We start from the raw sequence: 60,948 nt of genomic DNA, 5'->3' as shown, positions 1-60,948 counted from the left end.
CCTTCTGACCAACAGGGGCAGACTCTGTGCCAGAGACCTGTACCCCATGGCTTACCCCTGGTAAGTCTCCCCCACCCCCCCAACAGTATCCAAAACGGTATACTTGTGCATAGTGTTTGTTGTTCCCTTTACTTTTGGTTTATCTTCCATAGCTGTCCTGATGAGTTCAATTAAGCAAATGGGCATAACTATGGCAAATGTTTTTCAATGTTGGAAAATGTGAGGTCCTCCACTTTGGACCTAGAGAGGGTGAAACCGGGTACTATCTAATTTGGAAACAGTGGAGATCCTAAGAGACTTGAGGTGGGGGTGGTTTCAGTACTGCATGAAAATCATTGAAATTTCATAAACAAACACAGAAAATAATCCAAAAGTTTACTGGATAACAGCTGGAAGAATGAAATACAATGAGATAGAAATAATGCTCCAACTATACAAAGCCTTTTTAAAATTAGTGTCACATGTAAGCTCACATTAACACCGCAATGAAGTAGCCGAAAATCCCCCTAGTCGCCACACTTCCGCACCTGTTCGGGTACACTGAGGGAGAATTTAGCATGGCCAATGCATCTAACCCAGCACATCTTTCAGACTGTGGGAGGAAACCAGAGCACCTGGAGGAAACCCACGCAGACACGGGGGGAATGTGCAAACTCCACACAGACAGCGACCCAAGCCGGGAATCGAACCCCCGGGTCCCTGGCGCTGTGCTAACCACTGTGCCACAGTTTTAAGTTCTGTGAGCAATTCTAGACCTTAGGAAGGACACAAAGTGCAGCGAAGATTCACCTGAATGATATTGAATTCCAAAGGTTAAACTGGTCATTGATCTGAGATGGCCATTAGCAGCCAAGTGTTTGCAGCATTTCCTGTTTTTCTTTCAGAGTCTTTGGACTACAATTCCCAGCATTCATTGTGCGGTGACGTTGTTTCCGGCGGTGATGTAATTTCCTGTTGTTCAGTGGTCTGACTGGGCCTGGCCGAGTTGTATTTTGACCGGTTTCCTCCTCACCCTCCCGGCTCCCATGTATTCCCGGCGGCCGCAGAGCTTTAACGAGGGGCTGGATGCCCGGGGTTGCGAGGATGTGCCGGCGGGGGGCGGATACGCGATGCCGGCAAGGTCATGGGAGTGTGCCGACCCCTGGGTGGCTGAGAGCCGGTACCGGCCGCCGGCACCGGGGCCTTGGGGGGAGAGGCAGGCGCAAGCGGCGGCAACACCAGCCGGCAGCGCGGGGGCAGGGGCGGCGGCGGCCCCAGAATCAGCGGCCGGATCCACTGGCGAGTATTTACAAATAAGGTTATCAGCAATAAAAACAGAAAGTACCGGAAAAACTCAGGCCTGGCAGCATCTGTGCAAAGATAAACAGAGCTGTATGTTTGGAGTCATAGAGGTTTACAGCATGGAAACAGGCCCTTCGGCCCCAACTGTCTGTAAGACTTCAGCACTGAGAAGAGGGAGAAATGTGATGTATTTGATATTGTTAGGAGGTGATGGAGGTCAGTGGTGTGAACTAGGCGAGATTACACAAAAATGTTTAGGACACGAGAGAAAGTAAGTGTTAATGGCAGTGTGAAGAGTTACAAAAGGTGCTGTTTTCTGCATTTTAAAAAAATTTCAGATTCCCAGCATCTGTAGTATTTTATTTTAATGTTACTGACAACTCCAGCTTCAGACAGCGCTTGGGCCTCTGCAGCCACTGCTATCTGGCTTTAGGATGTTGCAGCTGCTGTCACTGACCTGCAATCCCTGCAATAATGAACAATAAAGTGCCCTGAGTGCTGCTTTCTGCTAAGCTGAGGCTGCTGAAGGAGGGTGAAGGCCTGCATGGTCTGGCTGATATTTTCATATTTGGCAACTCCCACTATGTAAAATGGGCTGGATTTGTAAATACCAGTCTGTTTCTCATCAATCTCAGTGATATGCTAAGCTTTCCCATTCTGCCCTCCTTGTAGTTGATTTTATTGACATTGGAAAGGATGACAACTCTTGAGCACTAAATTAGAATTTCTGATTGTAATCTGTGTAAACAGGTACTCATTACTCATGGCAGAACTGAAACTATCCCTAATCAAATTCAAAGATTGCATCCTGTATGAATGCATTATCCTTCCTCAGCTGTTTTGATCTGTCTGCAGCCATTGACATACTTTATGCCTCTACTTTTGTTATCCAGTTGAATGGATTGCCTTTGTGTGGTTCTTGTATATCCTATAGTAAATAGTCAGTGAATCTCCTGTATTGACTTCACTTCCTACTTCAGAATGGTTGTTCTAGATGTCCTTCAAGGTTCTGTTCTTGACCACCACCTTTATATTTTGCTTGCATACGGCCCCTTGGCAATATTTTCAAAAACACACCAAGTTCCCTGTGAATGCTATGACACCTATCTTGTCACCAGAACCTCTCTCGACCCCTCCACTACCTCCATGTTGTCAAACTAACTGCTTATTTTACAAGCAGAGCTGGATGAGCAGACGATTTCTCCAGTTTAAAAAATGGGAAAACTGAGGCCATATTCTTCAGCCCCCACCACAAACTGTTTTCTAACTGCCCCCTCCCTGGCCACTGTCTCTGGCTGAACCAAGCTGCAGCAATGTTCAATTTAACCCTGAACTGAGTTTCTGATCCCCATACCCAGTCTTATCACTATTACTCCCTACATCATCCCTGTAAGACTGTTTCTGCTTCAGCCTGGTCTGCTGCAGAAACATTCTCTTCTATACCTTTGATTCCTTCAGATCCAGCTATTTAAGTGCTTTCCTGGCTGGAAAGTTAAAGTCTTCCAACTAAAGGGATATCCCAATGTGTCCCATCATCATTTAAATAGTAAAATGATGGTAAAGGGTGGTGTAGAGCCGATTAGGAACCTAAAAGGGAATTTACACATGAAGTGGGGGGCATGACTGCGATATTAAATTAACGCTTTGCATCTGTCTTTACCAAGGAGGTAGATGCTACCAAGCCACAGTGGCAGATGAGGAAACTCTATGTCACTAGAAGAGTTCAAAATTGATGAGGGAGAAGTGTCGAATAGACTGTCACTACTTAAAGGTGACAAGGCACCCAGGACCATTTGAGATTCATCAAAGGGTATTGGAAGATGAGACTAGGGAGTTAATTGTGGGGAATACAGAAATGGCAGAGACACTAAATCAGTATTTTGCCTCAGGTTTCATGGTGGAGGACACTTGTACCATCCCAATAGTAATAGGTAATTAATTTGATTTATTATTGTCACATGTATTAGTATATAGTGAAAAGTATTGTTTCTTGCACGCTATACAGACAGAGCATACTGTTCATAGAGAAGGAAAAAAGAGTGCAGAATGTAGTGTTACAGTCAAAGCTAGGGTGTAGAGAAAGATCAACTTAATGCAAGGTAGGTCCATTCAAAAGTCTGATGGCGGCAGGGATGACGCTGTTCTTGAGTCAGTTAGTGTGTGTTTTCAGACTTCTGTATCTTTTTCCCGATGGAAGAAGGTGGAAGAGAGAATGTCCGGCGTGCATGGGGTCCTTAATTATGCCGGCTGCTTTGCCGAGACAGCGGGAAGTGTAGACAGAGTCAATGGATTGGAGGCTGGTTTGCATGATGGATTGGGCTACATTCACGATCTTTTGTAGTTTTTTGCAGTCTTGGGCAGAGCAGGAGCCATACCAAGCTGTGGTACAACCAGAAAGAATGTTTTCTATGATGCATCTGTAAAGGTTGGTGAGAGAAAGAAGGAACTTAGAACAATCATCATCAATAGGGAAAAATTGCTGAGCAAACTATTTGGATTAAAAGCAGACAAGTCCCCAGGGCCTGATGGCATACAACCTCAGGTCTTAAAGAAAGTGGAATGGAGACAGTGGATCCATTGCTTATACTATTCCAAAATTCCCTAAATACAGGAAAGGTTCCTTTTGGGAAAATGCTAATATGAAATCTTTATTCAAAAAGGGAGGGAGACATAAAGCCAGAAACTATAGACCTTTTAGTTTAATATCTGTTGTTGGGAAATTGTTAGAATCCATTATTAAGGAAGTAATAACAGGACATTTGGAAAGTCAAAATGCAATCCATCAGAGTTTTATTAAGGGTAAATTACTTTACTCAGGGTAAATTGTGTTTGAATAATTTGCTGGAGTTTTTCAAATATGTGACAAGCAAAGGGGATTTCCAGAAGGCATTTGGTTAACCAGAAGGTAAGTTCACATGGGGTAATTTATTAGTTAGGGTACCAGCAGAAAGCAGAGTTGGGATAAGTGGGTCTTTTTCTGGTTGGCAAGATGTAACTAGTGGGGTGCCATAGTCGGGCCCCAACTATTTTAATGACTTGAACCCAGAGAATAGAAGGCACAATAGCCAAATTTGCAGATGACACTGGAATAGATGGGATAGTAAGTTGCAATAAAGAAATAAGCAATTTACAAACGGATATGGGTAAGTTAGGTGAGTGGGCCACAATTTGGCAGATGGAGTTTAATGTGGCTAAGTGTGAGGTAAAGTGTGAGCATTTTGGTTGGAAAAGTTGAAAGACAACTTATTATCTAAATGGAGCAAAACTGTAAAGTACTTTGGTTCAGAAGGATCTGGGTGTCCTCGTGCATGAATTGCAGAAAACTAGTATGCAGGTACAGCAGGTAATAAGGAAGGCAAATGGAATTTTGGCATTTATTGCCAAAGGAATATTGTATAAAAATAGGCAAGTGTTGCTGCAACTGTACAATGTGACTGTACCTGGAATATTGTGCACAGTTTTGGTCCCTTTTACTTGAGGAAGGATGTAGTTGCATTGGGGGTAGTTCAAAGGAAATTCACGAGATTGATTCCAGCAATGAAGAATTTGCCTTAAAAAGAGGGGTTGCGCAGTTTAGGCCTATACTCTTTGGCATTTAGAAGAAAGAGGAGATCTAATTGAAGTATCTAAGAAACTAAAGGGGATTGAAATGGTAGATGTAGAGAGGATATTTCCTCTTGTAGGGCAATCTAGAATGAGAGGTCATGGTTTCAGGATAAGGGGTAGCAGATTTAAAACAAGAATCAGGAGAAATTACTTCTCCCAAAGGCTTGTGAATCTGTGGGATTCACCCGAGTGCTGGTGGATGCTGAGACATTGAGTAAATTTAAGGGGATGACCAGATTTTAAATTAGTGATGGGTTATGGAGAATGGGCATAATCGTATTGAATGGTGGAGTAAGCTCGAGGGGCTGAATTGCCTACTCCTGCACCTAGTTCTTATGTTCTTGAGTGGACAAATAGGGGGCAGATAAGATTCAATGCAGAGAAGTGTGAGGTGATGCATTTGGTAGGAAAAACAGTATAAGGAGTAAAATTCTTAAAGGGTCACAGGAGCAGAGGAAACTGGTGTATATGCATCAATCATTGAAGGTGACAAGACAAGTGGAGAGCAGTTAATAAAGCATATAGTATCCTGGGTTTTATTAGAAGCATAGAGGTTTATAGTATGGAAACAGGCCCTTTGCCCCAACTTATTCATGCTGCCCTTTTTTAAACCGCTAAGCTAGTTCCAATTGCCCGCATTTGGCCCATATCCCTCTATACCCATTGTACCCATGTAACTGTTAAAAAAACTTTTTAAGAGACAAAATTGTACCCGCCTCTACTACTATCTCTGGCAGCTTGTTCCAGACAGTCGCCACCCTCTGTGAAAAAATTGCCCCTCTGGACCCTTTTGTATCTCTCCCTTCTCACCTTAAATCTATGCCTTCTGGTTTTAGACTCCCCTACCTTTGGGAAAAGATATTGAGTACCGAGCTGATCTGTGCCCCTCATTATTTTATAGACCTCTATACGATCACCCCTCAGCATCCTATGCTCCAGAGAAAAAAGTCCCAGTCTATCCAGCCTCTCTTTATAACTCAAACCATCAAGTCTCGGTTGCATCCTAGTAAATCTCTTCTGCACTCTTTCCAGTTTAATAATATCCTTTCTATAATAGGGTGACCAGAACTGTACACTGTATTCCAAGTGTGGCCTTACCAATGTCTTGTACAACTTCAACAAGACGTCCCAATTCCTGTATTCAATGTTCTGACCAATGAAACCAAGCTGAATGTCTTCTTCACCACTCTGTCCACCTGTGACTCCACTTTCAAGGAGCTATGAACCTGTACCCCGAGATCTTTGTTCTGTAACTCTTGCCAATGCCCTACCATTAACTGAGTAAGTCCTGCCCTGGTTCAATCTACCAAAATGCATCACCTTACATTTATCTAAATTAAACTCCATCTGCCATTCGTCAGCCCACTTGCCCAATTGATCAAGATCCCATTGCAATCGGAGATAACCTTCTTCACTGTCCACTATGCCATCAATCCTGGTGTCATCTGCAAACTTACTAACCATGCCTCCTATATTCTCATTCAAATCATTAATATAAATGACAAATAACAATAGACCCAGCATCGATCCCTGAGGCACACCGTTGGTCACAGGTCCCCAGTTTGAAAAGCAACCCTCTACAACTACCCTCTGGTTTCTGTCATCAAGTCAATTTTGTATCCATTTAGCTATCTCACCTTGGATCCCGTGAGATTTAACCTTGTGCAACAACCCACCATGCGGTACCTTGTCAAAGGCTTTGCTAAAGTCCATGTAGACAACATCAACTGCACTGCCCTCATCTACCTTCTTGGTTACCCCTTCAAAAAAACTCAATCAAATTTGTGAGACATGCTTTTCCACTCTCAAAGCCATGCTGACTAATCAGTCTTTGCATCTCTACATGCCTGTAGATCCTGTCTCTCAAAATACTCACCACAGATTTGAGGCTCACTGGCCTATAGTTCCCAGGCTTTTCCCTGCAGTCCTTTTTTAAACAAAGGCACAACATTTGCCACCTCCAATCTTCAGGCACCTCACCTGTGACTATCGTTGATTCAGATATCTCTGCTAGGAGACCCACAATTTCCTCCCTAGCCTCCCACAATGTCACTTCATCAAGTTCCGGGGATTTATCTACTTTGGTGTGCTTTAAGACTTGCAGCACCACCTCCTCTGTAATATGTACACTCCTCAAGACATCACTATTTATTTCCCCAAGCTCCCTAACATCCATGCTTTTCTCAACAGTAAATACTGATGAGAAATATTCATTTAGGATCTCACCCATTTCTTGTAGATCCGCACATCGATGACCTTGATCCTTAAGAGACCCTACACTTTTTCTAGTTACTCTTTTGCCCTTTATGTATTTGTAGAAGCTCTTTGGATTCTCCTTTGCCTTATCTGCCAAAACAATCTCGTGTCCCTTTTTGCCCTCCTGATTTCTTTCTTCTACATCGCCTATACTCTTCAATGGATTCACTTGATCCCATCTGCCTATGCATGTCATGTGTCTCCTTCTTCTTCTTGACCAGGGCCTCAATATCCTGAGTCATCCAGGGTTCCCTACTTCTACCAGCTTTGCCCTTCACTCTAAGAGGAATGTGCTTACCCTGGACCCTGGTTAACACACTTTTGAAAGCCTGCCACTTACCAGATGTCCCTTTACCTTCCCACAGACTCCCCCAATTAACTTTTGAAAGTTCCTGCCTGATGCCAACAAAATTGGCCTTGTCCCAGTTTAGAATTTTAACTTTTGGGCCAGACCTATCATTCTCCATAGCTATCTTAAAATTATGGTGACTGGTCCCAAAGTGATCGCTCACTAACACTTCTGTCACCTGCCCTTCCTTATTTCCCAAGAGGAGGTCAAGTTTTACCCCCTCTCTAGTCGGGCCATCCAAACACAATGCGAAATTCCTCCTGAATACACTCGACAAATTTCTGTCCATCCAACCCACTACCACTATGGCTGTCCCAGTCAATGTTGGGAAAGTTAAAATCCCCTACTATTGCCACCCTATTTTTCTTGGAGCTATCTGTAATCGCCTTCCATATTTGCTCCTCAATTTCCCGCTGACTATTTGGGGGCCTATAGTACAACCCTATCAGTGATTTCCCTCTTCTTATTTCTCAGTTCTACCCATATAGACTTAATAAGGGCCTAGAGGATAAGAGCAAGATGGTTATGTTGAACTTATACAAGACACTAGTTAGATCTCAGCTGCAGTATTGTGAACAGTTCTGGTGTCACACTATAGGAAGGACGTGAACGCATTGAAGTGATTTCCAAGAATAGTTCCACCATGAGAAACTTCAGTTATGAGGGTAGACTGGAGAGGTTGGGACTGCTCTACTTGGAGAGAAGACGACAAGGAGATTTGATAGAGATGCTCAAAACTGTGAGGTGGCTGGACAAAATAGATGGGGAGAAACTATTCTTATAAAAGAATCAACGAGAGAGCACAAATTTAAAGTGATTTGCAAAAATAGCAAATGTGACGTGAGAAAAAAACATTTTCTCACGAGTGGTTCGGATCTAGAATGTACGAATTGCGGTGGAGGCAGGTTCAAATAAGGCATTCAAGAGGGCATTAGATGATTGTTTCCATTCAAATAATGTGGTACTTAGGAAAGACGAAGAAAAGCAATAACAATGGAGAAGAGAGGTGACTGAGGGATTGTCAATCAAAATTTTGATCTTGTACAAGGATATAATCCTTTCGGTGAGGCTTCAACTTTAAAACATAGAGGAATAGGAAGTGCAGCAGAAAGAAACAGGTCTTTTTGGAGTCAACCTTAATCATTAAGGTGTAAGGTCAAGCCAAGAAGATTGTGATACGGGTGAGGGGCAAATGATGTTGCCTTCAAAGGTAACCATTGGTGACTGATGCTTAGACCATGTCCTAGAGGAAATGAAATAAACAACATTTTTATTACTCTATTTATTGGCGTGGACAAGATCATGATTGGATCATTCAGCCATTAAATTGAGAGCATTAAATGTCTGAGGATGTGTGATCCAAAGAAAACTGATGAAAAACAGTTGATCATCACCAAAATGGTGGATTTGGATGATAGGAGAAGGCTGTTATTTTGAAACAGGACAAAGTGGATGAGAACTGAATTCTGAGAAAGAGTTAGATTGAACAATCAATGCAAACAGAACAATTTGTAGAAATCCAGCTAGTCTTCCGCATAGCTTTAGTGGGAGACCATGTATAGTTGTTATTTGTTTAGAAGTGCATGCTGTTAGAAAGGCAGTACTCCAATCATGGGTAACTTTAATCTTCATGTAGATTTGGAAAATCAAAATGGCAGAGGTAGTCATGAGGAAGAATTCGTCGAGTATATTTGGGACAGTTTCCTGGAACATTTATGGTGTGGGTCCAACCAGGGATCAGACTATTTTGGACTTGATACTGTGTAATGAGGCAGGTTTAATAAACTATTTCAAGAGTAAAAGAAGGAAGCGGTGACCATAACATCGTAGAATTTAGCATTCAGTTTGAGTGCAAAACTTGGGTCAGAAATAAGGGTAATTATACAGGAATGAGGGCAGATTTGGCTGAAGTGGACTGGAAAGGTAGTTTAGCAAGAAAGACAGTTGATCAGCAATAGCAGACATTTCTGAAAGTAGTTCATGACTTGCAATATATAAGATCGTAAAATCCCTACACTGCAGAAGGAGGCCTTTTAGACCCATCAAGCCTGCACTGACAACAATCCTACCCAGACCCTATCCCCTTAACCTGACGTATTTCTCCTGCTAGTCCCCCTGACACTAAGGGGCAATTTAGCATAACCAATCAACCTAATCTGCACATCTTTGGGAGGAAACAAGAGCACCCGGAGGAAACCCACACAGACACAGGGAATGTGCAAATTCCACATAGACAGTGAACCGAGGCTGGAATTGAACCTGGTTCCTGGCACTGAGGGGCAGTACTGCTAAACTCTGTGCCACCCTATATATCCCAGTGATGAAGAAAGATTCTAATGGAAGATAAATCCACCATGGTTAACCACAGAAGATAAGGATTGTATTAAACTAAAACAAAACCATACAATGTGGCAAAGATTAGTGGTAAGCCAGAGGATTGGAAACGTTTTAAAAACAATAAAAGATGACAAAAAAATAGAGGGAGTAGATAAACTAGACAGCAAGAACTTCTTTAAATGTATAAAAAAGAAGAGAGGCCAAAGTGAGCATAAGCCCCTTGGAGAATGAGACTGGGGAAATAATAATGAGGGATTAGGAAATGGCAGAGGGCTGAAATACTTTGCGTCAGTCCTGATGTTGGAAGATTAATAACATTCCAAAAATACTAAATAATCAAGAGTTAGAAGGGGATGAAAATAAATACAATAACAATTGCTAGAGAAGAAATACTAAGAAATAAATGCCATAACAATCACTAGAGAAAAAGTACTATGAAGCTAAAGGCTGATAAGTGCCCTGGACCTGATGGATTGCATCCCAGTATATTAAAAGAAGTAGCTACAGAGATAGTAGCTGCGCTGGTAGCAATCTTCCAAGAAAAGTCCCAGAAGATTGATAAACTGCCAATGTAACATTTTCTTTCAAAAAGGTGGGAGATAAAAAAACAGGTAACTATCAGCTAGTTAGCTTAACTTCATGTGGCACAGTGGTTAGCGCTGCTGCCTCACTGCGCCAGGGACCCGGGTTCAATTCCCGGCTCAAGTCACTATCTTTGCGGCGTCTGCATGTTCTCCCCTTCATTGTGTGGGTTTCCTCTGGATGCTCCGATTTCCTCCCACAGTCCGAAAGACGTATTGGTTAGGTGCATTGGCCATGCAAATTTCTCCCTCGATGTAACCAAATAGGCGCCGGAGTGTGGCGACTAGGCAATTTGCACGGTAACTTAGTTTTGTGAAGGGGAGGTCATGTCTCACTAACTTTATCGAGTTTTTTGAGGAAGTGACAAAGATGATTGAGGGGAGGGCAGTGGATGTTGTCTACATGGACTTCAGTAAGCTCTTTGACAAGGTCCCTCATGGCAGACTGGTGCAGAAGGTGAAGTTGCCTGGGATCAGAGGTGAGCTGGCAAGGTGGATACAGAGCTGGCTCGGTCATAGAAGACAGAGGATAGCAGTGGAAGGGTGCGTTTCTGAATGGAGGGCTGTGACAAATGGCATTCCTCAGGGATCAGTGCTGGGACCTTTGCTATTTTGTGATGTATATAAATGATTTGGAGGAAAATGTAACTGGTTTGATTAGTAAGTTTGCGGACGACACAGCGGTTGCTGGATTTGTGGATAGCGATGAGGACCATCGGAGGTTACAGCAGGATATAGATCGGTTGGAAGCTTGGGCGGAGAGATAGCAGATGGAGTTTAATCTGGACAAATGTGAAGTAATGCATTTTGGAAGGTCTAATAGAGTTAGGAAATATACAGTAAATGGCAGAATCCTCAAGAGTATTGATAGGCAGAGGGATATGGGTGTACAGGTGCACAGGTCACTGAAAGTGGCAACACAGGTGGAGAAGATAGTCAAGAAGGCATACGGCGTGCTTGCCTTCATCGGCCGGGGTATTGAGTTTAAAAATTGGCAAGTCATGTTACAGCTTTATAGAATCTTAAGTTAAGCCACGCTTGGAATATTGTGTTCAATTCTGGTTGCCACACTACCAGAAAGATGTGGAAGCTCTGGAGAGGGTTCAGAAAAGATTTACCAGAATGTTGCCTGGTATGGAGGGCATTAGCTATAAGGAGACGTTGGAGAAACTTGGTTTGTTCTCACTGGAACGACGGAGGTTGAGGGGCGACCTGATAGAAGTCTACAAGATTGAGGGGCATGGACAGAGTGGCTAGTCAGAAGCTTTTTCCCAGGGTGGAAGAGTCAATTAGTAGGGGGCATAGGTTTAAGTTGTGTGGGACCAGGTTTAAAGGAGATGAACGAGGCAAATTTTTTTAGAGGGTGGTGGGTGCTTGGAACCTGCTGCCGGGGGAGGTAGTGGAAGCAGATACAATAGTGAGTTTTAAGGGGCGTCTGGACAAATACATGAATAGGATGCGAATAGAGGGATATGGTCTCCTGAATAGTAGGGGGTTTTAGTTCAGGCGGGCAGCATGGTTGGTGCAGGCTTGGAGGGCCGAAGAGCCTGTTTGTGCTGTAATGTTCTTTGTTCTTAATTGCAGTATTGATGTAAGCCTACTTGTGACACTAATAAATAAACTTAATCATTGGGAAAATGTTAGTGGCCATTATAAAGGATGTAATAATCAGCATAGCTTCATGAAAGGGAGATCATGCCTGGGAATTTTATTAGAATTCTTTGAGGTGGTAACGAGCAGTACAGACAAAGGGGAACCAGTAGATGTAATATACTTAGATTTCTAAAAGGTGTTCAATAAGATACTGCACAAAAAGGTACTTGAGATAAGACACCATGATGTTGAGGGTGGTATATCAACATGGATAGTGGATTGGGTAACAGATAGAGTTGGAATAAGAGGTGCATCTTCAGGGTGGTTACCTGTAACTAATGGGAGTGCCACAGGGATCCATACGGGGCCACAATTATTTACAGTATAAATGACTAGGATGAGGGAAGTGAATGTGCTCTTTGTGGATGATACAAAAGTAGGTGGGAAGCTTAGTGGTGAGGATGGTATGGAGTTTACAGAGGGATATAGACAGGTTAGTTGAGGCAAAAGTTTAGCAAATGGAATATGTAGGAAAATGTGAAGTTGTGCACTTCGGCAGGAAGAATAAAGGAACTAAATATTTAAATAAAGAAAGACTGCAGAGAACTGGAGCACAAAGGGATTTGGATGTCTTATTGCATAAATCACAAAAAGCTGGCATGCAAGTTCAATATCTGATCATCTTAACGTCTTTGAAAAAGTTCCTTCTCCCTTCCTAAATAGTTCTGCCTCTCTACCTCTCTCTTTCCTCCTTTTAGATTCTCCTTAAAATGTACATTTTTGACAAAGCTTTTTTTTGGTCATTGGCCCTAATAGCTCCTTATGTGGTTTGGTGTCGGATGTTACTTGATAACTGTCTGTTTTACTATATTACTAAATAATTACAAGCAGTTGTTGTTGTGCAAGTGTTTGTATTAACATATCGGGCATCAGAATTGAATAGCCACTCTGCTCCAAACTATTTACCTGTAAATCCAGCTGCTCCTTTGTCGCTCGATCTTCCGACTCCAGTTGTCTTTGGGTTTGTCTCTTCGGGGGAGCTTCGGGTGGTCGATGTTGGGGGGGGCGGGTGCTCAGTGGTGAGGTGTTCACGGGAGTCAAATGGAAGGGGGTCTGGTTAGTGTGGTGGGGGGGTGGTGAGAGGAGCTGGTTAGAAGTGGTTTTCATTCTTCTAACTTTTCCCAGGTAACTATTAAGACAGTTGGAACCATCCAGAGTTTGTAATTTAAATTACACTTTTGGATCTAATTGCTGAGTAATTGCCCAATGGAAGTTTGAACTTGCCAAGCAATCTGTACCTGGAGTCTTTTGGGGGGAGGAATGTTGGTGCTGCCCTGGACCCCTTTGTGGTATCCACCCCCAGTTATGATTCCCGGAAGCTTGGAATGGATGGGCCATTGTGTTGCGTTTACAATCTAATCTTGGTCTCGCAAATTTTGATCATGTTATTCTCAAAAAGCTATCCTGCATCTGTTCAATTATTTGCACAATGCACAGTAGATCTGATAACATTATGCCTTTAGTTGATTCTTTATAAATCATTTCCTTATATTAAAAAGACACTGTAGGTAATCTTCCCTCGTTAAATGTCTTAATATCACTGATTTTCCTTTCGATGTATATTTTTATATTTTTCAGTTCATTTTTTTTTGTTTTCTGATGTCACTACTACGCTCATGGCATTTGGTCATTATTTCCAGTTCTTGCAAAATCAATTTATTTTATAGCTGCAAGGATATTTACAGTCTACATTGGTTTGGACTTTGGAATCGCAAATACAATCTTTAACTTTGCAGATGGCGCCAAATTGTGGGAGGGTGGTAGTGGTGGGTACAGGTGGTGAGTCATTTACAGCACAGAAGACTACCATTTGGCCAACTGATTCCATGCCACCAATCCAGTCAGTCTGCAACAAATTACAGGAGGATATTAATAAACTTGGACAATGGGCATATAATTAGCAAATGAAGTTCAACACTGATAAATGTGTAGTAGTACATTTTGGTGGGAAGAGTAGGGTGGTCAATTATTGCTTCGAAGATGCAAGTCTGGAAAGGGGAGAGGAACGAAGGGATACTGGGGTACAAGTACACCAATCATTAAAAGATTTGTCACAGGTTAGCAAGATCAAAACAAAAAACAAACCATATATAAGGCTTAACTTCTAGAGGGATGCAATTGAAAAGTAAGGAAGTTATTCTTAAACCTTGAAACTTATTTAGAGCATGCTTATAGTACTGTGTGCAGTTCTGGTTGCCATATTATAAAAAAAGAATATAAAGGCACTGGAAGGGGTGCAGAGATGATTTACAAGGATGATAACAGAGATGTGTGAAGTTACGAATCAGGAAGGGATTGATTAGCTGGGTCTCTTTTCTCTTGAATAAAAAGTGACCTCTGAAGCTTTTGAAACTGTGAAAGGTTTTGACAGAATATATGCAGAGCGAATATTTCCTCTTGTGGGGAAGAGCATAACTCGAGGACATCAGCAGAAGATAGTCACTAATGAATCCAAAGGGAATTCAGAAAACTCTTCTGCACCAAAAGAGTGGTAAGAATGTGGAATTCACTATCATGGAGTGGTTGAAGAGAAGACTAGGTTTGCATTTAAGGGGAAACTAGACAAACATGTAAGGGGTAACAAAATAAATGGCAATAATAAGTGGTAATAGGTGGTGGATTTAGATGAGGAAGAATGGAGGCTTGAGTGGAGCATAAACACTGGCATCGACTGGTTGGGCCAAATGCCCTGTTTTTGTGCCTTATATCTTATGAAGAACATAAAATATGTTTTGCCTTTATTCATGAAGATATGCATTCTTTGCATTGTGCATTTTTTTAAGTTGCAAATTTTTTTTAACCTGTTAAATGTTTGCTGCATTATTCAAAATGTGCATACATGTTTAGTTTGTGGGCAGCGAGCTATAATTGGGTTCATTTTAATAAAAAGAACAGAGTTAATCCCCTTCTATATGTTTATCCCTTTGCCCTTACAGGGAGCCATTTTAATAGCATATGTACTTAAGCTGGTATCTGTATTTTTGTCAAATGCAGCTTCTATGCAAGAATGTTCTGGTATATTTGCACCATCAGTATCTGCTTGCATTAATTAAATTTCATGTACATGGAAGGTCAAGGTGTTTAAAATGCACATTGAATGAAAAATTGAATAGTATCTGAGATATTTAATCCTATAAGCTGAATGCATGGTCACGACATGAGAATAGTGTGAACACGAGCAGGATGCAACATCAATAAAATGGTTTGATATTGAATCAGTATTGATGCAATTGTGAACATTTCCTGGATTTTGAAGTTATATAGTTGACTTCAGATTAGCATTATCACATTACAAAACACTTATTTGATGCTTTCATGCCAGAACAAAGTTAGTCTATTGAATGAGGATGGAGAAGCAATTGGTAAATGTAATTAATAGATGCTTCATGTAGTTTGAAAAATCAATTGTGGTAACGTTTTCTCCTGTTTTTATTTTGTTACAGATCAGTTAAATAGATTTGCAGGGTTTGGTGTTGGTCTTGCAAGGTACAGTATTTATGCTTTTGTTCACACTCCCTGCTGACGTGAACTGACGTTTGGTGCTATTGCTTCGAACCAAACATGGTGCTTCATTTAAATTAACTAAGAAAGTTTATATCTTTTTAAAAAATACTAATAAATATTATATGTTCTGCTTGATGTCAGTCTCTTGATAAGAACTAAACAAGGGAAAGCTGATTCTTTAAAAGTCTGTGACTGGAAGAGGAAAAATAGATTTAAAATATTCTGGTGTTCTCTACCAAATGCATAAAACTAAAATGACTTGACTGAAAAAGTAAAAATGTGGCATTACATTAAGTTTAAATTAACCTTGTGCCATTTCAGAGAAAAATAATGTGAATATAGGCCCATAGTTAATGATTCTTCATTAAAGAACACCTAATTTGGAATGATTAATTTTCAAGTGAGGAAATTATAACAGTCCTGTGTTACATCATTTAGATCATTGATAAATGATTCATAAATTAATAATCAAGGCAATGGGATTAGGTGGTTCTCGCGTGTCGGTGCAGACTCAATGGGCTGAAGAGCCTCTACTGCACTGTATGATTCTTTGCCTGTGATAGTTTTTGTTTGGACTAATCTGTTGGAACTTGATTGAAATCTTTTCTGTGCTTGGATTTTTGTCTAATTCTACTTTTTCATTTAAAGTCTCTTCACAGAAAATGTTTTGGCTCACCCCTGTATTGTTTTTCGCCGTCAATGTCAGGTATGAAATGATGGGGAGGGAGGACTTGTTATACTTGGAGACTGCAAGGATAAACATTAAATATAAAGCCTTGTATTCGAGTAGTGTACAATTGTTTTAATGTACAAAATGGCTTTTATACCAAGGCACTTGATGCGGTGAGTTTTGAGGACCCGCTTAAGGTCCCCTACTTAACTAGAAGTTTTTGGTCATTCTTTATACAGTTGCTATGTGGCAGTCACTATAGTATTGCAAAATTGTTCAAAGTACATCATCAGATTTCTGATGTATTTGACTCTATTGTTTGGAGAGATCTATACATTTACTGACCTTAGAATCTTAAGGACACCACCCAGGATGGCACTGAATCCTGAAGACCATAAATTTCTAGGTTTAACTCCCAGCTCATGCTAAATCAGATGACAGTAACCGAATTAACAATAGGAGTACGAATATCAAAACCCTCCCACTCTCAACTCGGGAAGTATAAACAAATTAATGCATCCCACATCTGATTGCTTCAACTGATTCTTCAGGATGCCTATCATAATTGGCAAAGATCTGTTATCTAGATTCTTAATTAAAGAAAGGTCACTTTGGCAAAGTACTAGTGGCTTTTTGTTGCCTGAAATCTTTCTGCACTTTGACATCAGCAAAGCAGGAGAGCAGAAAATTAGAAGAATTTTTTTTTCCATCACCTATCAAAATGCCTCAGTGATTTATACAGTGAAAACTTGTGAAGTGCCTTGGGCTGCCTTGTTACATTAAAAGCAGCACATAAAAGCAATTTGTTGTTACAAAATCAAAATGATCCAACTGCTTTTTCGAGTTATATTAACTTCTTCCAGACTCTCTCTTTGTAAATACTGTCAGTGCTTAAACCCTAAAATTTCCTGAGACACTTTTTTAATACTGAGGCTCTCCAAAATGAAGCAGGCTAAGGTCCATAGGGGAGTCAGTGGTGGGATTGTGTATTATATATTGTGATGAAGGTAGTGAAATTAAATTATTGGGGAATGATATGGAACAAATGGAGGCCACTTGGCCATGTTTGTGCTGGCTCACTGATTGAGCTATCCAATTAATCCTGCTCTTGCTCTTTTCCCATGGCATTGTAAAAATATTTTCACATCAAATATATATCCAATTCTCTTTTAAAAGCTGCAATTGAAACCGCCACCTTTCAGGAAATGCATTCCAGATCCCAACAACCTGCTCCAATTTTTTTTAAAAATTGACTTCTAAGAGCAGTGTGCTGGTTTGCCGGCATGTTCCCCACCTTCAGGCCATTTTAAAAGTGGATGGATGTTGGTGAGATGGTGTTTGGGGAGGCTTGGATGGATGGGATTCCAGACTAATACATGATGGCGGTCTGCCCACAGCAGACCAGGCAAAACTAGCACTACAAAGGAATTTTTATCCCTCCCCGACCCCATGGCTACATCTGTTGGATGACCACAGCTGGGGTCACATCAAACAGCTCCCACCTCTGATGGTGGGACCGCCAAACTGTGGGAGCCCTCTCTGTTGGGGGGCAAGCAGGCACCCAGGCTACAGATTGGTCAGCTGTCTAAAAATCATGTAGGCCCTCGGGTGTCAACATGATGTGAGTTTGGACCTGAAAGTGGTTCCATTGTTTGGGTCCAATTCTCAAAACAAAAATGCTGCCCAATATTCCAGCTGAGGATTGAGCAGTGTTCTTTAAAAGTTTAATGTAATTTCTTTGCTTTTGGACACTTCTTATAAGACAGGATGAGAAGCAAGCCATTCAGCCCATCAATTCTGATCTGCCATTCAATGAGATCATGACTGATCTGATATGATAATCGTCAACTCCACTTTCCCGCCTTATCCCCATTACTGTCGATTCCATTACTGAATAAAAATCTGTCTATCTCAGCCTTGAAAATATTTAACAACTCAGCCTGTACAGCTCTCTGTGGTAAAGAATTCTACAGATTCACTACACTCCTGAGGGAAGAAATTCCTCCTCATCTCTGTCTTAAATGGGCGACCCCTTTACTCTTGAGAATATGCCCTGTATTGTAGACTCTGCCACAAGGGGAAACAACCTCTCAGCATCTACCTTGTCAATTCTTTGAGAATTCTATATGTCTCAGTCAGGTCGCCTCTCATTCTTCTAACCTCCAGTGAGTACAGGACCAAACTACTGGACATCCTCTCATTTAAAAAAAAAAGTCCCTCCATACCCAGAATAAACTAGTGAACCTCCTCTGGACTGCTTTCAATGTCCATATATCTTAAATAAGGGGACCAAAACTGTTCACAATATAGCAGGTGTAATCTAACTAATGCTTTGTATTGTTTTAGTATGATTTCTCTATTTTTATACTCCATTCCCTTTGAAATAAAGGCCAACCATTCCATTTGCCTTCCCAATTACCTGCTGAACTTGAATGCTAGCTTTTTGTGATTTATGCTCAAGGTCCCCAATTTTCCATTTAAATAATATTCAGCTCGTTGTTCTTCCTACCAAAGTGCATGGCTTCACATTTTCCGACATTATATTCCATCTGCAAAGTTTTTGCCCACCCACTTAACCTCTCTATGCCCGTATGTCAATAAAACTAAGGATCTCATGTGCTTATTTAACTGACTTCTTGATGTCTCTTGCCAGCTTCAAAGAGAAAAAGACTCCAGTTTATAATTCAAAAGGAGAGTCTTATTGGACTTGCAACATTAACTCTGTTTCTGCCCCCACAGATGGTGCAAGACATGCTGAGTTTTTCCCAACTTTTTGTTTTTATTTGCATTTATAGGGTGCCTTTCACAACCTCAGGACGTCCCAAAGCGCTTTACAGCCAATTAAGTACTTTTGAAATGTAGTCACTTAGCCGTAGTCATGCAGGCAAACAGGAGCAAGTTTGTGCACAGCTGTGTGATAATGACCGTGTTTTCTATTTTTGTGATGTTAATTGAGAGATAGGTATTGGTCCCACCTGGGCCAAGCAATTTTGAGTGTTTTTTTTTGAATGAAGTCATCATCTTTAAAATAGTACCATGGAATCTTTTTTGTTTACTGGAGAGGGCAGATGGTATAACAGGTCATCGTCCAACTGTCATTTGACAGTGCAGGAATCCCTCACTACTGTTTTGGAATGGAATATCAGTATTGGTGTTTGTGCTCAAATCCTGGAGTGATACCAAACCTTCAAGCTTGTGACTCACAGCATGAGTACCACCAGCTGAACCATGGCTGACATCCACTCTGTACATGCAACCCCAGGTATCTCGGTTCTTGTGCTCTTTTTAAAATTGTACAATTTATTTAATGCCCCATTCGTTAATCTCTTATCAAATGTATTACTTCCCATTTCATCTGCCATGTGAGTGACACAGTGGTTAGCACAAGGACCCGGGTGAGCAGAGGCCAGTTCAATTCTGGCCTTGGGTCACTGTGTGGAGTTCGTACATTCTCCCCGTGTCTGTGTGAGTTTCTTCCGGGTGCTCCGGTTTCCTCCCACAGTCCAAAGATGGGCAGGTTAGGTGGATTAGTCATGATAAATTGCCCCTTAGTGTGCCAAGGTTGTAGGTTAGATAGATTAGCCATTCTTGATTAACAAGGGGTGAAACGTTATTGGGAATAGGCAGGAATGTTGGGTTGAAATCATAGAAATCATAGAAACCCTACAGTACAGAAAGAGGCCATTCGGCCCATCGAGTCTGCACCGACCACAATCCCACCCAGACCCTACTCCCATATCCCTACATATTTTGCCCACTAATCCCTCTAACCTACGCATCTCAGGACACTAAGGGGCAATTTTTTAGCATGGCCAATCAACCTAACCCGCACATCTTTGGACTGTGGGAGGAAACCGGAGCACCCGGAGAAAACCCACGCAGACACGGGGAGAATGTGCAAACTCCACACAAACCCAAGCCGGGAATCGAACCCAGGTCCCTGGAGCTGTGAAGCAGCAGTGCTAACCACTGTGCTACCGTGCCGCCCCCGGTTGAAGTTGCAATCAGATCAGTCATGGTATTATTTAATGGTGGAGCAGGCTCAAGGGGCTGAGTGGCCTGTTCCTAATTCATATGATTGTATGATTCAGCAGTCTATCTTTACTCTGAGCAAATATGATAAAAAAAATCCCAGGTTTTTCAGAAAAGCTGAGGCCTTCAAGTTTAAAGATCATTAAAAGGCACAAATCAAATCAGAATTAGTCATTATTGTGAAACATATTTTTTGTTTTGTATTTAAACCCTTATTTTCAAAATGGGAAATTTAAGTTCCTGCGAAGAAAAATGGCAGGTCAACACTTTGAAAGCAATTTGATTTTTTTTTTTGAGAGAGTAAAATCATCGTGTGGCCAAGTTGTATCAATATAAGATTGGGACTTTTACTTGGGAGATTTTCATTATAAATGGGGACATACAAGTTTATAATGAGAAAGTGTTGGCAAACTAACAACACAATGCAAGCTAATTTTGAGAATGTAGAGGTGTGTATTAGCGCAATTTTTAAGATTCAGAAGGGTGTCTTGGGTTTTAGTGATATTAAAATGGTTGATTATTTTAACTTTTTTAATTCCAGGTCAATTATCATGCAAAAAATTATCATCTTACTCCTTTCACTGTTGTCAATACCATGTACCATTTCAGCAAAACTCAGGTAGGTCTTTACAATTGCCTTGTATTAAAAATGCAAATAGTCTTTTTGCACATGCCCCCCTCCCACTCAAGACATGCAGTCTTGCATTTGGCTGCTTTTTTTCCCTGTTTCTTTTACAAACCAAATTCTTAGAAACATTTGTTGCAGCTTTCATTGAAATGCCAAAAAGACTTATTTGCCTCAACTTACTCTATCTAATTTGTATCTCTGGTTAATTGAAATTTGCTTCGAGTTTATACAAAAGTTTAGATATTTTCAGAAGTTTTGCAGAATCTTGCTGTCCCTCAGTTGGCTCAGCATAATTCAAGGCTCTTTGATGATCTTGCTCATGTTCTTGTTATATTTATTTACTGCATGAAACTCTTGTTTCAGTTTAGCAGTCTATGTAAATACTGTCTTCAAAACGTTCAGGAAACTTGACTCCATGTGATAGTTGAGCTATCAAGATGCGTGACCTGCAATATGCTCCTGCAACTTTGCAATGGTGCTTTGAATTGCAAAACATCTTGCCGACTGATGTAGGGCAACTCCACTATATTTATATAGACTATCTGGAGGAGGGGACTGAGTGTAGGGTAACAAAGTTTGCAGACGACACAAAGATAAATGGAAAAGTGAATCGTGTGGAGGGCTTAGAAGGTCTGCAGAGAGACTTGGACAGGCTGAGTGAGTGGGCGAGGATCTGGCAGATGGAGTATAACGTTGACAAATGCGAGGTTATTCACTTTGGAGGAAATAATAGCAAATTGGATTATCTAAATGGAAAAAAATTGCAACATGCTACTGTGCAAAGGGACCTGGGGGTCCTTGTGCATAAGATGCAAAAACCTAGTCTGCAGGTGCAACAGATGATCAAGAAGGCAAATGGGATGTTGGCCTATATCGCAAGGGGGGATAGAATATAGAAGCAGAGATGTCTTGCTGCATCTGTACAGGGCATTGGTGAGGCCGCAGCTGGAATATTGTGTGCAGTATTGGTCCCCTTATTTGCGGAAGGATATATTGGCCTTGGAGGGAGTGCAGAGAAGGTTCACCAGGTTGATACCAGAGATGAAGGGTGTTGACTATGAGAGACTGAGCAGATTGGGTTTGTACTCGCTGGAATTTAGAAGACTATGGGGGGATCTTATAGAGACCTATAAGATAATGAAGGGGCTGGATAAGGTAGAGGTGGAGAGATTCTTTCCACTTAGAAAGGAAGCTAGAACTAGAGGGCACAGCCTCAAAATAAAGGGGGGTCAGTTTAGGACAGAGTTGAGGAGGAACTTCTCTCAGAGGGTGGTGAATCTCTGGAATTCTCTGCCCACTGAAGTGGTGGAGGCTACCTGGTTGAATATGTTTAAATCACGGATAGATGGATTCCTGATCGGTATGGGAATTAGGGGTTACGGGGATCAGGCGGGTAAGTGGAACTGATCCACTTCAGATCAGCCATGATCTTATTGAATGGCGGGGCAGGCTCGAGGGGCTAGATGGTCTACTCCTGCTCCTATTTCTTATGTTCTTATAATGTCACTGGTTTGTGTTGCTGCATTCAACTTTTTAAAACTATATCTGATTACACACCTTATCATGTGATCATTACCTCAAGTCATACCAATACCATTAAAAATTGATGGATTCACCCCCTTTTTATGACTTTCTATTTCCCTTTGAGGACAAAACAAATCTTTGTACAAGGGGAATATTAGGTTCAAGGATTTCTAGAAATGGTGCAATAACAATATAGGTTTTGATGATGGTAAAGAAAAAGAAGCAAGCTTGACTTTTGATGAACTTTTAAATGAACTTGGAATGGCACAAGATTCTTGTGTCCATGGAAGTCCTAATAGCTCGGGCAAACAGGTAAATTGAGGAAAATTAAATGAAAATAAATTTTGTTAAAACATTGTCAATTGAAGGGACATCAGCTTAATTGTATTTTTGACTAGAGGTTTTGCATATATTGTAGGCAAAGCAGGAAAAAACTGTCTTGTCATACGTGGTGTTCTTGATGTATAACAAAAAATCCTGTCAGTTGAAAAATGTCAATTACCTTCCTTTCTGATTGTTCAACCATATTTGAAGCAACTAATGAACCAACAGTGAACAGCCAGCGCACATGAAAATGAGCCAATCTAGTTGCTCGAAACAATTTTTAAAACTGTTTTCAGCAGCTATCTTGGGGTGGGATTCTCCCAATACATCCGTGGCAGGTTTGGTGGCGCAGACCTGCCGCAGATCCAACCTAGCAGCTATGTCCTTCGGGACTCTGCCATTTGGTCAGTAGTGGTATTACCAAACCTCTCTCGGTAATGGACATTGAAGTCCACCACACCCCCACCTCCGAGTCCATGCTATGCCCTCACTACTCCGTGCTTCAACGTGGAGGAGTACTGATTCATCAGCTGAGGGAGGAAGGTAGGTAGTAATCAGCGGGAGGTTTCTTGCCCATGTTTGACCTGATTCCATGATGCTTCATGGAATTCAAAGTCAATGTTGAGCTTACCCAGGAGACCCCCCCTCCCCCACTTCTGACTGTATACCACTGTTCCGCCATCTGTTCTGGGGGCTACCCTGGAGGTGGGGCATATCCGGTGATGGTGGTGTCTGGGATGTTGTGGCCAGAATCTTCAAAATTTCCATCCTTTACTTAACTCAGTAACCAAGATGCATCCCATTTGGACTGGATAATACTACTGCTTGGTCTTTTATCCTATCTAATATCACTGTTGGTTTATCTGTTACTGCTACATTGACTGTCTGCCTGTGCGATATCATCTTTTCGGTCCCTAATATCCATAATTTTTTTGACTACTCTTTACTATTTGTGTTTATAAAATAATTTTGGATTCTCATTGATATCTGCTGATCTTTCATATACTTCCCTTTTTTTCCTTTTTTAGATCTCCTCTGTACTTTCTGTATTAAGCTTGGTTCTCTCCTGTATTAAAATTGTACTAAACTTCCTTTTTTCTGTTTCATTTGAACTTCTATCTTTATTCATCTGTGGAGCTTTGGTACTTCTTTCCCCCTCACAGGAATATGATTACTCTGCACCTGAAATATCTCTCATTCTTCAATTCTCACTTTGCCTAACAATCTTTTACTCCAACTCACTTGGGCCAGATTGCTTTTCAACTCACTGAAGTTAGCCCAGTTCCCCAAAATGCTCTCCCACTGCAACATGCTCCACTTAACCTCATTTCCCAGAACTAGATCCAGTATCACTCCCTTCATTGGGCTGACATATACTGATCAAAAAAGTTCTGTTGCACACATTTCAAAAATTTGTTCCCATCTTTGCTAAAGATATAGTTTACGAGGAGTGGTCCTAATATTGACTCCTATTGAACAGGGAAGACCATGTCTATTATCTGGTACATTATCAAATGCCTTTTGAAAATTCATATACACCTTCACTGCTGTCATTAGCAAGCTCTGTTACTCCATCATAAAAAGCAATCCGATTAGTCATGAATTATTTGGGTAACCAGTCCATGCTGAGTGTGTCTTATTACTTATTTCTATATGCGAGAATTATTTTTTTCCTAATTTCTTTCTTTGACAATGGTATTCTTGTAGTTTCCCACCACTGTTTTTTAGACCACCTGTTTGACCATATTTATTTCTCTCTCCTGATTTGAACAGGGTGTAATATTTGCAACCCTCCAGTCCTCTGGCACCACCACAATATTCAAGGAGCATTGAAAGTCATAGACACAATTTCTTCCATCTCCACCTTAGCATGCATTCCATCTGGAACAGTTAACTTTGAGTCATTCCAATCTATTCAGCACCTTCTTATCTTTTTCTATGCTATCCCCTCCTTTACTCTGACATTAAATTTATTCTCCTATGGAGACAGGTGCAATATCCAAGTCATGCCCTTTCCCTTCACAAGAAGATTTCCATTTTTGTTGCTAATTAGTGCCATCACCTCAACTATCCTTTTATATATTTAAAAGATTTACAGATTCCATAGAACCATAGAATCCTTAAAGTGCAGGATGAGGCCATTCGGTCCATCAAGTCTGCACCGACTCTACAAAGGAACATCCTACCTGCCCCTCCCCTCCACCCTGTCCCCGTAACCCTGTGCATTTACCAAGGCTAATCCACCGGTCCTCCCCTCCACCCTATTTTCTCAACCCTGCACCTTTACCCTGGCTAATCCACCTAACCTATGCATTATTGGACACACAAGTACCAATTTAACGTGGTCAATCCACCTAACCTGTACATCTTTAGAATGTGGGAGGAAACCCACGAAGACACGGTGAGAATGTGCAAGCTCCACAGGCAGAGTTGAACCCAAGTCCCTGGCACTGAGAGGCAGCAGTGCTAACCACCAAGCCACCCTTTTATGTTACCTAGTTTTGTTTCCATACTCTTTGCTTTATTCAATTCCCCCCCACTGATTTTAAATTGTATTCTGCAGCTTACATTTTTCATAAACCTTTTTCTTGTGGGGAGAGAACAGAGTTACAAATCCTGGGTGCAATGTACATTGAAGCAGAGCTTGAAACCATGGTCTGGTTTTAAAATAATTAGAAATCTTGAAGACTTGGATTGTTTCCACACCAACTTCTGTTTGTAAGTCTTCCTCATTCTCACTCTTATTCCCTTGTACCCTACTGAGTGATGAAAGCCAGGCAGCACACTAGAAAATAGTAAGTTTTGGGAAATGTACTGATAATATTTATCATTTGTTAAAAAAAATTAACATTTCCCTTAGTAGCTTTTGATTAATATCCTTTTTATACAATCTTATTTATAATAATATTAATAATGTAAGTACCTAGGAAATGCAATCATGTCTTTTTCTATTTCACACTTGCAGGGCCTAAAAGGATTGTGGAAAGGGATGGGAAGCACATTTATTGTTCAAGGAATAGCACTGGGTACTGAAGGCATCATCAGCGAATTCACACCACTTCCCAGGTAGGCCCCATCCATGTGTGCTTCCTGAAAACTGCTGCTATTTCTACAGAATCATTGATTGATTATTTCAAAATTTAATATGTATATAGCGAGTAAACTTTATTGGAAAACATGTTGCTGGGATATATATGGGAAAAATTGTTTTCTTTTTATGTGCCCAAGTGCCAAACCAATGCAATGTTAATTATATCTTTCATTAATTTTCCACTATAAAGGGCAGCAGAGTGGTTAGCACTGTTGCCCTACAGCACCAGGGACTCTTTCAATTCCAGCCTCGGGTCACTGTCTATGTGGAGTTTGCATGTTCTCCCCATGTCTGCGTGGATTTCTTCCGGGTGCTCCGGTTTCTTCCCACAGTCCAAAGATTTGTGGGTTAGGTTGATTGACCATACTAAATTGCCCCTTGGTGACAGGGGGACTAGCAGGGTAAATACGTGGGGTTACAGGGATAGAGACAGGTGAGATTGTTGACAGTGCAGGCTCAATGAGCCAAATGGCCTCCTCCTGCACTGTAGGGGTTCTATGATTCTGTGATGATTCTAATTTTACAGTACAGAAGGAGCCCACTCTGCCCATTGCGTTTGCACTGACCTTCTAAATGAGCAATTCACTTTCTCTCACCTTCTCCCCATAACCCTGCATGTTGTTCTTTTTCAAATAATAATCTCATTCCTTTTGATTGAACCTGCCTCCACCACACACTCGAGTGTTAACTGATCCATGCCAGTTGGTCAAATTAAAACAAAGACACCGCTTAAATCTATGCCTTCTCATCCTCGACCCTTTCATGGGTGGGAACACTTTCTTCTTGTCTACTCTGTCCAGACACCTCATGATGCTGAATACCTCTATAAAATCTGCTCTTGGCCTTTTTTCTCCAAGGGAAACCATCCTAACCTCTCCAATCTCTCTTCATAACTGAAGTTCCTCACACCTGGAGCCATTTTTGTGCATTTGTTTTGCACTCTCCAGTGCCTTTACATTTCTGAAGTGTAGTATCTAAAACATGACACAGTACTCGAGGTGAGGCCGAACTCGTGAAGTTCAACATAACCTCCTTGCTCTTGTATGTAGGTCCCTATTAATGAAGCCCAGGATACTGTAAGCTTTATTAACTGCTCTCTCAACCCATCCTACCACCTTCCATAATTTATATGTTCATCTAGGTCACTCTGTTCGTGCATCCCTTTTAGATTTGTATCCTTTATTTTATGTTGTCCCACCTTGTTCCTCCTACCAAAATGAATCACTTCACATTTCTTTGCATTGAACTTCATCTGCCACCTTTCTGCCTATTCCAAATTGTCTGTCATGAAGTTCTACATTATCTTCACAATGTTTCCAAGGTTTGTATCATCCACAAACTTTTAAGTTGTATCCTGTACACAAAGATTCATTAATAAAAAGGTTTTAACATTGACCCTTGGAGAACCGCACTAAAATCCCAAAGCCATCCATTAACCACTACTTAATAGTTCCTATCACTCAGCCAATTTCAGATCCATGTTGCTCCTTTAACTTTTATTCCATGAACTATACTTAAAGATTGGGCTGTTCAATAATAATTGCAATGTAGTGAGTTTTTATTGGAAAGACAATTGCATTTTCAGCAGCTGAACATCTGATTAGCTACCACTCCTGTCTACACAAGATGCTGCTTGCAAGTTTTACTTTTGTGTGTTATATTTTAGTTTGTTTGCATAATTGAATATTTAGTCTGCACAGCATTACCTTGTAAGGTTTTATTGTATTGCAGAGAGGTTTCCCATAAATGGAGTCCAAAACAAATAGCTGGTCACCTTGTACTGAAAGGGTAAGTTGCAACAAGAATTATGTGATTCCTTGTTTGGTTTGAGAATTTTATCTCTTGAAACTATTGATGGCTATGGGTTATCTTAGCATTTACCTACACTAATTTGAGTCTAGCTAAGGCTTTTATGACCAGTCTTGCTAATTGTTAGTCTAGTTACAATAGTTTTGTACTCTGAACCACTACTTATTCTATTCTTCAGCTCTGATCATGTGCTGCACTATAGGGCTTGAGAATTAACATTTTTTTAAATTAAAAGTGGAATTTAATAATTGTGTGCTCCCAAAATATCAGTCCCAGAATCCTTTGTCTAGCGTAGCTGCATTGAAACAGTTCAAAAGGATCTTTCTAAAACTGCTCAACTCTAAAGATCACAAAGTAGAAGGAGATTAGATCGGCTCCTTAGGCCCACTTGGCTCATTTTATAATTGGCGTATCACAAACATAAGAATTAGGAGCTGGAGCAGGACATTTGCCCCCTCAAACCTGCTCATCCATTTGATAAAATCATGGCTGAATTGTTGTGGCCTCAGCTCTGAACTTTCCTGTCTACCCCCTGTACTCTTTGATAATTTCAAGATTTTTAACACTACTCCATGTATTGATATCCTTTGTGTGAAGTCTTGTTTGAAATAGTTTCTAATTTTTAAAAAATAATTTAAACCTAACTCCTCTTGCCTTACTATCACTATTAAATTTCGAGTAATGTTGAAGATTTACCTTTTTTAACCGTGTACCAAAAACAAAAGTAAATCCAGAGACATCCACCAATATGCCACCCATCATGACATACAAAGCTCAAAGCTTTTTGAAGCCACCAGCTCCATTTGACCAAGGTCAAATGAATAAAACCCTTTTGCTTACAGGATGGTGTTTCTCCTCTTAAGGATGACGATGCCATCCATCAATGCTGGAAAGAATGTTTTCAACAACTGTTCAACTGTGAATCTACAGCAGCAACTGATTCTCTCCAGGCTATCCTCAATTACGCTGTGGTCAAATCCATGGGTGAGGTCGACCACCATCGATGGAAGAGCTGCAACAATGAATCAAATAGGTGAAAAACAACAAAGTTTGTGTCCTGATGGTATTCCAGCTGAGATCTTCAAAGCTGGTGAGCTTTTAGTCACATCAAGACTCCATGCACTCGTCCTATGGATTTGGGAGGAAAAAGAACTCCTCCTCGACTTCAGGACAATGACGTTGTGTAACATGTGCCATTGTTACTGGAGCGTAAGAGTAAAACAGATGGTACAACCTATGACCACTAACCCTTCAGCATTAATTTCAAGTTTACCTGACATTTACAACCAGGTGTCCAAGTATTTCCAAACAAATGTAAGCATTTTCAAGAAGGGAAGGAAGGTGAATCCTGTTGTGCGATGTATCAAGGTGTTTTCACTTGTCCATATTGGGGAAAATTCAAGGGTGTGATTCTCCCATCCCGCTGAGCTGATTTTTTTTTAGCACAGCGGGCTGGGAGAATCCCGTGGTGGCCGATGCGTGAGATTTGGGCATGCGTTCCCGCACCAATAGCATCTCCCAGTGCTGCATTTCAGTGGTATCAACTCCGTGCCAGAAATCGGTGGGGAGGTGCCAAGACCATTTAAGTAGGTATTTCCATATATTTTAAATATCATTAGTGAGCCAGGGACTGAAGAGCTAGCATCTCTTCCCAACTCCCTGTGGTTCACTCCAGTGGGGATTACACTAGCTCTCCACTAAAGGGAACTAGCAGCCTGACCCCACTGGAGTGAAGGGGGGCAACCGGGGTCCCCAGAGGGTTGGGCTGCAGGAGGGGGTTTCCCCTGGGCATTGGCATCCTGGCAGTGCTAGCCTGTGCCCCTGACACTGCCTAAGGGGCAAAGTGCCAATGACCTGGGGCACCTTGCCACTGCCCATTGGGCATGGAGCAGTGACGGTGGGGTGGGGCCTGATGGGGCAATGGGTGGGGGGAGGTCCAGCTGCCACTCTGCAGACAGATGGAGGAAGGAGGGATGCCAATGATCAGGGCAGGCTGGGGAATTGGGGGACACTGCCAGGATGCCAATGCCCAGGGGAAACCTGGATGGGGGAGAAGGTCAGCTTGCTGTGAGGGGTGGGGGGGGAGGTGCTAGAGATCGGGTGGGCTGGGAGGGGGACTTCGGGGATGGCCCAAGAATGGTTGGGGGGGCCAGCGATCGGGCCGGTGATATTGTGTGAAAAACTCTTCTCTGATCTCTCTCTGAAACAAACACCATCAATTACTCCAGTTTTCATGCAAATTCGACACTTTGAATTTTTTGGGGAGAATTCCGGCCCAGATTTGCATTTTCCTAAATCACCTTTCTCCTTTGGATGCAGAATCCTACCAGAGACAGTGTAGCTTCAAACTTTCCAGAAGGACCATTGACATGGTCTTGTTGCCAAATAAATCCAAGAAAAATGTCGAGAATTCCCGAAACACTTCACGTTTATTGACCCTGCCACAACCATTTGGCTCTGTGGGTGGTCCTCCAAAGGTTTGCATGCCCAAGAAACTTTTTCACAATTCTGCAACTACTTAATGGTACATTTTGAGTAAGACCTGAAACAGGAGCCTTCAATATCTGAATCTATGTCAAGTAAGGTGGTGTGATAGCCTGATTTATCTGGCAGTGGCTATTTATTTCATAGAATCTCTCTAGTGCAGAAGGAGATCATTCAGCCCATCGAGTCTGCAACAACTCTCTGACACAATCTCTTACCCAGGCCCTACCCTCGTAACCCCACATATTTACCTCTAATCCCCCAACCTATATGTCTTGGGACACTAAGGGCCAATTTAGGATGGCCAATCCATCTAACCAACACAACCTTGGAGTGTGAGAGGAAACTAGAGCGCCCAGAGGAAACCCACGCAGACACGGGGAAAACGTGCAAACTCCATACACTCAAGGCCAGAATTGAACCCCGGTCCCTGGTGCTGTAAGGCAGCAGTGCTAGCCACTGTGCCGCTCCCAATCTTTACCTCCAAAGAGCAACTGCTCTCTGGATTTAGTGTCAAATACCACCTAGATGGAATTTTTTTTTAACTTCAGTCACCTCTCTGCCAAAGTTAAACTGACCACCATAAATGTACATGAAGCATTTTTAAACTTTTTTTATTACTGTCACAAGTCGGCTTACATTAACACTGCAATGAAGTTACTGTGAAAATCCCCGAGTCGACACACTAGCACCTCTTTGGGTAGACTGAGGGAGAACTTTGCATGGCAAATGCATCTAACCAGTATGTCTTTGGACTGTGGGAGGAAACTGGAGCACCCAAAGGAAACCCACACAGATACGGGGAGAATGTGCAAACTCCGCACAGATAGTGACCCAAGCCAGGAATCAAACCCGGGTCCCTGGCACTGTGTGATAGCAATGCTAACCACTGATTTACAGTTTATGAATGACTACAGACATTGCCTGTTCTGCAGCAGATAAGAAGCTCAGCCTGTTTTTGAACATTGCCAAAACAAAGCTTATCAACTTGCACCTGGACAGCCAAATATTCTACCCTCATATATGTTGAAGGAAAGACTTGAAATATGTTGAACACTTCACAGCCTGGCAACCACCTCTCTCAAAAGGCCACCATTGAAGAAGAGATCTAACACCCGATCTGCTGGGTCAGTTCAGCCTTCTACAAACTACGGCAACAAGTGTTAGATAACAAAGACCTCCGCAAATCAACAAAACTCATGTTGCAGTTGTTGTCACCACACTCCTGTACTGTAGTGAGACCTGGACTGTGTATCAGTGACGCACGAATGCTAGTGAAATTCCATCAGCAATGTCTCCACCACATCCTCCAGATTCAAAAGGAGGACGATCGTACAAATACTAGTGTCCTTGAAAACCAGCTCCACAAGCATTTGGGCAAAATCCGCTACAATGGGCTGGATATCTATCTGGATGACCAGCTGTACAAAGTAATAACTTGTCCATCAAGCTGCATCATGTCTTGGATCCAAACACCATGAGAATGAGGTAAAGTAGCAGCAGAGAAGGAAAGAAATGCAAGCAAATCCTGCATTCTGACTCCCACTACCTAGTGGGACATCTTCCCCCATGTGTCCAAAGATCTGCAGATTGAGAATCAGCACAAAAGCCCATAGAAGCTCGCGATCCTGAGTCTTCTGGTTGAGGGACAGTTGACAATCATTTACTATCTTCCATAACTTATTAATGTCACTTTCTTCCATAACTAAAAGTTATGGTTTGCTAGCTTTCTCCCATAACATCATCCTTTGGCGCAAGGAATGTATTTCATGATTCTGAACTGCCCCCAGAGCTAGAATATCCCTTGTGTCTCGGACATCAGCATTAGATACAAGTTCAAGTTGTTTGAGCCATGACTCCCTCTTGACTTGTACAGTATTGTTTTAGATATGTAATTTAGTATTCCATTTGCCTTGTTCATTGCTGTTTCTTGGCAATTGATCATCAATAATATGAAAGCTCTTAAGTCTTTTTAATCTTCTTTAGCTATTTCAAAGAGCAACACAATACTGAATATCTTCCCCTTGTGCAGTGACAAGGAATACAATTTATTTGTCTTGCTCTACTCATACATAGGAATTGTTAAATAACAGACAAAATGGGCTTAATCCTCAATTCAACAGTTCTTCCTCGTTTTGATTTGATTTATTATTGTCACATGAATTGGGATACAGTGAAAAGTATTGTTTCTTGCACACTATACAGAGAAGCATAGAGTAAAAGAGAAAATTAGAGGAAAGGATGGAGAGAATTAGAGGAAAAGATAGAATTTGGGGGTATGCTAGGGACAACTCGCAAGAAATTGCCATGCTCTGGCGCTATCTTGAACACCATTTTTTTGCAAATGTGATTAGTTTGCATGACCTTCTAAATCTACCATTAGTGTAAATTTGAAACTTTGTTCTTCCAATACCCATCTATGGGCCATTAAAAGTAATACATACCCCTTTTTAAAGTTGTTGATGCTATGGATTTAATAGATAAATAAAGCTGTCATATTTCCCTTACTATCTTCTCTCCCCCTTGAAGTCGCAGTGGATAATTTGAAATGTGTGGTAGTTTTTCGTGGATTTAAACATAGTCATGAACTTTAGTCATTTTAGTTAGGTTGTTTTTTTTAAAAAATGAATTCTTCCTGCAGGTTGACTTGTGCAGCGGCCTTGCCTTTCTATTCGGCTAGTTTAATCGAGACTGTGCAGGTACGTTTTCATTCTCTGTCTTCACAAAACTCATTGATAACATTGAATGAAGTAAATAGTTGCCTTGCTTAATAGTCAACTGTTAAAATTTTGGGGAATGGTGTTACAGTGATCGTTTATTGTTATAATCATAAATCTGTTGAAGGACAAGGTACACAGGTGGTCATTTGATCAGTTATAATCACAATTAGTTTAATGTGCTCACTTTCAAAAATGCCTCCAGGATGGTTGGGTCTTGAAATTGTTGAACTCAGTGCTGAGTTCAGAAGAGTGCCCAATTCTACACCCTGACTTTCCTCGACTTTCTGCATGTCCAATGAAACTTACAAAACCTCATCTTTTGATTCAGCACTCTGGTCCCAATTCATTGGGAATCTGAAGTGATCCCTTGGGCACCATTTCTTCAGCCATTCTATTAACATATTGAATCCTACTATTCCTATATTCACCAGTTCACAACACTGGAAATAATCCAGAGATTATTACCTTTTGAGGTTCTACTCTTTAATTTTCTCCCTACCTCCTGAAACTCCCTGCGTGACCTTGACCCTTTCAGTTTATCTGTCGTGCACGGACCATGAATTCTGTTCCTTCCCCACCTTCCAAAAATGTTCGACATGCTCAGTGAGGCTCTTGAAGCAACATGCTATGCAGGACTCAGGTTGGCAGTGCCAGGGATTCCGGTTTGCTCTTCTGTCAAATTCCCTCCGATCACTGCATTGCTATATCTTGTTGCGCCCATGTAGTCATTTGCTTCATGGTGCTGTGCATATGCTCTAAACTGCATTCTTCCAAGTTGTTACAGTATTCAGCACTTAGTTTGAGCCACACTTTGAGGGTTCCTATTCTGTGAAGGTCACCCACTTGCTACCCTTCTGAACTCTTCCAACTGCAGATTGACCATCTCCTGGAATATGTGCTCCAGGAAATTTGGTATGGCTTCTGTAGTTTAATCTTAATAACAATGCATTTGATTACAGTGCTTCCAACATGCACTGCAAATGTATGCATGCCAAACAAGATGCAATGATAAAAAAATTAATGCATGAAAGCACAAACCTTTCTAAATTGCTTCGTGATTTTATTTACTGTTGGTTCTAGAAATTGCCCCTTCCTCTTTACACTGCTTATCCAAATGTAAATATTAAAGTATAGTGAATTACAAATAAATATTTAGAAGATAACTAATGATATTGGTTTATTTGATATAAACTATGTATATGTTAAATATTCTAATTTTGACTAACTTAGTGTCTGTTCTATTTCCAGAGTGAAATCATAAAAGACAATCCAGGAATATTAGATTGTGTGAAGGAAGGTATATGTAGACTGGTGGGAATGGGTGTCCCTCATAGCAAACGCCTGCTTCCTCTTAAAGTTTTATTCTTTCCAACTGTCTTACATGGAGTACTCCATTATATCATCAGTGCCATCATCCAGAAATTTATTCTCTTTCTACTTCGGAAAAAGACACCACACCAGCAACCAGCTGATGCTTCTAATTCTGTACAAACTGTGCTGGATGCTTACTTCCCTGAACTTATCGCTAGCTTTGTTGCAAATCTTTGTGCTGACGTTTTGGTTTACCCATTAGAAACAGTACTTCACCGCCTTCATATTCAAGGAACCCGCACCATCATTGACAACACAGACCATGGGTTTGAAGTACTTCCTATTAACACACAGTATGAAGGAATGAGGGACTGCATTAATGTAATCAAGAAAGAAGAAGGTATATTTGGTTTCTATAAAGGTTTTGGAGCAGTTCTTGTACAATACACATTGCACGCTGCTGTGCTACAGATTACTAGAATTATATATTCTACTTTGTTGCAAAATGCTACCTAATCCAGGAGTTTAAACGTCATGTTAGAATGTCATGGACAAATAGCCCATAGTCCAAGTTATGAAATTTTGTAGTGCATGTTAAAAGCACTGTAATCAAATGCACTGTTACTAAGATTAAACTACTGAAGCGGTAAGCACTTCATTTTAAAAATCACAAATGTTTGTGATAATTGTAAAGGTTCCCATGATTTGTATATTTTAATGTCATGTAAATGAAGCTCTTGCTATTCTCAGTATGGTGGTTCTTTTGAAATATAATTTTCTGACACAATACAGCACGTAAACAAACTAGACTAAGCAAGTAAAGTGAGTTGTGACCATTACCTTCTTTTATTCTTTCAACCCCCTCATTAATTTCATTCAAAATATTTATTTCACTTTTTTTCATAATTTCAATTTCTGATTAGTGGCTCAAATTTTAATAGCAAACTTATTGCACATAGTTGGAGATTTTTTGCTTAGAGTGTGTCAGAAGATGATGTGGTCAGGTCCAATTCTTCAGTACCACTTGATTTATTTCTGCTGAAGAATATTAAATTGTAAGACAATGAAAACCATCATAATTTGGCTTAGGGTGTGATTGAAGTCTTGCTTTAATACTTGCTACACAATGTTTCCATTTATTTCATAAAATTTTGATTAGCTGGCCTTATGTGATTTTAATGGTCCAAGATGTCAAAAATATGACTTAGTTTGTTCACTTTAAACGATATCAGTGTGATTCATAAAACCATGAGTTAATGAAGCTTGATGCAGTCTGCTAGTGCCATTTGTATTCCCTATTCAAATGTGTTTATTTGCTATTTTCCTGGAGTAATTGCTTGTCAGTTTCATGAATGTTATGTACGTGTATAATGTGTGCAATTGTGATAGATCAACAAAGAAAAAAAAGTCAATATTGCCAGTTGCTCTCAAGATATCAGTTTTGTACTTAATATCCTATTATCCATGTTGCAATTTTGAACAACTCTCACTTTTAGGTGTAAAATCATGCAAGAATTGTTTTCTCCCCTTCAGTATTTTCATTTTTTCCCCAAATTGTAAATCACTAACACTGTCATTCTGTGCATCTCAGTTCACACTTTGTTTTCATGACGAAGTAATATCGAATGGCAAAATAATTGTTTTCCCTAAACTTTGGCTTTTAAACATTTTAGAAGATACAAAACTTACTCATTTTGCCACTATTGTTGGCAGGGAAGAATAGGTGAAGTAGAAGGTGCGATACATGTATTGTTGTAATTAATGTTTCATTATGATTTTACATATTTAAAACTCAATTATGTCTCCCAACAAAAATACAGATTCAAATTTCTCTGGGACAATTTTAATGTAGGACATAGAGAAATATAGATTTTGGGGTGGTACAGTGGTTAGCACTGCTGCGTCACAGTGCCAGGAACCCACGTTCAATTTCCGGCTTGGGTCACTGTGCGGAGTCTGCACATTCTCTCTGTGTCTGCGTAGGTTTCCTCCCACAGTCTGAAAGACATGCTGGTTAGGTTCATTGGCCATGCTAAATTCCCCCTCAGTGTACCCGAACAGGTGCTGAAGTGTGGCGACTAGGGGATTTTCACAGTAACTTCATTGCAGTGTTAATGTAAGCCTACTTGTGACACTAATAAATAAACTAAATATAACCGTCAGAAGGACTCAGAAGGGAGGAGGGATAATATTAATTAGAGACACTAGAATAGAAGGACTTAAGAGTTCAAATGTTATGCTTTTAAACTGAATTTGGTAAGTGCAAGGGATTGGTTACACCAGTGCAACTATATTTTACACTCCTGAACAGTGGAAAGAAAATTCTTTGATCCAGCACCGATACAGTACAGCTTAAATATTTTGAAAATAAGTACATCAAATACTGCCCAAGCAAATTTCTGCATCACGCTTAATTTCAGTTTCATAATTGACCTTCATATTTATTTCAAGATAGTGGAACAGTTGTACTCCAGAGCCTTAACAAGGCATCTACACTTTAGCAATTGGATAATACACTGTGTAAAGCTGCTATGCTTGTAAAATCACTTATCCCATGACTTATTGATGGAGGGATCATGAGAGATCTGCTAATATTTAGGTATATCTCAATCAAGATCACATGGTATGCAGTATCAAGGTACAACTTGGCTGCTGCAACCTACAGACCTCGCCTCTGTTGTAAACAAAATAGTCCAGCATTTCAAGAGTATTATGTAAATAGATTTCTGCAATCCAGTGAAAATATGTATATATTCACTCTTCTTCCAAAAGAGAGGAATTTTAAGAATATTAGACTTTGTTCCAAGCCTCAATCTCATCTGAGATTGTTGATCAAACTAAAGAAGGACTTTCTAAAATAAATTGAATGGAGGCAGAGAGCATAGAAGAATGTGACAGTAATATTATTGGTCGCCGGATCTGTTCCAATAAAGTACACTCGTGTGATTGAGTTAGAGAAAAATTACTATTTTGCTGTCAAGTCTTAAACTGTGCCATAAAACAGTCTGTTCTCCGTGAACAGATGAATGGCATTGAGTGGTCAAATTGTTTCTCTCAAAGGCATGGATCCTTGAAATTAAAAGAAAAAGAACTTGAGCTGTTTTTTATGAAATTGATTGCTTAAATCTGTTCATTTTTTTCTGAACTTTGAGTCCTAAAGTGTGGCAGTTGCATGGTGACTGGATCTATGTTAGTGATTAATTCCTGCATTTTTAAAATACACAAATAGACTTCAGCTAAATTACTTTCAGACCTTGTGTATGATCATGACCACAGCCAAGATAATCTCTGACCAATTTGTTGTGTCTGCTATTGCCCATATAAGGACTTAGGAGCAAGAGTAGGCCATTCGGCCCTTGAAGCCTACTCTGCATTCAGAGGATGTTCTTGTCTCAACTCCACTTTCCTGACTGGCCCGGGTAACCTATGACCTTTGTCATATCAAAAGTCTAGCTAACACCGCCTTAAAAAAATTCAGTGAACCAGCTTTCTGGGGAAGAGAATTCTACATGCTGAAGACCCTCTGAGTAAAGAATTCTCCTCGTTCCTCCCCTTATTCTTAAAATATGTTCCCTAGTTCTATTGTCTTGGACACGAGGAAACATCCATCTTGTCAAGTTCCCTCAAGATCTTATATATTTCAATAAAATGACTCCTTATTTTAAACTTCATGGGTTTTGGTCCAACCTGCTCAACTATCCTTTAAAAGTATCTGGATGAGCACTTGGCACATCATAACATTCAGGGCTATGGGATTAGGTTGGAGTTCAGGTGTTTCTAATGTGTCAGTGTGGACTCGATGGGCTGAAGGGCCTCTTCTGCGCTGTATGATTCTATGAACCTTTCTTCATAAGATATTCCTTTCATCCCAGGAGTGAGTCGAATGAACCTTTTTTAAACAAGATCATCAAAATTCTGCACAGTATTCCAGATGTGGTCTCAAGATCCTGTACAACTTCAGTAACACTTCCTTACTTTTATATTCCATTCCTCTTGCTATACGCGCCAATATTCCAGTTGCCTTCCAAGACACTTGGACCTGCATACTAACTTCATGATTCATGTACCAGGATACCCTGAACCCTATGTGTTTTACAATTTCTCACCACTTAAATAGTAGGCTGCTTCTCTATTCTTCCTGCCAAAGTGAACAAGTTCACATTTTCCTACATTTTACTCCATCTGCCAGCCAAGTTTTTTTTGCCCACACAACCTGTCTCTATCCCTTTGCAAGCTCTCAACCACTTGCCTTCCACCTATCTTGGTGTCGTCGGCAAATTTAGCTACCATAGATTTGGTCCCTCCACTCGAGGTATTGATATAAGTTGTAAGTAATTGGGGTTCCAGCAATGATCCCTATGGCCTTCCACTAGCTAACCCATTTATCCTTCTCTCCACTTCCTGTTGGTTAAGCAATCCTTTACATCTCTTTACCCACTATATAACTAATCCTTTATATCTCTTCACCCATTTCCAAACATTTCTTCTGTGTTCTAACTTGGCGGTGGGGAGGGCGGTGGGGTGCATGGAGTCTGATGAACAAGGCAGATGAGTTGAGGGCTCATCTGAGGGCAACTTAAAACGTGGGTATAATGTCATTTCTGTCTCTGAGACATGGTTGAGAAAGGGGTAGGGTTGGCTGGCAACTCAATATTCCAGGATATAGGATCTTCAGGGAAGGAGGTAAAAGAGGAGGGGGAATGTTGCAGCAGTAAGAAGGAATGACATCTTAGAAGGTTCTTCTAATGAAGCATATGGGTAGAACTGAAAAACCAAAAAGAAGCAATCACATTGCTGGGAGCGGTCTATATATCCCTTAACAGTCCAAGGGAAATCGAAAAGCAGAAATGTAGGCAAATTTCAGAGAAGAGTAAAAGCAATAGGGTAGTGATCATGGGGGAATTCAACTTTCCCAAAAATGTTACTAATTAGCACTTCTCATTGCCTCTAAAATAGTTCCAGAAAACTATATATACTTGTATATGTTCCAGGCATTTGTCATCCAGTGAGTTAGTGCTAATTAAATTTACCTAATCTATAAGTAGATTGAAGTCTCACATGATTTCTGCAATGCCCTTTTTCACATGCACCTCTAATTTGCTGATTTATGCCATACCCTACTGTTTAGTTTTCTACAAACATCAACTGATCCCGTCCTTTGGTAACAGTGCCATCCCACCTCTTCCTTTTTGACTCTCCTTCCTAAATGTCAAATATCCTTGTTCAGTTCCCAGCCTTGGTTATTCTGCAGCATTGTCATATCTGTTTATTTCAATTTGTGCTGTGAATTCATCTATCTTGTTACTGAGTTTGTGCATTCAGATAGAGTGCCTTTAATTCTGTTGTCTTATTATTTTGCAACTTCTAACCTTATTTGCTGATAAGTTTGAATGCTCTGTCCCTTCCTCCTGATTGCCGTTTCCCTTATTGCTATTCTGCACCCTTGCCTTCTCGATTACTAAAATTATCCAAGTATTCAAAGGTAAATGAGAGAAATACTTATCAACCAACGACCTGTTTTCCTGAGACATCAAACTCTATTTTCTCAGAACTCAGCGGTCCCCTCTGGAGCCATGGACTGAGCCAGCTCTTTTATGAATTCTCCTGACTCGCTACTCTCACTATCTTTTATGAAGTCTCTTTACAATGTTGCTACCTAAAATGAACAGCACCTACTCCCTCGCTGCACTGAATTCCCTAGCTCACACTGAGGTGAGCTGCACTCAGTGACGAGCTGCTGTCTTCTTCTTTGCTTATCTCATGACACCATGCTGTGTGCCAATTGGCTATCTGCTTCCTACATTATAACCGTGACTACACTTCAAAAATATTTTATCAGCTGCCACCATGGAGCCTGAGGCAGGAGGAGAAATTTTCCGTTCAATACCATGTATCATTTTGAAGTCCAATCTTCAGTCATGAAAAGTGGACTACACTTTAGAAGGCATCACATAAATCATGATTTTCACAATAAAAGTGAATGAGAGATCAAAAGGTACACGAGAAGAGCCGAGAATTCAAAATGAGCATGAGATGGCCAGGCTTTCAGAAATAGCACGTGGGCAGCTGGGAGTTAAAAAGAGCATGAGGAACCAAGATTTCAATGAGAGTACAGGACGAGACTAAAAAAAGCTTGCTGGTGGTAGGTGTCAGTGGACCTACCAGTTTTGGAGAAAATCAAGTGTGATATCGTAGTGAGCTAGGTAAGTGATTAGTTGGTGAGTATTTTACTTGTTTTGCTCATTTATCTTTTAAATACAGATACAATTTACTGGTAATTGTAAGGTTTTCTGTGAGGAGGGAGGAGCCTAGGAGATAAGAGTGCAAGTGGGAGAAAGCAGCGAGATTTCATAAAGGGGCGCAAGATGGAGAGGAAATGATTGGTGAGTGACAGGTGAGTAAACACTTCATATAAAATCTAGGTATGTCAGTGCAGCTCAACCATATGGAATGTGCATCCTGTGGAATGTGGGAAGTCACACAGGCACAAAGTGCCCTCGATAAATACATCTGCTGGGAATGTCACCAGCTGCAGAAACTTCAGTTCTGAGTTGTGGAACTTGAACAGTAGCTGGAGTCATTATGGTACATCCACAAGACTGAGAATTACGTTGCTAGCACGTTTAGAGAGGTGGCCACACCAGCTAAGAAGTGCACAGGCAGAGAAGGAATGGGTGACTGTCAGTGTATCTAAGAGAGACAGGAAGATAGCCTCACTCTTTCTGAATTTCCATTTTGCTTATTAGTGAGTGAGGTGGTTCCTTGGAGGGCTGTAGCAAGTGCCAAGTTCATGGCCCCACAGGTAGCTTAGCTGCACAGGAGGGGAGGGGAAAGAGTGGAAATGCTATACTGGTAGGGGATTCCATTGTTAGAGCAGCAAACAGGCATTTCTGTGGCTGTAAACGTGACTTCAGGAGTATGTTGCCTCCCTATTTCCAGGATCAAGAATATCACAGAGCAAATGCAGCACATTGTTTTGGGCAAGGACAAACATCCAGAGGTCATGGCCCACATTGGGACCAATGACATAGGCAGGAAAAGGGACAAGGTCCTGAAAGCAGATTTTACAAAATTAGCAAAGGAATTTAAAAACAGGACCCCAAGAGCAGTCATCTCAGAATTACTCCGTGTCATTTCTTAGTGCGCACAAGAACAGGAAGATTGAGCAGTTCAACATGTGGTTAGAGAAATGGAGTAAGAGGAGGGCTTTGGATTTATGAGGCATTGGGACCGGTCCTAATGCAGGTGGGACCCATATAAGAAGCACAATTTACATCTTATCAGGACTGGCGCCAATGGCCTTGCAGGGATGTTTGCTAGTACTATTGGGGTGAGTTTAAACTAGTTTGGCAGGGGGATGGAAACCTGAAGGGAAATAGAGGGGAGGAGAAAATCTAGCAGTGGGATGTAGAGTCGCATTAATTGGTGAGGAGGATATATCCGAGTAGTATCAAGGTAAATAGAATAATTGGAGAGTTTGATAGATTAGACTAGGTTATGGAAAGTCATTAGTTGGGGTCAGAGTAAGGGGGAAAGCTGAAAAACCTAAATCAGGATCAATGTATGTGAATGCACAAAGTGTGGTTAATAGGTTGGTGAACTACAGGCACAGGTTAACAGGTTAATAAAAGGAACTGTGATATCATTGCTTTCCCAGAGACCTCAAAGATGGGCAGGAATGTGCATTAAATATTCTTGGGTGCAAGGTGTTTAGGAGACACAGGAAGGGAAGAAAATGGGGGATGGAGGAGTGGCAGTATTGATCAAATTTGGTATTACAGTACTGGAGAGAGATGATGTTGCAGCAAGGTAAAGATGGAATCTCCCTGGCTAGAGATAGTGAAAAAGATACAATAACATTGATCAGTGTAGTATACAGGCCAACTAGTGGAATGGATGTCGAGAAGAAAAATTGCAAATAAATCACAGAGGTGCAAGAATTATAAACTAATGAAGACTTCAATTATTGAAATATAGACTGGGATAGGAATAGTACAAAGGAACAAGAGGTATGAGAGTTCCTGGAATGCGTTCAAGATCATTTTCTGCAGCGGTATGTTCCTGTTCCAACAAAAAGGTCAGGCACCTGGTTTTGGGGAATGAGTTGGCCCAAGTGGGTTGTGAGTTGGAATGGGAGTGAGTTGGAATCACATGTTGGCAGAAAAGACTGTAGCTGGACAATGGGATAGCTTCAAAGAGATGGTATTGCAGGAAATGTCAATATTCCCTGGAAGGGGAAAGGGAGGACAACTAAATCTAGAACTGCCTGGATGATGAGAGAGAGATAGAAGTGACAATGAAGAGGAAGAAGTGCAGGTTTGAAAGATGTCAGCTAGAATTGGGGTCTATATAGAAGGATCAGAGGAAAAGTGCAAAAACTAAGGAAAACAAGGAAGGAGCATGTAAAGAGACTAGCAGCTAACATAAAAGAGAATCCCAAGATCTTGTATAAGAATGTAAATAATAAAAAGGTGGACAAAGAAAGAGTATGATGATTAGGGATAAAGAAGGAAACTTGCTTTTGCAGGCAGGAGAAATAGCTGAGGTGTTGAACAAATATTTTGCATCTGTCTTTACAACGGAAGAGGATGTTCCCATGTCAAGGTGAGAGAAGTCACTGGAACACTTGAAAAATGTACAAGTGAGAAAGTGTTATACAGGCTTTCTTAACTTAAAATTGATAAGGCACCAGAACTGAATGAGATGCATCCAAGGATACTGAGTGAGGTGAGAGTGGAAATTGAAGAGACATTGGCGATCTTCCAAACTTCCTTGGAGGCAGGGGTAATGCTGAACAGCTGGAGAACTGCAAATGTTACACCCTTATTCAAAATGAGATGCAAGGATAATGCCAGCAACTACAACCAGTCAGTTTGATTTCAGTAGTAAGGAAACTTCTGGAAACTATAGTTTGGAACAAAATCAATAGTCAGTTAGACAGGTGCAGGATCTTAAGGAAAGCCAGCATGGATTCATTAAGGGAAAATCATGTTTAACTAATTTGCTGGAGATTTTTGAGGAGGTAACAGAGAAGGCTGCTAAGAGCAATGCTGTTTCTGGAGCAGATATCCACTCCATCTGACGAAGGAGCAGCGCTCCGAAAGCTAATGGCATTTGCTACCAAATAAACCTGTTGGACTTTAACCTGGTGTTGTTAAAACTCTTACTGTGTTTCTCTATTCCTCCCAGATATAATTCTTTTTAACTGTTTTTTCTTGCCTCGTGATGTTCACACTTACTCTATATCAACCCAATTCCAGACAACGGTATCTGTCAATGCTCCTATCCTAATCCATTCTCCTCACTGCCTTTTCTTTCTTTGTCTCATTTTTTTCTTGTTGTCATATCTACTTCTGGGATTTTCCCCTTATTCCCATGGTCCCCAATTATCTTCTGCCTGATTCTTTGCTAGAAAATCCCTCAGTTTTTCCATTATCAACTCATATTATGCTTGGTACCCTATAGGGCATCATCTCTGTGGAAAGGAAATATTCTCAAAGTGTAGCATGACAGATGCTATCTCATACCCCTACATCCAAAGATGTGCTGGCTAGGTGAATTGGCAATGCTAAATTGCCCCTTAGCGTCAGGGAGATTAGCAGAGTAAATATGTGGGACTACGGGGTTAGGGCCCGGGTGTGTTTGTTGTCAGTGCAGACTCGATGGGCTGAATGGCCGCCTCCTGCACTGTAGGGATTCTATGACTCTATGATTCTAGTTGTTTATAGGTGTAGATGAACACTAGTCCATTTGTTGGCTCTTTTCCCAATTGTGGACACAAGGCAGTATTCATTTAGTTTGGAAAGATTTCTATCCACTTACTCAATTTCAATAATGACCAGACAATAGCGATGGCCAGAAGGTCCCTAAGGTAAGTGTCCATTAAAATCAATTTGAAAGTGGCCCAGCAGGCTCACCTAAGTATGATTAGCAGAGTTGTGTTGCAAGCACAGTCAGCACCGATTCACTCTTTGGAACATACATAATTGTATACATTACTGAATGGTAGTTTCGGTCAATAGTGGACTTCCAGATGACAATGAAGTAGGTCAGAAATCTTGCATGCCATTGCCACACACTACTGGTGGGGCAGCTGATAACCAATTCAACTGGGGATTGTACATCAACTGAAGGTATGCGTTAGTGGATATTCACTGATTTGATTTGATTTATTATTGTTATGTGTATTAGGACACAGTGAAAGTATTGTTTCTTGCACGCTGTACAGACAAAGCATACTGTACATGGAGAAGGAAACGAGAGAGTGCAGAATGTAGGGTTACAGTATTATCACTCTGGACTAACAGAGTATCAACAGTCCAAGGCATACGCTGGGGTAGAGGGAATTCCTTCTGATGCTAGGCAATCATCGTTTAATGGAATGGGGAGGGAGGGGGCGTCACTGGCAGGAAAGAAAGATCAATGTCCCCATCATAGATGTCAGATCTACAGCTTCTATCGTGGCTGCAGAGACCTGCCAAAGATCACCATTGATGTGGGATCCTTAGCAGAATGATCAGCCTAAGTGTTACCTAGAGTCTGTGGGTCATGTTAGAGGGAATGAGACTTAACCATATCAACATTGACACAAGTTGACTGGGATTTTAAAAGGTTTCAAAGGGATACAAAAAGACCCACTTGTGAGATCCTCCACCACAGAGTAAGCATTGGGGTGAAAAGGTTGTCTGGTTGGAGAACCTAATGGCTACCTACTGAGTGTTGCTCTGTTCACCCCTAACGCAAATCCATCTCTATCCACTAATTAAATCACCCTAAAATACTTACCAAGCATAGATATAGACATAGAATGAGCCAAAGTAAGAGACAGAAGAGGGATGAATCAAAAATGCTTCAGAAAGACAGAAATAGAGGTGAAAAGCCATTGCTGTTCTCCGCATGGCAGCAATGAGGCTGCCCAAGTGCTGCTCTTGGGTATTGGAAAAGTCGGATCCTGATTTAACTGAGAAGAATCAGGAAAGAATTTGGCCTTCCAAATTGTGATGACTTCAGCCAGGCTAATGAGGTTGACTTGCTTGAGTATGAACCCCTAAGTTAATTTGAGTTTGTTTACTTGATTGGTATCGAAAGAAATACCTGATGAGTCTTCCCTAAGTTAATTTGAGTTAGTTTATTTGTTTGGTATTCAAAAGAGCTACCTGATGAGTCTGTTTTAAGTTTCCTTTGTGATTGATTTTTGGTTCGGGCTATTCCCCCTCTTTTTGGGGAGCTGCCTCTTTTAATTTGTCCTTCAGTTAATTTGAGTTAGTTTATTATGTTGGTACCCGAAAGAGCTACCCGATGAGTTCTAAATTGATGGTTAAATCAGGGAGCCTCATGCTCCCTATTTAAGGCAGGTGTGTCAGAGCTGGTTGTGTATTTCTTTCGATACCAATCAAGTAAATGAACTCAAATTAACTTAGGGACAAATTAAATGGGGCAGCTCCCCAAAAGGAAGGGGGAACAGCCCGAACTAAAAACAAAGTCGAAAGGAAACTTAAAACGTCAAACCAAAAGGTGATTATCGGGGTCGATAATACACCCCAGCCCCTGCGGCGCCCAGCGGTTGCGGAAGGCGTCAACCGTGCCCGTGGATACCGCATGCTCCCTCTCCAGAGACACCTGGTCGCGAATGTAGCCGCGGTAGAGGGGCAGACAGTCGGGATGGACGGCCCCGTCGATCGCCCGCTGCCTGGACCTATTGATGGCACGTCTCGCCAGGCCCAGGAGCAGGTTCACGAGGAGGTCGGCATCCCGACCCGCCCCTCTCCGCACCAGGTGCCCGTAGATCAGGAGCGTGGGACTGAAGTGCAAACAAAACATCAGTAAAAGGTGTTTGAGGAAACCAAAAAGGGTGTGCAGCCTAAAACACAGAACGTAGACATGGTCCACGGACTCCACGAGGCCACAGAAAGGGCAGTCTCGGGAGCCCGTGTACTGGAATAACCTACGGTTGTACGGCACTGCTGCGTGCAGCACCCTCCACCCCACAGAACTGGTTGTGTACTGATGTATGGTGTAAATAAAGTAACTTGATGACGGGACTTTCAACTCTGTGGAGTTATTACACAAATATTGACTTTTTAAAAATAACTACAGATAAGACATTTACTTTTAAAACGTGAAGATCTAAACAAAGTAAGAAGTCCATCTCCAGTAAAGTCATACTTTGCAAATGTTCAGCAAGGTGTCACTGGGGGGAAAGTAACATCCTGTATATATAAGACATTGCTCTCCATGGTGCCTCACAATTCTTTATACATTAACAGGAAATGGAATGTTGAACTACAGCAGGAGATTGAAATGAAATCTGTTCTGAGACCCATCTTGTCACCTAACCAAATATCTGGAGTGAATATAAATGGAATATTAGGTAATACAGAATACCACATAGTACTGTTAAAAATTAGCTCTGAGAGACCACGGAGAACCATTGGTCATTACTTACACACATTCTGGTCATGCGAGTTAAGGGAGTATTGGGATAAGATATTCAAAACATTGACCAAAGTATTCCACATGGACATCCCACAGACTCCCCTAACTACTTTATCAGGTACAGTTTCAGGAGGGATGGAAGTTAGAAAACATAACCATCTTTTACATTTTTTGTTTAAAGCTGCCATTAAAGGCATCACCCTCAGCTGGCTGAAACCCATATGTCCAACCTATAAAGAACAAAAAACATTACAGCACAGGAACAGGCCCTTTGGCCCTCCAAGCCTGCACCGACCATGCTGCCCGACTTAACTATGTCCCTCTTTTCCCATCCTATTCATGTATTTGTCAAGACACCCCTTAAAAGTCACTATCATATCTGCTTCCACTACCAGCAACAAGTTCCAGGCACCCACCATCCTTTGTGTAAAAAATCTGCCTCGTACATCTCCTTTAAACCTTGCCCCTCGCACCTTAAACCTGTGCCTCCTAGTAATTGACTCTTCCACCCTGGGATAAAGCTTCTGACTATCCACTCTGTTCGTGCCTCTCATAATCTTGTAGATTTCTATCAGGTTCGCCCCTCAACCTCCGTCGTTCCAGTGAGAACAAATCAAGTTTCTCCAACCTCTCCTCATAGCTGATGCCCTCCATACCAGGCAACATCCTGGTAATTCTTTTCTGTACCCTCTCCAAAGCCTCCACATCCTTCTGGTAGTGTGGCAACCAGAATTGAACACTATATTTCAAGTGCAGCCTAGCTAAGGTTCTATAAAGCTGCAACATGACTTGCCAATTGTTAAACTCAATACCACGGCTGATGAAGGCAAGCATGCTGTATGCCTTCTTGACTACCTTCTCCACCTGCATTGCCACTTTCAGTGACCTGTGTACCTGTACACCCAGATCCCTTTGCCTATCAATTCTCCTAAGGGTTCTGCCATTTACTTATATTTCCTATCTGTATTAGATCTTCCAAAATGCATTACCTCACATTTATCCGGATTAAACTCCATCTGTCACCTCTCTGCCCAAGTCTCCAACCGATCTATATCCTGCTGTATCCTCTGATTGTCCTCTTCGCTAATCCACCAACCTTTGTGTCGTCCGCAAACTTACTAATCAATCCAGTCACATTTTCCTCCAAATCATTTATATATATTACAAACAGCCAAAGTCCCAGCACTAATCCCTGAGGAACGGCACTTGTCACAGCCCTCCATTCAGAAACACACCCTTCCACTGCTACCCTCTGTCTTCTTTGACCGAGCCAGTTTTGTAACCACCTTGCCAGCTCACTTCTGATCCCATGCGACTTCACCTTCTGCACCAGTCTGCCATGAGGGACCTTGTCAAAGGCCTTACTGAAGTCCATGTAGACAACATCACGGCCCTACCCTCATCAATCATCTTCGTCGCTTCCTCGAAAAACTCGATCAAGTTAGTGCGACACGACCTCCCCTTCACAAAACCATGTTGCCTCTCACTAATACGTCCACTTATTTCCAAGTGGGAATAAATCCTGTCTCGAAGAATCCTCTCCAATAGTTTCCCTACCACTGATGTAAAGCTCACCAGCCTGTAATTACCTGGATTATTCTTGCTACCCTTCTTAAACAAAGGAACAACATTGGCTATTGTCCAATCCTCTGGGACCTCCCCTGTAGCCAGTGAGGATACAAAGATTTCTCTCAAGGTCCCAGCAATTTCCTCCCTTGCCTCTCTCAGTATTCTGGGGTATATCCCATCAGGCCCTGGGGGCTTGACTACCGCAATGTTTCTCAAGAACCCCAATACCACCTCCTTTTTAATCTCAACATGACTCAAACTATCTACACACCTGTGGTAAACCACTGTTAAGCTTATTGCCTGTGTGTGTGTGACATGCCTGGACATGCCCCTGCCGGCCCTGCCTGAGACTCCTCCCCCCCGGTCCAGGTATAAAGGTGACTGCTCCCCACCCCCCTGCCTCAGTCTCTGGACAATTTCATCAGTATGGGTGTGCTCCAAGTCTTTTGCGAATAAAAGCCTATTTGTTCTTGCATACAAACTAGTCTTTGCTTGATTGATAGTGCATCAATTTTATTCGCAAAAAGTTTTGGGATGGAGCAGATACTAAAACCTGATAGATTAGAATTGGATCCTCAAGCCGTAGGAGCCTCTAACAGCTTTGATCACTGGCTGCGATGTTTTGAAACTTTCCTCACCGCCTCCGCCTCTGTCGTCCGGACCGAAACCGACAAGCTACACGTGCTCCACGCCCGGGTAAGTGATCAAGTATTCTCAATGATTAGAGATGCTGAAACTTACAAGGATGCGATCGAACTTTTAAAAGGCCAGTACAACAAACAGTCTAATGAAATCTACGCCAGACATCATCTGGCTACTCGCAGACAACAGCCAGGAGAATCGGGTGACCAATTCCTGCGTGCGTTGTGAGCACTTGGCAAGGTCTGCAACTGCAAGGCCGTAACAGCCACCCAAAACACTGAGGACTTAATCAGAGATGCCTATGTCATGGGTATCAGGTCAAACTATATCCGACAACGACTGCTGGAACAGGGTGGGCTGGACCTACAAAAGACTGTGGCGCTTTCCGACTCGTTAGAGGTGGCCTTCCGTAATCTCAAGGCCTACACCCCGACCACGGGGGCGCGTCGTGGACGCCGCAGTCACCGCCACCTCTATACTCGGGAGGGCCACAGACCTACGCCACGCCACGTCCCACCAATGACCCGACTGCTGCGGCAGTCTCCTGAGGCCCGAAGTGCTACTTCTGCGGCTGGGGGAAGCACCCCCGACAACGCTGCCCGGCGAAGGATGCGATCTACTCCGGGTGTGGAAAGAAGGGCCATTACGCGAAGGTATGCAGGGCGAAATCGACTTCCACGCCCAGTAGCGCCACATGCGACCCGCGGGGGCCGCCATCTTGGGCGCCGGTAGCCGCGTGTGAGCCATGCGGGTCACCATCTTGGATGCCTTCAGCCACGTGTGAGCCGTGCGGGCCGCCATCTTGGATGCCGTCAGCCACGTGCGGGCCACCATCTTGGATGCCGTCAGCCGCGTCGCAAAATCCAACGGTGGCTTCGGTTACACTGGACCAATCCAGGCCTCACCAACTCGCCAGGTCCATGATGGACATCGAGGTAAACGGTCGCACTACAAACTGTTTATTTGACTGTGGGAGTACGGAGAGCTTTATTCACCCTAACACAATGAGTCGCTACGCCCTTTCAGTACTGCCAGTGAAGCAAACGATCTCCATGGCTTCAAAGTCCCACTCGGTGGATGTCCTCGGGTACTGCGTGGCGACCCTGACTGTACAGGGCACAGTGTACAAAAATTTCAGGCTCCTCGTGCTGCCACAACTCTGCGCTGCTGTACTCCTGGGGCTAGATTTCCTGTGTCACCTTAAGAGTGTCACCATGGAGTATAATGGGCCTTTTCCCCTGCTCTCTGTTTGCAATCACCAGTTCTCAGATCGCCCACCACACACCACCTGCAGTCTCTCGACCCTTAAAGTCGCCCCTTCCTCACTGTTTGAAAATCTCACCCCCGACTGCAAGCCCATTGCCACCAAGAGCAGACGGTACGGTGCTGGAGACAGGGCTTTTATCAGGTCCGAAATACAACGGCTCCTAGGGGAGGGGATCATCGAGGCCAGTACCGGCCCCTGGAGAGCCCAAGTAGGAGTTGTTAAGACTGGGGAGAAACATCGCATGGTCATTGACTACAGTCAGACCATTAACCGCTACACGCAGCTGGACGCGTACCCCCTTTCCCGCATATCTGACATGGTTAATCAGATTGCGCAATATCAGGTGTTCTCCACCATCGACTTAAAATCTGCATATCACCAGCTCTCTATCTGCCCGGAAGACCGCCAATATACTGCCTTCGAGGCGGATGGCCGCCTCTATCACTTCCTTAGGGTCCCCTTCGGCGTCACCAACGGGGTCTCGGTTTTTCAGCGTGAGATGGACCGAATGGTAGACCAGAACGGGCTGCGGGCCACCTTCCTGTACCTGGATAACGTCACCATCTATGGCCATGATCAGCAGGACCATGACACCAACCTCCACAAATTCCTCCACACCGCCACACTCCTAAATCTGACCTATAATAAAGAGAAGTGCGTATTCCGCACACGCCGCCTCGCCATCCTTGGTTGTGTTGTGCAAAACGGGGTCATCGGTCCCGATCCCAACCGCATACATCCCCTCCTGGAACTTCCCCTCCCCACCAGCCTCAAAGCACTGAGGAGATGCCTGGGCTTCTTCTTGTATTACGCCCAGTGGGTCCCCAATTATGCAGATAAAACCCATCCGCTCATCAAATCCACCTCTTTTCCCCTGATGGCAGAGGCCCACCTGGCCTTCGACTGCATCAAAGCAGACATCGCAAAGGCCACGATGCACGCTGTAGACGAACCCATCCCGTTCCAGGTGGAGATCCGTCTGATTTTGCCCTAGCCACCACCCTTAACCAGGCGGGCAGACCCGTGGCCTTCTTCTCACGAACCCTCCAAGGCCCTGAAATTCGACACTCCTCTGTCGAGAAGGAGGCCCAAGCCATAGTGGAAGCTGTACGGCACTGGCGCCACTACTTAACTGGTAAATGATTCACCCTACTCACGGACCAACGGTCAGTTGCATTCATGTTTAATAATACGCAGTGGGGCAAGATCAAAAATTATAAAATATTGAGGTGGAGAATCGAGCTTTCCACCTACAATTACGACATCTTATACCGGCCCGGGAAGCTCAATGAGCCCCCAGACGCCCTGTCCCGGGGAATAGGTGCCAGCGCACAAATAGACCAATTGCAGATTCTCCACAACGACCTCTGCCACCCGGGGGTCACCAGGTTTTTTCACTTCATTAAAGTCGTAATCTGCCCGACTCCATTGAGGAAGTCAGGTCTATAACCAGACACTGCCAGGTCTGCGCAGAGTGCAAGCCGCACTTCTATCGGCCAGACAGAGCACATCTCATAAAGGCCACCCGCCCTTTCGAACGCCTAAGCATCGACTTCAAGGGCCCCCTCCCCTCTTCTGACCGCAACATATACTTCCTCAACGTCATTGACGAATATTCACATTTCCCCTTCGCTATTCCCTGCCCGGATATGACCTCGGCCACGGTCGTCAGGGCCCTGCACAGCCTCTTCACCCTCTTCGGTTTCCCTAGCTATATCCATAGCGACCGGGGATCCTCCTTTATGAGTGATGAGCTGCGACAGTACCTGCTTTCCAAAGGCATAGCCTCGAGTAGGACCACCAGCTACAACCCCAGGGGGAACGGACAGGTAGAGAGGGAGAACGCGACAGTCTGAAAGGCCGTTTTACTAGCTCTGAGGTCTAAAGGTCTTCCAGTCACCCACTGGCAAGAGATCCTCCCTGATGCACTACACTCGATTAGATCACTCCTTTGCACAGCTACCCCTCACGAAAGAATGTTTGTTTTCCCCAGGAAGTCCTCCTCGGGGACCTCACTACCATCGTGGCTGACGTCCCCAGGCCCTGTCCTGCTCCGGAAGCACATGAGGACCCATAAGTCAGACCCCCTGGTCGAAAGGGTCCAGCTCCTCCACGCCAACCCCCAATACGCCGATGTGGTGTACCCCAACGGGCGGGAGGACACGGTCTCCATTCGAGACCTGGCACCCGCAGGTGCCCCAGGGACCACTACGACCCACAACCCCACACCCCCAACCCCCGTATACAGCACGCCTGAGCCCCAGGAGTCGCCACCACATACCTGACAATCGGAAGGGACTACAGACGACTCGAGCGACTACGGCCTGGCGCCTGAACCAACACCGCGGCCACTGGAACCGACACCACAACCGGCACTGCAGCGGTCGCAGCGGCAGATCAAGCCCCCAGAGAGACTGAACTTGTAAATTTGTAATTCTGTAAATATTGTTCCACCCACCTCACCCCCGCCGGACTCTTTTTAAAAGCAGGGGGTGAATGTGGTAAACCACTGTTAAGCTTATTGCCTGTGTGTGTGTGACATACCTGGACATGCCCCTGCCGGCCCTGCCTGAGACGCCTCCCCCCCCCTGGTCCAGGTATAAAGGTGACTGCTCCCCACCCCCCTGCCTCAGTCTCTGGACCAGTTCATCAGCATGGGTGTGCTCCAAGTCTTTTGCGAATAAAAGCCTATTTGTTTTTGCATACAAACTAGTCTTTGCTTGATTGATAGTGCATCAACACCCTTTCCCAGACTCATTATCCACCAAGTCCCTCTCTTTGGTGAATACTGACGCAAAGTACTCATTTAATACCTCGCCCATTTCCTCTGGCTCCATGCATAGATTCCCTCCCTTGTCCTTGAGTGGGCCAACCCTCTCCCTGGCTACCCTCTTGATCTTTATATATGTATAAAAACCCTTGGGATTTTCCTTAATCCTGCTGGCCAGTGCTTTTTCATTACCCCTTTTAGCTCTCCTTACTCCCTGCTTAAGTTTCTTTCTACTTTCCTTGTATTCCACACTTGCTTCGTGTGTTCCCAGCCTCCTCGCTTTGACAAATGCTTCCTTTTTCTCTTTGACTAGGCTCACAATATCTCCCATTATCCAAGGTTTCCAAAACTTGCCATACTTATCCTTCATCCTTACAGGAATGTGCCGCTCCTGAATCCCTATCAACTTACACTTGAAAGCCTCCCACATGCCAGTTGTTGATTTGACCTCAAACATCTGCCCCCAATCTACATTCTTCAATTCCTGCCAAATATTGTTGTAATTAGCCTTCCCCCAGTTAGGACCTTAACTTGACTACACTTATCTTTATGAATCTTGATTATCCAAAATCAGAGACATATCTGCGATGGAAAGAAGCACGCATGCATTACACTTGCAGAGGAAAACGTTCTTTCAAAGGTGGATCCCAGTAATGGGAATAATCCACAGAGAACAACCCCATCCCAACCCAACACCATTCACCTCCTTCACCAAGTGTGGAGGCTGGGGACGAGCTTGGGGCTGGGACAAGGCTGGCAAAGAAGAAGAGCACTCTGGGGGAGGGCGACCTCACTGAGCCTGGAGGTCTGGAGTGCTTATACTTCAATGCAAGGAGCATAGCAGGTAAGACAGACGAACTTGGGGCCCTAATGCACACGAGGAATTTGGATGTGGTTGCGGTGACAGAGACTTGGTTGAAAGAGGGACAGGACTGGCAGCTGAATATTCCAGGGTACAAGTGTTTTAGGCGAGACAGAGGAGGGGCCAAAAGAGGTGGGGGAGTAGCGGTATTAGTTGGAGAGCATATTACAGCGGTGCAGAGGGAGGACAATTCAGAGGGGTCGTGTAACGAGTCACTCTGGGTGGGGCTTAGAAACAGGAAAGGCGCAGTCACTATGTTAGGGGTGTATTACAGGCCCCCCAACAGCCCAAGGGAAGTGGAAGAATGGATATGTCAGGAGATACTGGATAGGTGCAGGAAAAATAGGGTTGTTGTCGTGGGAGACTTCAATTTCCCTAGTATAGACTGGAAATCGCTGAGGGCAGGGACTCTGGATGGGGAGGAATTTGTAAAATGTGTACAGGAGGGTTCGTTGGAACAATATGTCGACAGCCCGACTAGAGAGGGGGCTATACTGGACCTGGTACTGGGGAATGAGCCCGGTCAGGTCTTCAAAGTTTTGGTAGGGGAACATGTGGCAAATAGTGACCACAATTCTGTTAGCTTTAGGATAGTGATGGAAAAGGATGAGTGGTGTCCCAAGGGTAAGGTGTTGGATTGGGGGAAGGCTAACTTTACTGGGATCAGGCAGAAATTGGCAGCTCTTGATTGGGAGAGGCTGTTTGAGGGTAAATCCACATCTGGTATGTGGCAATCTTTTAAGGAACGGTTGTTAGGGCTACAGGACAAGCATGTGCCTGTAAAAAAGAAGGATAGGAAGGGTAGGATTAGAGAACCGTGGATAACCAGGGAAATTGAGGGACTGGTCAAAAAGAAAAGAGAGGCGTATGTTAGGTCCAAGCAGCTAAAAACGGAGAGAGCTCTGGAGGAGTACAAAGAAAGTAGGAAAGTACTCAAACGGGGAATTAGAAGAGCAAAAAGGGGTCACGAAATGTTCTTGGCAGACAGGATTAAGGAGAATCCCAAGGCATTTTATTCATACGTTAGGAACAAAAGGGTTGTTAGGGAAAAAATCGGACCTCTCAGGGACAAAAGTGGGGACTTATGCTTGGAGCCCAAAGAAGTAGGGGAGATCCTAAATGAATACTTTGCGTCGGTATTCACAAAGGAGAGGGATGTGTTGACTGGGAGTGTCTCAGAGGGGAGTGTTGAACCGTTGGAGAAAATCTCCATTACAAAGGAGGAAGTGTTAGGTTTGTTAGAGAATATAAAGACTGACAAATCCCCAGGGCCTGATGGAATCTATCCAAGGCTGCTCAGGGAGACGAGAGGTGAAATCGTTGGGCCTCTGACGCAAATCTTTGTCTCGTCACTGGACGCAGGTGAGGTCCCAGAGGATTGGAGGATAGCCAATGTGGTCCCGTTATTTAAGAAGGGTAGGAAGGATAACCCGGGTAATTATAGGCCGGTGAGCTTGACGTCCGTGGTGGGGAAGTTGTTGGAGAAGATTCTTAGAGATAGGATGTATGCGCATTTAGAAAGGAATAAACTCATTAACGATAGTCAGCATGGTTTTGTGAGAGGGAGGTCATGCCTCACTAACCTGGTGGTGTTTTTTGAAGAAGTGACCAAAATGGTTGACGAAGGAAGGGCCGTGGATGTTGTCTATATGGACTTTAGTAAAGCGTTTGACAAAGTCCCTCATGGTAGGCTAGTGAAAAAGGTTGGATCCCATGGGATAAAGGGGGAGGTGGCTAGATGGGTGGAGAACTGGCTTGGTCATAGAAGACAGAGGGTGGTAGTGGAAGGGTCTTTTTCCGGCTGGAGGCCTGTGACTAGTGGTGTACCGCAGGGCTCTGTATTGGGACCTCTGCTGTTTGTGATTTATATAAATGATCTGGAAGAAGGAGTAACTGGGGTGATCAGTAAGTTTGCGGACGACACAAAACTGGCAGGACTTGCAGATAGTGAGGAACATTGTCAGAGGCTACAGAAGGATATAGATAGGCTGGAAATTTGGGCAAGGAAATGGCAGATGGAGTTCAATCCTGATAAATGCGAAGTGATGCATTTTGGTGGGAATAATGTAGGGAGGAGCTACACGATAAATGGAAGAACCATAAAGGGTGTAGAGACGCAGAGGGACCTGGGTGTGCAAGTCCACAGATCTTTGAAGGTGACGTCACAGGTGGAGAAGGTGGTGAAGAAGGCATATGGCATGCTTGCCTTTATAGGACGGGGCATAGAGTATAAGAGTTGGGGTCTGATGTTGCAGATGTATAGAACGTTGGTTCGGCCTCATTTGGAATACTGCGTCCAGTTCTGGTCGCCACACTACCAGAAGGACGTGGAGGCTTTGGAGAGAGTACAGAGGAGGTTTACCAGGATGCTGCCTGGTATGGAGGGGCTTGGTTATGAGGAGAGATTGGGGAAACTGGGGTTGTTCTCCTTGGAAAGACGGAGGATGAGGGGAGACTTAATAGAGGTGTATAAAATTATGAAAGGCATAGATAGGGTGAACGGTGGGAAGCTTTTCCCCGGGTTGGTGGTGACGTTCACGAGGGGTCATAGGTTCAAGGTGAAGGGGGGGAGGTTTAACACAGATATCAGAAGGACATATTTCACACAGAGGGTCGTGGGGACCTGGAATGTGTTGCCGGGCAAGGTGGTGGAGGCGGACACACTGGGAACGTTTAAGACTTATCTAGACAGCTATATGAACGGAGTGGGAATGGAGGGATACAAAAGAGTGGTCTAGTTTGGACCAGGGAGCGGCGCGGGCTAATTGTTCTTTGTTTCTCGTTTCAAGGCTTCATTCTATGATCATCTTGCTGGTGCCAGTACAGAGCAAGACTGCGGATAGTTGGGAACCTGTCTCGGGGGCAGGGAATTCAGATGGTGTTCGTAAAGCAGAAGGGGAAATGACTAGGGTTGGGAAGCATTTTCCGATCGGGGCCATTGTGATCTCCTGGACTCGTTTCGATCGCCTCAGGGGGTCGGAGAGGAATTTCCCAGATTTTTTTTCCCCATATTGGCCCTGGGGTTTTCACTCTGGGTTTTCGCCTCTCCCTGGAGATCACATGGTCTGGAATGGGGGGGGTGGGGGTGAGTTAATAGGTTGTGATGAACAAAGCATCGTAGCTGTGAGGGACAGCTCGGTGGATAGGATATTAGGATGTAGATAGGCTGGAAAATTGGGCGGGGATCCTGGATTCAGGATTCAATCCTGGACCGGGGAGCGGCGCGGGCTTGGAGGGCCGAAGGGCCTGTTCCTGTGCTGTATTGTTCTTTGTTCTTTGTTCTATTATATATATTTTGTTTGTTTATCTCTTACTATGCTTCTTTGCTCTTATTTACTGTTATCTCTCATTTGTATTCATTCAATATCAATATCTTTTTACTGTGCCTTCCCAAATATTTTCTAGTCATTTTTCACTGGTAACCTTTGTAAGGAAACAACTTTTATACAGACCAGTTATCATCATCACATTCTTGTATATCTACTATATCAACACTTGTCTGTACATGTAACTAAATTCTCTAAACTAAAAGTTAAAAGATATTGTTTCCTTTAGATTTCTGTTAACAGCACTGACGATTAATGTGATGTACAATTCCAAGTTTTCTATCATTTTAATCGTTTGTGTCTGTATGCCATGAGAAAAATAACTAAGTTTAAAAAAAAAGGTTGTGCGCTCTGGAGTTATCCCCCAAATCTGTCTAGGTCAGTAGGAGGGGCCAATGATTGAGTCAAACAGAGTGGACTGTGGAATCTCCTGATTTAAACTGGAAATTCAAGGGAATATGGGGGCTGCGAAAGATTGTTTTGTTTAGTCTAGAAATAAATGTAAAATGTTTAACCAGTCAGAAAGTGGCCAACAGTTATTGCTTGCGTGATTCCCACCTCCAGGTGGAATGGTTTGCCTGGGTTGGGATTCAGTAAACACGTAGCCTGCATAATTGTTTTTGGAAGGGACACAGTCTTGCTTTAGGAATCCAGTTGTGGGCCACTGTACTTCTTCATCCTTGAATAGCTCAGTGGTTTGGCAAGTTCTGCAAACTTAGGAATAAATTAACCTCATACCCTACTAAACATAAAAAGCAGCAAAGTGCAGTTTTAGATATGGACACTGGAGTGCAATGAATAATATTAATCTTGTGCTGAATTTCACAGGGGAATTTCACAGTAACTTCATTGCAGTGTTAACGTAAGCCTTACTTGTGACTAATAAATAAACTTTAATGTTAATCTTGCGCTGATCTGGACTGAGTCCCTTTGGTCTTACTGTGGCTGCCTTGAAGGTGATTTGCTCACATAAAAGCTGTGCAGTTTTCAGATTAACCTTTAGGACTGAATACAAAAGTAGCTTCAATAGTTCCTTCATTAGTTCAATATAACTCGGTTTGTCAGTTGCAGAAAGTAAAATGTCATCAACATATTGCAATAAATATTCAGGGAATAAAGATTTGAGCACATGAGTCATTCATTTCTGAAAGATACTTGCGGAACTATGGAAGTATTGAGGCAAAAATATCCATGTGTAGCATTAATCTACAAAAGTGAAGGCAAATTTATACTGATCCACTTTCAGAATTGGAAAGCTGCAGAATCCATTTGACATATTAAAGTTGAAAAGTGGTGGCCCTACCTTGTAGACTCTGGGAAACAAACTGAGACCCCGGACAGTGGGGTGACTGAACTAGATTTATGGGAATCAGTTGTGACGCGCCAACTACCATTGGGTTTTTAACTGGCCAAATTGGGGAGTTCGTTGTCAAAGTGCCAACATGGATAACACACTGCTTTAACAATGAATCAATACTAGCTCGGATATATGGTCTGTCCTCCTCTGAAATAAGTATTGCTTCATCCAAGAGTGAGAGGACTATTAAATCTCTTTTTTCCCCACCATCTTGCCACCAACACTAATTTAGCAAAAATCTCTGAAAACCTATCAATTAGTTCACTAACCGCTGAATCTGTTGTTTGATGTAGGTCAAAAGTCTCAGGCTTCTCTGTTATGTGTACTGAATAATTTTTGGAAATAGGTGCTCAAGGTCCGACTTTAGGATGCCATTACAGATAGTTATTAGCGTATTATCACGGACTTCCATTATTATTCATTAGAATTGGATTGACCCTTGCACCCACCGGTCATTCTGCAAATTTCTCTGGGTTGTACAGCCTGGCCAACCAGGTGCATGAAAGTTACAGCTCATGGAAAAACTAGCAGTATCGACATGAAATTGGCTGAGTGACAGGAATCAGTGAGTCATGATTAGTGGATGATTTTTGAATTGAAGGAAGGTTTGTAGTGGCTTTCCCAGATATCAGCAGTGGGACACTTTTTCTTCCATGACATATATTAATGAAAAAGACCTTGGCATGTAGGGCATGATTTCAAAATGTGCGGATGATGCAAAACTTGGAAGCATTGTGAACTGTGAGGAGAATGGTGTAGAACTTCAAAAGAACATGGTGGAAGAGGTGGCAGCTGAAGTTTGAAGTGGAGAAATGTGAAGTGATTTATTCTGGTAGAATGAACATGGAGAGAGAGTATACAACACAGGCTATAGCTCTGAAGAGGGTGCAACAGCAGAGGGACCTGGGTGTATATGTTCATACCTCATTGACAGGACAGATTGAGAGAGCAGTCAATAAAGCATATGGTAGTCTAGGCTTTATTAATAGTGGTATAAAGTACAAGGGCAAGGAGATTATGTTGAACCTGTACAAAACACTAGAAAATCATGAGAGGCCTGGGCAGAGTAGATAGGGAGAAATAGTTCTCATCTTTGAAAGGAACAAGAACAAGAGGGCACAGATTCAAAGTAATTGGCTGAAGAAGCAAAAGCAATATGAGGGAGAACTTTTTCATGCAGTAAGTGGTTCAGACCTGGAAAGTGCTGCCCGAGAGTGGTGGGAACACATTCAACAGAGGCATTCAGAAGGATAATGGACTGTTATCGGAAAAGGAAGAATGGGCAGAATTACAATGACAAGAATGGGAATGGCATTAGATGGATTGTTCATTCAGGGAGCAATGCAGACACAATGGTCCGAATGGCCTCTGATCTTGGTGCTTGCACAGTTAAGCGAGAAGAAGCAGCCAAAGTATTTGGTAGAAAAATGATTCATTTTTCTTTATTATCACTAACACTTATTAGTTGTAACACAATTTGCAAATATGTTTCATATTCAAGAGTTTTTCAGCTAAATTCAAGTAACAATCATCTTGGAAAATTCTTTACTTTTTTTGGTTTCAATTAATTGGATTCCTATCTTGTGGGGGAAAAAGGAGTCACTCTCAAGTCTATAAGCATTGAGCAATCAAGGGGGCAATTATTTGACCTCGCTGTGCCGTTAACAGATTGCGCTGATCCCAGAGAAGAGCGTGCGGGCCTAAAAATCCATTTTGAGTCTGGTGCCAAATAGTTTGCATGTCTCCTGGCCCCTATACTGCCCAGTAAAACCTTCAGTTGCATATCTAACAAGCAGAATTATTCAGGCTGCAGACGTCCTTTGTTATCTTCCTGGGAGACAGGGAAAGTTTCTGATCAAATGCCTCCCACCAGTGCTCTTATCACCCTAACTTTTTTTTATTCATTCATGGGATGTGGGTGTTGCTGACAAGACCAGCACTTATTGCTCATCCCTAATTGTCCTTGAACTGAGTGACTTGCTGGACCATTTCAGAGGACATTTACAAGTCAATCACATTGCTGTAGATCTGAAGTCACATGTAGACCACATCAGGTAAGGTAATTTCATTCCCTAAAGGACATTAGTGAAACAGATGGGTTTTTACAACAATAGTTTCATGGTCATCATTAAGACTTTTAATTCTAGGTTTTCTATTGAATTCAAATTTAAGCACCTACTGTGCAGGGATTTGGGGATTGGATCCCCAAAGCATTACCCTGGGTCTCTGGATTACTAGTCCATTGACAATACCACTGCCCACCCCACCACTCAGCCCATCCTATATATCCATTCTGTGAAGGTCATTATGTTTTTTGACTTGTGATTGTTAGTTGGATTCCATAGTACTGACGACATGCCCTTCATGCCTATGTGTTGGCTATATTTCCCATCATGCTTAGAAAGAGCTCTCAGAACTATGTTTGTCTATTCTAAAGCTATTAATACACGTTTCTAACTAAGGTCTAAGGAAATTTGGCATGTCCGCTACAACTCTCACCAATTTTTGCAGATGCACCACTTCTGGTTGTATCACAGCTTGGTATGGCTCCTACTGTGTC

The 60,948-nt window shown here is 42.5% G+C and overlaps 1 protein-coding gene across 1 annotated transcript; it reads left to right on the top strand.

The window, feature by feature from the left end:
- Nucleotides 1-905: 905 nt before the first annotated feature.
- On the top strand, nucleotides 906-37,272 carry slc25a46 (solute carrier family 25 member 46). Its single transcript, XM_078214676.1, has 8 exons — nucleotides 906-1,278; nucleotides 15,507-15,549; nucleotides 16,216-16,273; nucleotides 20,811-20,888; nucleotides 25,711-25,811; nucleotides 27,568-27,624; nucleotides 32,771-32,828; nucleotides 34,098-37,272. Exons 1-8 carry the CDS (start codon nucleotides 1,026-1,028, stop codon nucleotides 34,674-34,676), a joined length of 1,227 nt encoding a protein of 408 aa, XP_078070802.1. The 5' UTR covers nucleotides 906-1,025; the 3' UTR covers nucleotides 34,677-37,272.
- The last annotated feature ends 23,676 nt before the right edge of the window (nucleotides 37,273-60,948 follow it).

The sequence above is a fragment of the Mustelus asterias genome, chromosome 6, assembly GCF_964213995.1.
Source record: "Mustelus asterias chromosome 6, sMusAst1.hap1.1, whole genome shotgun sequence".
Taxonomy (NCBI): domain Eukaryota; kingdom Metazoa; phylum Chordata; class Chondrichthyes; order Carcharhiniformes; family Triakidae; genus Mustelus; species Mustelus asterias.
This window is presented reverse-complemented; position numbering and strand designations above follow the sequence as displayed.

What these genes read in the sequence shown, in the direction of transcription:
- slc25a46 (XM_078214676.1), top strand. Translation starts at nt 1,026, where the DNA reads ATGTATTCCCGGCGGCCGCAGAGCTTTAACGAGGGGCTGGATGCCCGG. An exon ending in ATCAGCGGCCGGATCCACTG is followed by an intron (nt 1,279 to 15,506) that starts GCGAGTATTTAC and finishes ATTTTGTTACAG; the next exon opens with ATCAGTTAAATAGATTTGCA. An exon ending in GGTCACCTTGTACTGAAAGG is followed by an intron (nt 27,625 to 32,770) that starts GTAAGTTGCAAC and finishes TTCTTCCTGCAG; the next exon opens with GTTGACTTGTGCAGCGGCCT.